The 72,089-nt window shown below is 38.6% G+C and overlaps 2 pseudogenes; one reads left to right on the forward strand and one right to left on the reverse strand.

Moving 5' to 3' along the window:
* Window positions 1–11,970: 11,970 nt before the first annotated feature.
* LOC140502377 (syntenin-1-like) lies at window positions 11,971–12,941 on the reverse strand (annotated as a pseudogene).
* Window positions 12,942–13,430: 489 nt separating this feature from the next.
* Window positions 13,431–22,300, forward strand: LOC140502378 (heterogeneous nuclear ribonucleoprotein D-like pseudogene; annotated as a pseudogene).
* The last annotated feature ends 49,789 nt before the right edge of the window (window positions 22,301–72,089 follow it).

A 72,089-nucleotide genomic window follows, 5' to 3' on the forward strand; every position in this document is an offset into this window, starting at 1 on the left:
AGATTTCTCTGTTCCAGAGAGAATTGAAAAATTGACCCGAAAGGTCCGTTGCGCACCTGACCCAGAGTGCAGCCCAGCCCTGCCTTGGCTGCGCAGCACCAGGAGGGGTGGATCTGAGCAGGCTTCGGGGGCGTGGAATATCATATTCCAGAAGTCAAAGGATCTAGGACTAAAACCAAGAATCACCTACCCAGCAAAACTGAGTATAATACTTCAGGGGGAAAAATGGTCTTTCAATGAAATCAAGGACTTTCAAGCATTCTTGATGAAAAGACCAGAGCTGAAAAGAAAATTTGACTTTCAAACACAAGAATGAAGAAAAGCATGAAAAGGTAAACAGCAAAGAGAAGTCATAAGGGATTTTACTAAAGTTGAACTGTTTAAATTCCTACATGGAAAGATAATATTTGTAACTCTTGAAACTTTTCAGTATCTGGGTAGTGGGTAGGATTGCACACACACACACACACACACACTCACACACACACACACACAGAGCACAGAGTGAATTGAATAGGATAGGATCATATGTTAAAAAAATGAAATTAAGGGGTGAGAGAGAAATATATTGGGAGGAGAAAGGGAGAAATGGAATGGGGCAAATTATCTTTCATAGAAAAGGCATGCATAAGACTTTTTAGTGGAGGGAAAAAGAGGGGAGGTGAGAGAAAAACATGAAGTTTACTCTCATCACATTCCACTAAAGGAAGGAATAAAATGCACACTCATTTTGGTATGAAAACCTATCTTACAATACAGGAAAGGGGGGGAGAAAGGGATAAGCAGGGTGGTGGGATGAGGGAAGGGAGGGCAATGGGAGAAGGGAGCAATCTGAAGTCAACACTCTTGGGGAGGGACAGGATCAAAAGAGGTAATAGAAACAATGGGGGGCAGGATAGGATGGAGGGAAATATAGTTAGTCTTACACAACATGACTATTATGGAAGTCATTTGCAAAACTACACAGATATGGCCTACATTGAATTGCCTGCCTTCCAAAGGGAATGGGTGGGGAGGGAGGGATGAAGAGAAGTTGGAACTTAAAATTTTAGGAACAACTGTTGAGTATTGTTCTTGCATACAGCTAGGAAATAAGAAATACAGGCAATGGGGTATAGAAAGTTATCTGGCCCTACAGGACAAAAGATAAGATGGGGACAAGGGAAGGGAGGGATGATAGAAGAGAGGGCAGATTGGTGATGGGGCAATTAGAATGCTCAGTGTTTTGGGGTGGGGCGAGGGGACAAATGGGGAGAAAATTTGAAACCCAAAATTTTGCAAAAATGAATGTTAAAAGTTAAATAAATTAATTAATTTTTAAAAATAAATAAATTAGATTTGATAATTTCTAAAGTTCTTTCTAGTTCCAAATCCAAGAATTTATGAACCTATGAGATGTAAGTTTAGACAAAACCTCTCCAGGTCCTACAATACATAGGGAACCCCATATTTATAAGATCATAGATAATGGATCACAGATTTTCAATGAATTCCTGCAAAAACATAGGACGTTCTAAATGGGGGTTGAACTTACCAATGATATGACAATCAAGCTAGCTTAAAAAGAAATAGAATAAACTACCCAAACCCCAAATACACATGAAGCTCCCAAACAGAGAGGAAACATTTGGGGTTTGATGAGAATCAACCTTTCAAATTCCCACAGATACCTCCCATCTAGTATCTTAGGAGAAGATCTCACTGCAACACAGACATGCACAAATCATTCCACCTCTACCCAAACCAGGTTGTGTTTGTCCTTCATTCTCAAAGAGGACCATGAAATCAAGATGATGACATGACTTAGTGTTGACTTTGATTTGAGTGAAGGAGGGCTGTGCAAGGTCACCAGTCTCACTTCCTTCTCCTGAGCCATCTAGGTCCAATAGCCTAATATTTATCAAGATGACTAGAGATGGCCCAGGATACAATGTGAGACCCTGGCCGTTTCAGGCTAAGGATTTATCACATTCTCATTTTGAGTGAGATGCACCCATTCAATGAATAGGCTTCTTTAAGTAGTTACTCAAGGGATGGCCCCTTTAATCAAAAAGAAATAAAAATCAAACTTGGAGGGGAAGACCCTCAGGGTTCCTGGGTAAAAGAGAAACAATTACTATTTAGTAATTACCTCTACCCCAAACAAGGTTATCAGGGTAGGCAGCCTCTGCCTCTCAGAGCCAGCAATCTTAAGGTGCCCTCAGGTAAGAGAAGCAATTGCTCTCCCCCTAGCACTGGCCCTTCATACTGGCAGACATTATGGCTCTCTGTGTCTGGAATATAATTAAAATACATAGATTTCTGGGAGGTTATGAAAATAGCACACACTTTCTCAATGGTTCATTAGTCTCTGCTGAGTTTGGCTCAGATACAATAAATAAATAAATCTCTTTTCTCTCCTCCCATCTATTTCTGACTTTCTCCATCTCTCATTCTCACACCCATGCACCCATTCAATAATCAACAAACTCAGGTTAATGGCTGTCGACTTTTTATGACTTCAAACAGCATAGAGAATAAAAGTGAGGCAATAAATCAACCAAATATTGGCTGCATGGCAGAGACAGTGGAGAGGAGACAAAATTGACGTTTTCCCCTGACCTTTTTCTCCAGTCCTGGGGACTTTTTTTTTCATGCAAACTCTTAGGCACTCAGAACTGTGCCATTCAGTTATATTTGTGGTTTGTACTTCTTTCTCAAAGGGGACCATGACATTAGGAAGATGATAACATGATTTGCAAATGAATTGGATTTGAGAGAGGGAGAGATGTACAAAGTCCCCAGTCTCACTTTCTCCTCAAGAGCCATCTGGGTCCAGTGGCCAGATATAGATCAGGACAAGTGGAGATGGCCCAGGATGCAGTGGGAAACATTGCTAAGGTTTATTGGAGGTAACTTTAAGTTTAATTTAACAGAGGTAACACCTATTCAGTGAAGAAACCTGTTTAAGAACTGAGTCAAGGGATGGCCCCTTTAATAAAAAAAAAAAATCAGTTGGGTGAGGAAGACCCTCAGGGTTGCTGTTCAAAAGAGAAACAATTACTATTTACATTCACTCTGAGCCAGGGTGATCCAAAAAGTATCCATTAAAGTGGTGCTTGGGCAGGTACCTATTATTTTTCAATCAATGAGAGCCTGAGTGAATTGGGTTTAAGGCACGATCTTTAAGAAAGAAATCTAGCCGGTATACCCCAAGATAACTAGGTGGGTTTCAGTCATCCAAATTTACCTTCCTTTGGTCTGAACACCTTCAGGAAGGGCATGATTGGTTGGTTGTTGTCCTTCGTCTTCAAAGAGGACCAAAATTAACTCACCATTATAAAGAGAAATTTCAGTGTGTTCGACTGTGACTGATCAGATCAATATGAACTCGGAATGCTCTACCACAGGTTGGGCACAGAGAGTCCATGTGAATATTTGGGGTGATTATCCCAAATTTGCGCATCCTGTGTCTACTTTGTGCTGCCTCAATTCTGCTTTGCTCAAAGAGCACAGCACCTTTTCTTATGTGGGCACACCACGCTGAGTGGTCCTGTGCCAGTGTCTCCCATATTGCATAGTCAAATTCAAAGCTCTTGAGAGTGTCCTTGTATAGTTTCTTCTGGCCACCATGTGATCACCTGCCCCATGTAAGTTCTCCATAAAATAGTCTTCTTGGCAAGCGTACATTTGGCATTCGTTCGGAAGGGCATGATACCCCACGTGGGAAGAGAAGAGGGAAGGAAAAGCTGAGTTGGCCTACTGAAACTGGCCAGTTGGGTCCCCATTGGGGCAGCTCAAGACTAACTACTCACAGGTTGTGATTTGTCCTTCATTCTCAAAAAGGACCATGACATCAGGATTGGTTTTTCCTGTTCTTTATTCCTCATGGTCTTACCTTGTTAAGGTTCTTACTGTCTTAGCTTGTGGAAACAGCTACAATTGCTTTACTTCTTACATATAATTTTTGGAGAGTTTTGACAGGTAGTGAAGAATTGGAGAAAATGTCTAATCCTGCCATTTGTTGGTCATATGACCTGTAAATCTTCCTTTTACATCTAAGATATCAGATTCCTTTGATATATAAAGCCATTCCTAGACTGGCTCCAGTAAGCTCTCTAAGCTTTCCCTTATGTACTCCACTCTAGATAAATTTTTATTTACTGGATCCTTCATCTAACATTATGTCTATCATAAGACCAAGCTCCTTGAGAGCATGAACTGGGTTTGTTTGTTTTATATGTCTAGGGCACATAGTGTGTGTTCATCCTTTGTTGTCGAAGAAGACCATGCCATCAGAGAAATAATGACATGACTTCCACTTGACTTTGTCTTGAGTGAGGGAGGGCTGTGCAGGTCACCAGCCTCACTTCTCCTCCAGAGCCATCTGAATCCAGTGACCAGATATTCAGCAGGATGACTGGAGATGACCCAGGAGGAGGCAATTGGGGTTAAGTGACTTGCCCAAGGTCACACAGCTAGTGAGTGTCAAGTGTCTGAGGTGAGATTTGAACTCAGGTCCTCCTGACTCCTGCACTGGTGCTCTTCCCACTGCACTACCTAGCTCTGGCGCAGATTAGGCATTTAATAAATGCTGGTTGAGTGTCATCTGTACTACCTGTAACCTCTAGTTCAGTTATGCTGTCATTGAGAAGGCTCTTTCATTATGGTTCCATCAAAACTGGAACCATTATAGACACTCTGACCCAGCATGCATTCATTCTTTTCAGGTAGCTGTAAGTCAGGGAGCACCTGCTTCCACATAGCTCCTACATAGCACATTGATTAAATGCTTCCTATGTTCCAGACTAAGCTAAGCACTGATGATACAAATCCAAGAGAACAAAATGGCCCCAACTGTGAAGGAGCTTGTGGAGGAAGCCTGTGTAGGAAAACAAAAAATACAGGGGAGAAAAGAGTGGGAAAGACTGGTGAGAAGGCAGAACCACAGGGCTGGTGAGAAGGCAGAACACCTGGAGAGGAAATTGAGCTGTAAATGAAGCAAGTGTAATGTGGCTCCTAAAGATATGGCAGTCCAGACTAGGGATGTAGCAATCAGGAGAGCAGATCTTAGGTTGTAATTGATCCCAGGAGGGAGCAGATCACACAGCTCCCTTAAATAATATTCATTTATTAAGCTGCTAGAGTTCTGATACATATATGCATACACACCAACATAAGTGTGTGTGTGTGCGCGCAACCTCAAGGTTTTTTGCAAAGAAAAGCTCACAAACTACTGGGGATTTTTTAGAGGAGACAACCTCATTCATTCTTTTTTTTTTTTTTATTTAGCTTTTAACATTCATTTTCACAAAATTTTGGGTTACAAATTTTCTCCCCTTTTCTCCCCTCCCCCCCAAACGCCAAGCATTCTAATTGCCCCTATGACCAATCTGCTCTCTCTTCTATCATCCCTCTCTGCCCTTGTCTCTGTCTTCTCTTTTGTCCTGTAGGGCCAGATAGCTTTCTATACCCCTTTACCTGTATTTCTTATTTCCTAGTGGTAAGAACATTACAGTTGATCCTAACACTTTGAGTTCCAACTTCTTTAGCTCCCTCCCTCTCCACCCCTTCCCTTTGGAAGACAAGCAATTCAATATAGGCCAAATCTGTGTAGTTTTGCAAATGACTTCCATAATAGTTGTGTTGTATAGGACTAACTATATTTCCCTCCATCCTATCCTGTCCCCCATTACTTCTATTCTCTTTTGATCCTATCCCTCCCCATGAGTGTTGACCTCAAATTGCACTCTCCTCCCCATGCCCTCCCTTCTATCATCCCCCCCCACTCTGCTTATCCCCTTATCCTCCACTTTCCTGTATTGTAAGATAGGTTTTCATACCAAAATGAGTAGGCATTTTATTCTTTCCTTTAGTGGAATGTGATGAGAGTAGACTTCATGTTTTTCTCTCACCTCCCCTCTTTATCCCTCCACTAATGAGTCTTTTGCTTGCCTCTTTTATGAGAGATAATTTGCCCCATTCAATTCTCCCTTTCTCCTCCCAATATCTTTCTCTCTCACTGCTTGATTTCATTTTTTTTTAAGATATGATCCCATCCTCTTCAATTCACTCTGTGCACTCTGTCTCTATGTGTGTGTGCGTGTGTGCATGTGTGTGTGTGAAATCCCACCCAGTACCCAGATACTGAAATGTTTCAAGAGTTACAAATATTGTCTTTCCATGTAGGAATGTAAACAGTCCAACTTTAGTAAGTCCCTTATGACTTCTCTTTGCTGTTCACCTTTTCATGGTTCTCTTCATTCTTGTGTTTGGAAGTCAAATTTTCTTTTCAGCTCTGGTCTTTTCATCAAGAATGCTTGAAAATCCTCTATTTCATTGAAAGACCAATTTTTCCCCTGAAGTATTATACTCAGTTTTGCTGGGTAGGTGATTCTTGGTTTTAGTCCTAGTTCCTTTGACTTCTGGAATATCCTATTCCACGCCCTTCGATCCCTTAATGTAGAAGCTGCTAGATCTTGTGTTATCCTGATTGTATTTCCACAATACTTGAATTGTTTCTTTCTAGCTGCTTGCAATATTTTCTCTTTCACCTGGGAGTTCTGGAATTTGGCCACAATGTTCCTAGGAGTTTCTCTTTTTGGATCTCTTTCAGGCGGTGTTCTGTGGATTCCTTGAATATTTATTTTGCCCTCTGGTTCTAGAATCTCAGGGCAGTTTTCCTTGATAATTTCATGAAAGATGATGTCTAGGCTCTTTTTCTGATCATGGCTTTCAGGTAGGCCCATAATTTTTAAATTGTCTCTCCTGGCTCTATTTTCCAGGTCAGTTGTTTTTCCAATGAGATATTTCACATTATCTTCCATTTTTTCATTCTTTTGGTTTTGTTTTGTGATTTCTTGGTTTCTCATCAAGTCATTAGCCTCCATCTGTTCCATTCTAATTTTGAAAGAACTATTTTCTTCAGTGAGCTTTTGAATCTCCTTTTCCATTTGGCTAATTCTGCTTTTGAAAGCATTCTTCTCCTCATTGGCTTTTTGAACCTCTTTTGCCAATTGAGTTAGGCTAGTTTTCAAGGTGTTATTTTCTTCAACATTTTTTTGGGTCTCCTTTAGCAGGGAGCTGATTTGCTGTTCATGCTTTGACTTCATGTCTCTCATTTCTCTTCCCAGTTTTTCCTCCACCTCTCTAACTTGATTTCCAAAATTCTTTTTGAGCTCTTCCATGGCCTGTGCCCATTGAGTGGGCTGGGACACAGAAGCCTTGATTTCTGTGTCTTTGCCTGATGGTAAGCATTGTTCTTCCTCATCAGAAAGGAAGGGAGGAAATGCCTGTTCGCCAAGAAAGTAACCTTCTATAGTCTTATTTCTTTTCCCTTTTCTGGGCATTTTCCCAGCCAGTGACTTGACCTCTGAATATTTTCCTCACACCCACCTCACCTCCTGATCCTCCCAGCCAGTGTTTGGGGTCTGAGATTCAAATGCTGCTTCCAGCCTCAGGGCTTTGGGTGGGGGCAGGGCTGCTATTCAGTGTGAGATTAAATTCAGATGCTCAGGTGAGGGCAGGGCTGCCTCTCAGGCTCAGTTCCCTCAGGGAGTTTATGCACAGACCTTCAACAATGGATCCAGGCTCCTGCCTGCTTGGAGAGCCCTGGTCTGCCGCTGCCCCTCAGCTTCTGTCTCCCGAGGGGGCCCGAGCCATGGGGGCACCCCACTCCCCCCTCGACCCGCCAAAGGGACTCTCTCACAGACCCCCGTCACCTGTGGGTGGAGGTACTTGTGCGGCCGCTGGAGATCCCGTCCCTGAAGCCCGCTCGGATCTGTTCCTCTCGGTGCCGCGGCCACGGCAGGGCTGTACTCAGCTCCCAGTCCCGGCGCCCAGTCCGCAGCATGAAGGACCTTTTACGAGAGGTTTGCAGGTCTCTCCGGAACAGAAATCTCCCTCGCTCCAATGTTCTGTGGCCTCTGGGTGCAGAATTCGCCGTGAGTTACTTCTTTGTAGTTGTTCTATGGGTTGTGGGTTCGGAGCTATGTGTATGTGCGTCTTTCTACTATGCCATCTTGGCTCCGCCCCAACCTCATTCATTCTTACTTATTTATTGCAACTATTCTCTCTCCCTTTGACTCATACCACTAATCTCTACATCTGCTTAATCCTTTGTACCACAACACTAATTTCACATCTGTTACTTGGGATCACCCTCACTCTGTACTCCACATTCAGGGGCCATGTTTTCAAGCGGTTCTCAGAAATATCAAAGTAATCCATTTTTGATATTATCTAAATATTCAGAAATCATTTGGCCATAACTATGTAAGGAATGATGTGCTATGTTTCACCCATGGTGTGTCTTCATGTGACTCAGATGGAAGCTTGAATAGTCTTCTCTGCTCAACCTTCTCCAAGGGAAATTTTTATTCTTACCAGGAAAGGAAGTAGGAAGGGAGAACTAGAGACTGGCCACTTTGCTCTCCTTAGAGAGAGTGAGTAGCAGACAAGAACGATATTTTCCTGATTCCCAAAGTATTGTTGTTGGTCTTAGGGAAATCATTTTTAGGTTCACACTCCACTCCAATTGATATCCTTTAATGGGGAAGGAGTGCTTCAAGCTATAGATCTGAGGTTTCACTCCCTCCCCAAAATGCCAGTTCTACCATAAATGCTCATAAAAAATAGCAAATAAACTTATTTATCAGACTCAATGACAAATAGAAATCAGATAAAGTATACAGATGAGAATATAGCAGACAATATACAGAATGAATGAGCTTCTCCATTGGGGCTAAGAAATCTCGGCTTAACAAGAGAAAGACCCCAATCTCAACCAAGGGGAAAATCCCCAAAATATATAGTATAGTAAGCTAGAGACAGAGTCACAATAGTGGTAGACTCCTCTCCATGTTAGCTTCTTTCCAGAGTCTTTTCCTCTTCTTTCAGGGCCCTCTCCCTAAATTTAATCTGTGACCTCATGTATTGTCTCTCAGAAGTGGAAACCAAAAGACCAGGATATCTCTTCAGCCAAGCTCTGGCCAATATCACCTTACATGGAAATCTGGGGCAATGAGCAGAGGCATGCAAATAGGCTTTGAGACACTAGTTACACATATAGATAACTCTGATGTCTTAAAGAGATATTATTTTTTCAACTGAGATGTCCTCAAGAGTCTAACAAAATAATGGGGAAAAAATCAAATTATATTTGAAATTATTACTCCTCAACCAAGAGGAAATCACCAGTTACCAACCCATGTTCCTTTATTTCCTTTCTATGAAATCTTTATGGGAATTGCATATGCACATATTAAGGCTATTCTTGGTAGAAATATAAAAAAGTAACAGGAAGGCTATTGGAGATAATTTTCTATACTGTCAGTGTTTCAGGACTCCCAACTGACCCAAAGGTATGTAGATTATGAGATACCATTGTATTGTTTGTTGATCATGAAAAAAATAGATAAAATTCTCCTCTAAAAGAAGTCTGTCATGCATATGGTGAGCATACATGATTCTATTATAAATAGCAGTTACGAAGATAATTTTGTTCCATGATCATTTGAGTAGCAACATCAATTGAGAAATAAAATGGTGTTTATCAAAGGTGTTTATCAAAGTCATGGGCAACTACTGTGAAGAATACAAAAAGAAGAGAGAGGCCCTCAGGCTATTGAAGTCCTCTAGGTACTATTTGCCTGTGACATTGTGCTGATTACATCAATCCTTGGAATACTTCAAGAATTCTCAATGAGATGCTGGACCATTCAAAAGAGCTTGCCTGAATAATCTACACAGGAAAAACTAAATGAATGAGGATTTCATTTTACTCAGATTATTATGATTTAGATGGGTAGTTCATTAAATTAGCCTATTAGAACATACATCTTTGATTGTAAATGGACACAAACTAAATAATAAGAGAGATTGACAATACAATGCAATGTTGCAAGGGATTTCTTTTTCTTTTTCAATTGGGAAGGCAGCATTGAATTTTTGTTGATGAAAATGAAATTAAGTTTTTTAAAAAAAGCATGCAAGTTGAATGTAGCTAAGATTAAAAGGGAAACAATAAACTGAGGGGAAAAAAACTTTGCAACAAGTTTCTCTGATAAAGATCTCCTTTCCAAGACATAAAGAAGTGACTCAAATTTAAAAGAATAAGAGCCATTCTACAATTGATAATTGGTCAAGGGGCCATTCTCTCTCTCTCTCTCTCTCTATATATATATATACATATATATATATGTATATATATATGTGTGTGTGTGTGTGTGTGTGTGTACATAAACACATATATATTTTATTAAATATTTCCCAATTACATGAAAATATTCTAACATTCATTTTTCAAAATTTTGAGTTTTTAATTCTCTTCCTTTCATTCCTTCCCCACTCCTTGAGAAGTCAAGCAATATAATATTGCTTATATGTGGAGAGTCATGCAAAACATATTTTCATATCAGCTATGGTGCAAATGAAAATACACCAAAAAATAAAGTAATAAAATATGCTTCAATTTTCTCTCTGGAGGTGGCTATCATTTTTCCCCATGGATCCTTTGGAATTATCTTGGATCACTGTCTTGATTGGAGTAGCTAAGTCTTTCACAGTTGATTGTTATTGTAATAGTGTTATTTCTATGTACAATGTTTTCCTGGTTCTGCTCACTTTACTTTGCATCGGTTCATATAAGACTTCTCAGGTTTTTCTGAAACCATCCTGCTCGTCGTTTCTTTTTTTTTTTTAAAGAGTTAATCAATTTATTTGATTTTTATTGCAGAACTTTCCTTTAACATGGTTAAAGTGACAATTGAAACATTAATTATACTTTATTAAAGGTAGAATCATCACAATTTTGTGCAAGTCCATATTTTGCCATTTGTAATACTCATATGGAATGAAACCAAGGTTGCTAAATAGCATTTTTGTAAACAAAATTGAAACTAGCAGAAAACAGTTGTTCTAGAGGTACAATAGCAAAGCATTAAAAATACCACACCAGAAGAAAATTAAGATGAACAATATTACTTTCTAGAATATCTAAAATATAGGTACCTGATTATAATGTTAAGGTTTTAACCCAGGGACACCAGAAACTTTGGGTTTCATGATGTGTTGTGGTGGAACTGTCTCAAAAACTTCAGTCAGGCCAGCTGTAATCCAAGTATAGGCATTTATTGACATTGACACCTCTCATGAAGTGGGCTAAGTTCCAAGAGGAATCAGCAACTTCAGAGAAAGCAAGATGGCTTTTTATAGGGTAAAAATGCAATTACATAACAGAAATTTACATAGAATACAGGAATATGATTAATAGTAAAGAGAGAGGAAGAGTTTGTTAAGGAATTAGGTAATGGAAGGGGGGCCCTTATGGTTTGGTGGTTAAACATTCTGGCCATTCTGCCCTCCAATTGGCTAGCTATTGTGGTCCTGTCTGGTCAAGATAGATAGTTAGGTATTATGGTCCTGTCTTGGGCTAGATGGATGATGTGATTGTGATTGAATACAAGAACACACCTGTTCAAATATGTGGGAATGGGTCTGGGGGCAGTAGATAGGCAGAGGCAGTGGCTGGGTTCCCATCATGTGGAGACACTTGATGTTTCTGTGGGAACTAAGAATTCAGGGACACACCTGTTGCTCTAGTGAGCATTGAGGCATACATGAAGAAGTCAGGACATTGGCAGGGGAGGGCGGAGGTAGGTAGGTACAGTGGACCAGTAATGCAGTTAGAATATTGGGGCTGGCAGCAGCTCTATTAGGACTCCATGAACAACATTTTAAAAAAAAAAAATCTGTATTGGTTATCTTAACCATAATGGCTTATAGAAAGAGTAGTTTAACCACTGGTAACTTGTTGCCATGAGAGTCAAAACTCTTGAAAGGTTCACATCTATAAAAACCAATATAAGGCCACAAACACAATTTACAGCTTGAACACAAAACTGTGTCAAACATTAATATTCCTTGTCATAATACAACACAAAGGCTCTCATGCAGTATATGCTTCTTGGCTCCCAGTTAAGGTTTAGGTGTCTAATACAGAAGATGCTGAATAAACTGCCCATGCAGTGGAGTTTGCATTATATGAAAAATAGAATTAGTTGAATTTAAAACTTCTGGGATAGCATGATCCATTCAAATTTTCATAACACTTGATGCCATCTTTTTCATTATGTGTTCAAAGACGAAAGCAGGCATGACTGTAATGGTAACTACTGTTCCAGATGTTCAAAGTATGTCTGCAGCTTGAAAGTCCTTCAGGCCAATTACATTCTGACCATTGATTTCACAAAAGTGCTCAGTGAGAAGATCATTTCTTACTGCAGAACTGTCTTTCATTATAGAGGTTATCTTTCCATTTTCAAAAATGAATCCGACATGTCCTATACTATCCTTATGCACAGTAATAGTTCATTCATAGGGTCTGTTTCAAATATAAAAACCATTGTAATCATCTCTCCAAAAGTGTGTTTGAGAGCTTCATGAGCTTCATCAGGGCTCCACCCTGCATAAATTTCACCATTAATTTGAAGGGCTTGATCCCCAAATCTTAGACCAACGAAAGGTGGTGGAGAATTGGCCTGGACTAGCTGAACAAATACACCATTATCTATTGACTTAAATCAAAGGCCAATTTTTCCACGTTGATCTCTACAGAAAATGACTTCCCAGATTCCTTGTTTAATTTCTACTCTTCTAATCATTACCAATTATAGAAGCCACCATATAATTCACAACAGGTCTGGCCACCAGTTACCCTGAAATGTTGCTCCAAGAACCAGGGCAATGTTGACACGTATTTCTTCTTCATTTAAACTCAGGTCCATGTACTGAGAAAGTTCAGAATATAGTTTAGGATAGAGACTTCCATCTTGAGAAATGAGAGCAGAGGCATCTGACAAAATTGCTTTACTAACACAGTCTGCAGGAAAGAGACAGGCTATCTAAGCCTGGATTACTTTATCTACATTCAAGTCTTCAAGTGATGGCTACAAAGACAGCATTATACTGAGCCTTGTGGGTGGTTTCCTCCAACAGGGCTCAATAGCTTTCCCTCAGCAATAGTTTTCTGATCCTTTTTTCCCATCCTTAGTTTAGCATAGTGCCAAGCGCGTAGTAGGTACTTATTAAGTACCTACTTAATTGATGATTAATTGTTGATTGATTGACTGAGCTTTATATACAGTGCTCTCCCTCCTTCACTCCAACTATTGACCTCCTTCCTGCTTAATCATTTCTTACTGCACAAAAGGATTCCATCACTATCATATACCACAACTTGTTCCGCCATTGCCCAATTAATGGGCATCTCCTCAATTTCCAACTCTTTGCCACCACAAAAAAGAGCTGCTATAAACATTTTGCACAAATAAGTCCTTTTCACTTTTCTTTGATCTCTTTGGGGTGCAAACCTAGTAGAGGTATTTCTGGGTCAAAGGATATGCACAGTTTTATAGAAGGGTCATTTTGAAAAGAAGAGATCCAAGGTATCAATGGCTGTTGGAAGTGAGGTCCAAATCTCTTGAGAAATGAAAATTAAAGCAATTCTGAGGGTCTACCTCACACCTCTCAGATTGGTAAAATTAACAAAAAGAAAAATGACACATGTTGCAGGAAAACAAGCACATTAGTATGCTGCGGGTAGAGTAATAAATTGGTCTAGCCATTCTGGAAAGCAATTTAGAGTTATGTTCCCAAAATATTAGATTGTGCATATCCTTTTACACAGTGATAGCACTCCTAGGACTATACCTTAAAAGGATCAAAGAAAGAAAGGACCCATATGCTCAAAAATATTTATAACAGCACTTTTTATTGTGGCAAAAAACTAAAAACTAAGGCAAGTATCATCAGTTGAAGAATGATTAAATAAATTATATTACATGAATGTAATGGGACATCATTGTACCCTAAGAAATGACAGAAAGAATGATTTTAGAGTAAATTGGGAGCATTGGTTTCAAGTGATGCAGAGTAAAATGAGCAGAACCATGATAACATGATATATGATAACAACAACATGGCAAAGACAAACAATTCTGAGAGACTTAAGAACACTTTTCAATGCCCTGACCAAGCACAGTTACAGAAAATCAGTAATGAAACCTGCCACTCACTTCCTGACAGAGCTGTGATAGACTCAAGATGGAAATGAGACATACTTTTTACATGGCCAATGTGAAAATTTGCTTTGCTTTACTATACATATTTGTCACAAGGGTTGTGCTTTTCTTTTTTCTCTTGCAGGAAGTTAGGTAGTCCAATGGATAGAGTGCCAGATCTATCATCAGGAAGACCTAAGTTCAAATCCTACCTCAGAGACTTACTAGCCATATGACTGTGGGCAAGTCATTTAATCTCTGTTTCCTCATCTGTAAACTGAGAATAATAATAACACCTATGTCCCTGATTTGTTGTGAGGATCAACTTAGATAATACTTATAAAGTACTTAACACAGCACTTGGTATATAATAAGCACTCTATAAATGTTTGCTATTAGTATCATTATTATTACTTTATTTTGATGGAAATGGGAAGATGGGGAGTAAAATAAATTCCTGTTACTTGAAAAACAGATAAAAATATATTTATGGAAACTCATTATCAGAAAAGGATGTAGGACAGTTATGAAGAAAGAATGAGGGATAGTAAAAGGACAAGCAGTGCAGCTTAGAGGAAAGTTCCCAGAATATCAGATAGACACTACCTGGGAAATTTATCAGAGGGCATAAGTAAGAATCACGTAGATCTGAAGTTATGAATGGGCTTTGAACTACACCATTAACAAGATCATGGACTTAAGCAATAAGTTAAAATTTCTAGATCATTTTTCTCAAAATAAGCCATTAATTTAGCGAGTAAGAAGTCGATGTGTGTTAGTCAGAAAAACAGATCACAATGGCATCACTAAATCTTGGGAATAAAATGCATAATACTTGAGAACACAGACAAGTGACTCAACAGTAAGTTCAGAACTGGAAGCCAACAGTTACCTTTCAGATTAGAGGGAGTTACAATTTGCAATATGCCAATCACAGCTGGGCTGCGTAACCTTAAATGTTAGAAAGTTGAGAGGATTACTTGGGACCATTCAAAAACATTACAGAAAGAGAATTACTACTAAGTACAAATGCCAAGTTAACTTTGAGCTAGCAGGTTCCATAGGACAAAGAACCCACTGTAAAATATTCAGGCTTTAAGATCTTGGCTTTGGTGACTTTGAAATAAAGACAGTAGAACCTGTTCTCACTTGGACAAGGGTTCGTTTATAGTCAGAGCTAAAAGGCATAATTTTCATGTCTTAAAACATTCTCAAAATGTAGGCAAGGTCCAACTGACCACCTAATAGATTTCTACATATGGATAATGAAATCAATCAAACTATGGCTAATTTATAGCCAAGATAAGGAATCCAAGAAATAGATAAGGAGAGGGGATCATGGAAAAGGAAACTCTTGTTTATCTAAATAACAAGAGTCATGCACTAGGGAGAAAGGCAAGACTGAATCCCTGAACCTTTTTCTGGCCATGCAGAAAGGGTCACGACGAGTGAATATAAATGAAGACAAAGTAAAAGTGAAATTATGATAAAAGTAGACTACAATTCATCCAGTAAGGAGGATGAAATAATTTAGATAGACTTTGAGAAACATATCTTACACCAGGCATGGAGATATAATAGAGTTTAGAGAGGGGACTTCTACAAAAATCCTTTTCTGCCATAAACAGAACAGAGGATAAACTATTGATTTGATTTAAAGATAATTTCATTCTTCAAAAAGGTGGAAGAAGCAACAGGGATAACAGTTATTCTGGAGGTGCTTCTGACATAAGGAGGAAATGTTTGTTAAAGTAGAAATAATAGAAACTTTGGAAGTAAGTTATCATTCTATCTTCTATTCTATGATAAGGAAGAGATAGAAAACTTGCCCTAGTTCCATAAGTACGCTAGATTTTCAGAGAGCAGATTTTAAAGTGTTCAGAGAAAGCAGAGGAGGAATTGCATTGCAAAGTTCTGAAGAGTGATACTCTGAAGACACAAACACAAATGGTTTTGATGAGGATAAAGGGTACCTGTCTAACGAGATAAATGTGGATGCATGGTAACTCATAGATCAACATAGATTTTTAAAACCACATATAGAAAATGGAATTAAGAATAAGTGACTGAGGATGAACACAAATTGGTTAATGAACAAATACTAAGTGCCTATTATATGCCAGGCATTGTGCCAAGTTCTGAAGATACAAATACAAAGAAGGAACCAATCGCTACTGACACAGAGTTTTCATTCTAGTGAGGTGACTCAGCAAGTACCTATATATGAATGTACAGAATAAATACAAATAATTACAAAGTAAAAAGTATTAAATACAAGGTACTTTGAGAAGGAAGGCAATAGCAGCTGGGATCAGGGAAGGCTCCATGCAGAAAGCAATAGTATTTGAACTGTATATTGAAGGATAAGAGGAATTGTACGAGGCAGTGGTGAGAAAAGAGTGTATTCAAGGAGCTACTAGGTGATGCAGTGAATAGAGCACCAGTCCTAGAATCAGGAGGACCTGAGTTCAAATTTGGCCTCAGACACTTAACATACTAGCTGTGTGACTTTGGGCAAGTCACCTAATCCCAATTGCCTTGCCTCCCCCCCTCCAAAAAAAAAAAAAAAAAGAGTGTATTCAAGGCATTAGAAGATAGCAGTGCAATGGTACAGAAATGGAAAATGAAATGTCATGTGTGAGAAACAGAAAATTTCATTTTGTTTAAGTTGCAGACTATGAGAGGTGAATAATGTCCAATGAGGCTGGATTGATAGGTTGCACAAGGTTATGAGAGACTTTAAAAGCTAAGCAGACAAGTTTATATTTTATCCTATGGTCAATAGGGAGCCACTGGAGTTAATTGAATAGGGAAATTACATGGTTGAATATGCACTTAAGGAAAATAACTTTGACAATACTGGGTATGATGGACTTGAAGGTGGAAAGACTTGAGGCAGAAAGACCAGTTAGGAGGTTATTGCAAGAATTTAGGTAAAATTTAGATGATGAAGCTTAGAACTAAGGTGGTATTTATTGTGGGTAGAAAGAAATATGAGAGTTGTGGAGGTAGAAACAATAAGATTTGACAAGTCGATTGGATATATGGGGTGAGGGAGAGTGATAAGTCAAGGATGGTGACAAGGTTACAAACCTGAGAGACTAGAAGGATGATGGTGACTTTCACAGAAATGGGGACATTTGGAAGAAGAGTCATTTGTTAAGAGAAAGTAAAAGATAATCAGTTTTCTTTGGAGTGTATTGAGTTTGAGATGTATCTAGGATACCAGTTTGCAATATCCAACAGGCAATTGGTGGCACAAGACTGCAGCTTAGGGAAGAGAGTCAGGCAGAATCTATAGACCTGGAAATTATCTGCATAGAGATGATTCAATTCTAACTAGTGAGAGCTAGTGATTTTACTGAGAAAATATGTAGAGAGATAAGTTTAGGAGGGCTAGGACAGAGTCTTGAGTAACACCCAGTTAGGGAGCATGAAATGATGAACCAGTAAGGGAGACTGAGAAGGAGAGGTTAGATAGGAGGAGAACCAGGAGAATGAACTATCAGGCCAACACAAGGAGGAGAGAGGATTCAGTATCTAAGAATACTCAATAATAGTGTCAGATGTAGCAGATATAGATGGAAAAGGATGAAGATTTAAAAAACACATCATATTTAGCATTTGAGATCATTGATGACTTTTGAGAGAGTTCCATTTGAATTATGAGGTTAAAAGCCAGATTGCAAAACATTGAGAAGTTCAGTTTTTTTAAAGTGAAATATCCCACAGTCCTATAAGTCTGGCACTAGGAGAGGTAAAACTCATATTGAACTGAGCCTGACAAAAAATGCTGAGAACAATTAAAAATGACATTTTAATTTTAAAAACCCTATGTTGAGGAAAAGAGGAAGTTCGAAGAGAAAGGGTAGGTTTGCTACCCTGAGTTGACAAGAAAAGGATAATGGGCAAGAAGGCAGAATTACTGAATCATTTTGCTCCTCTTTTCCCTACCAATCAAAATAGTATTATAAGAAAACAAAAATGGTTGGCAGAGAGTTAATACTGAAGATAAATGAAGAGGTATTAAGAGAGCATCTAGTTGCCGTTGATGAGTTCTAGTCAATAGGCCAAAATGAATTACATTCTAGGATATTGAAAGAATTGGCACAAGTGAATGCTATATTTACTCTTAGTGATCTTTGAAATATTATGGAGAAAGAGGAAAATGTCCTAATTTTCATAAAAAGGGAAAACAGATGAATCTTTATACAAACTCGGGAAGCTTGACTTCTCTTGGCAAAATTCTATTAATATATTGACATGGCATAAGAAAGGGAAGCGGTGATCCCTAAGAGCCAACAAGGCTTCCTTAAAAACAAGTCATGGCAGATACATTAACCTCATTTTCTTTTTTAACAGTGTTATTGGGGGAAAGTTGGAAACATAATATACTTGGCTTTCAACAAAGCATCTGAAAAAGTCTATCCTTATGGGCAAAATGGAGATATATAGCCAGATGATCATAAAATTAGATGAATTCAGAAATTGTTGAATGGCTGAACTCATGAATCAATACCAATCTGGAGAGAGAGAGAGAGATCTTATAATGTGCCCCAGGGATCCACCATTAGACCAGTAATGTTTAACGTTAAATTGGGTGAAATCATAGGTAGCATGCTTATTAAAGTTAAGAGGAATAGCCAATAAGTTCAATGAGTAAAGACCCAAAAAGATGTTATATCATATAGTGTTCCATAACTTGAACTCATTGCTCCTATTTCTATCCAGCGGGGGCCAGGTTTAAACCCTCTTTTATAAGTAAGGCCTTCAAACACTTGAAGTTATCTATCATCTACCCTGGAAGTCTTTTCTTCTTCAGGCTACACCCTTCCCCCTCCCCAAAACTCCTTCCTTCAACCAGTTCTCACATAGCATAATCTCTATTCTTCTCACCACCTGGGGACTATTGCAGAATCTGACATTGTAGTTTCAAAAAAATCAGCTGCCCAAGTTGAAGCTGTTTAAAGGTAAGGTATGCTAGCTGTGTGATCCTGGGCAAGTCACTTAACCTTGTTTGCCTCCTTTTCCTCATTGGTAAAGTGAGCTGGGGAAAGAAATGGCAAAACAATTTCAATATCTTTGCCAAGAAAACCCCAAATGGAGTCACAGAGAGTTGGATATATCTGAAACAGCTGAACAACAAATACTAGGCTGTTGGGTGGCGGTGAGTTCCTTCCCACTAGAAGAAGTCTTTGAGCAGAGACTGGATGGCCCCTTGTTAGGAATGCTGTGGAAGAAATTCCAGTTCGATTATTTGTAAGATTTGATGATTTCTTCGATCACTTCCAGTTCTGTGATTCTACTCCACATAGGACAGTAAGTAAGCATTTGCTATTGTGCTTCAGAATTGGGTGATTGGCATTAAAAATGATCATAAGTCTATAAATGAGAGCAGAATTTTGTTAATGATAAATATTGCTATGCCAATAGAACATGTAGCTAGAAGAAGTATGACTATGGTTGCTATGGATTATGCCAAGAGACATGATAATGTTATAAAAAATATTAGTCAACAGTTACCCTTCAAAATGGGTTCATAATTCCATATTGTGCCATTATCTTAAACAGAACAAACTGGAAGTCAGTCATCACAATATGTGTTGAAAAGAACATCAATGAATTCTGGCCAATGGATCAGCTATTCTGCTATTTGAAAAAACTTACCAAAACAGTGGGTTTTATTGATGCGGTTGCTCCTTTAAGCAGAAATATTCTAGGAACAGACGCTGAGAAGATCAATAAACATGTGGGTCTAGTAGAGGAGCTGAAACAAACATGGAGACTGAATGATATCAAAGCAAAGCCAATTACTGTCTGCAGGACTGGAATGGTTCCATACACCCCAGTTAAGTACTGCAAGGTGATGGGAATTCATTATACCCTGCTGGTCAATCCAAAGGCAGGACTTCTGGAGCTCTGCCATTTAGCCAGAATGTTTTCATTTCAACAAGATATGATGATAATATATTTAGCTATTGATTTGATTGCTAAAAATACATTAAGATCAGATTCATCTGAGACAATTGCATTCCCTAGGTAGGATGCATCTTTGAATCCTCTTGAGGTTTAACTTTCTTTGCAAACATGACCCCTTTTGCCTGTGAAGTAGGGAAGAGCTACTGGCAGGTATAATCACATTATCTGCTTAATAAGCCAAGAAATAAAGCCATGGGGGAGGAAAAATAAAGTGACACCAAAACAGAGCTAAGTTCTTTTATGAGCCCCTACCCCTCATACCACCAGGATTACCCCATAAGTTCGTAGTTTATGTTTGTATGAATGACAGTTGTTATTACTCACAGCATAAGCAAGTAATTTTTACCCTGCTAGTCCAATGCCAAAAAACAAAACAAAACAAAACAAAAACCAGGTAAACTTTGACAGTGCAATTGGAAAGGACATAAAAAAGAAACCAGTTTAGTTCAGCTAAGGCCTGAATAAACCCCAGTTAGGTCCAGACTCACCCTCCTCCTTCAGTTTTGTTAATCCTGAAGTAATTAAAGTGATTAAGAAGATCTCTTTAAAAGCTCTATATTTTCCCTTAAGCCCATCCTTCTCCAATTGTCAGCACCTCCATTCTTCCAAGTCATTCAGATTCATAACCTTTAAAGTCATCTTTGACTTTTTCCTTCTCCACACCCTTACCTCCATTTAATAAAGTTGCCATCTGTTAATCTTCCACCATATTCCTCAAAGCTTTCCCTTTCTCTCAACCCAAATGGTTTCCACTTTCATCTTTCTTCCCTCTGAGACCACTTTCTATTTACATTGTATTCATCTCATACTTAGAATTTATTACATGGTATTTCTTTAGGATGTGAATTTTTTGAGGGTAGGGACTGTATTTTTTTCTTTCTTTGTATCCTCAGTACTTTATTGTTGTTTTTCAGTCATGTCCAACTCTTTATGACCCCACGGACCATGGCTTTTTCTTGGCAAAAATACTGGAGTGGTTTGCTATTTAATTCTCCAGCAGATTACACTTTTCCGGAGTCACAAAGCTAATAAGTGTCTGAGGCTGGATTTGAACAGAGGTCTTCCTGACTCCAGATCAGCTCCCTATTCACTGAGCCATCTAGCTGCCTCACCTGTAAGAGAAATGATTATTAATAACCAATGATCTGGGGAGATCCAGAGTTTCCTTTTTTTCTATAGTCCTGATTTCAAATTTCAATCTCTTGAAGGACTTTACTGATAATGAAATTGAATTAACTCCTCAAACTTGATCAACTTTAAAAAGGAATTTAATCTAAGGTGGGGAAGCCCATTGTGTTCTACTCAGGTTTGGGTGGGGACAAATTCTTCAATCAGATTGCCCGAAGGGATGTGCGTGGTCTGGGTATAGAGATGGTCTCCAAGTCCAAGACATGATGTCACTCTCTCAGCCCTACCGTGGAGTGAGCCCACTTCTCATTCATTCCCTCATTAATTGCCACGTCCACTTTTCAGAGCCCACTACCGTGAGGCAGCTTTAGTTTTCAAGAGTGTCACCTAGCGCTTCTGCCACCGTTTTAAATCTAGCTCCTTTCCACCCGGCAACTGCCGCTCCCTTTTCGCACCACCTGCCACCACGTGTGAACAAGTGCAGCAACATGGAGGAGTTCCCAGAGGGTTCCAAAATCAACGCCACCAAGAACCAACAGGATGATAGTAAAGTGTTCATTGGAGGGTTAAGCACGAATACGAGCAGGAAAGATCTCAACTGAATTCCTGTCTCATTTTGGAGAGGTTGTGGACTGCACAATTAAAACCGATTCCTGGGGAACATCGAGGAGATTCGGACTGGTGCTTTTCAAGCACGCTGCCAGTGTCGATAAGGTCTTGGAACTTAAAGAACACAAGCTGGGTGACAAGTCGACAAAACCCAAAAGGGCTAAACCTTTCAAAGGAAAGGAATCCTCCAAAGGACACAAGCTGGGAGGCGAATTGATAGACCCCAAAGGGGCTAAACCTCTAAAGGGAAAGGAGCTCTCCAAAGAAGTATTTGTAGGCAGACTGAGCAGAGATACAGCTGTAGAACAAATCAAAGAATATTTTGGAGCGTTTGGAGAGATTGAGAATATTGAACTTCCTACGGACAGAAAAAAAAATGAAGAAGCATTTTGTTTTATCACATACAGATGAAGGACCAGTAATTATTAGAAAACAGATATCATCGGATTGGTTCTGGGAAGTGTGAAATCAAAACTGCTGAGTCTCAAAAATGTAAGCCAGCAATGAGGATAACAACTGGAAGGAGAGAGGGGCCCTTCGTCTAGCTGGGAGACTTGGGACTAGGGGCCCCACCGGAGGTCAGGGCCCAAACTAAAACTAGGATATGCAAGAGGATATGGACATTACAATAGCACCTATGATGATGACCAAAACTATAGGAGCTATGGCAGACTGTGATTATGCTGGTATAACTATGGGAACTAAGGATGTGGACAGGCTATGCAGGCTACAGTCATCAACAAAAACGTATGGCAAAGCCTGCCGAGGGGTGGTAATCACCAAAACAATTACCAGTCCATATTAAAGAACATGGAGCAAACCAGAGCTACAGCAGCTTGTCTTGTGGGATGACAACACTGACTGGAGAGGGGTCTTCTATCGATCTGAGATGACCATTTTGTCAAGAATTTTTAGTGTTACTTGACACAACTGTCCATTTTCCATAGCAGCCAATTTAGTTTGCTTGGTTTTGCTTTGTCCTTTGCCACCTGTTATGACAAATGGGGATTTGTGTTTATACAAATTTTATTTGTTATTTCATGTTATGATTCTAAAAAATAAATTACTTGTCATTGTTTTTCTGTGTCAGGTGGCTCTGTAAAAAAATGTCATTTTAAATAAGCATTATTTGAGGCAGAGTTTATTTCTAGGAGTCATGTACAGTGGGGAGAATCAATGGTCCTTTATAAGTAGCAGCAAACCTTCTCTAGGCCTCCCTTCACAAAGGTCTATATGCTAAGGATTCATGTCCATGTTTGAAATAGCCGTAGATGCTACCATGCAATTAAACAGTGTTTTGTCCCACTACAGGCATTCTTGTGATCTCTGTAATGAGAAGTGTTAATTCAGCATGCTGTGAATCAGTGAAATTTTCTATCAGTCCATAAATCCCTTCACTTTTCAAGAAGAGAACATTTTTATTAAACACCATAAAATAAAGCATAGTCAGTAACTGCTTTTATGAATTGATGCTTTGAACCTGTTTGTAAAAAAAAAAAAAGAAATCTCATGATTACTTGCCACTTGCATTGAATGTGAACAATTCAAATTGAATATTTCTATAGCCACTGAAACTGTATCAAAGATTAGTATGGGAAAGATTTTCACTAGAATTGTAAGTAAATGAATTGTACTCTGAAATAGTGCATTATGTCATTGCCACTGCCAAACCATAAATAGCTATTTCCTGTTGGAACACATACTTTGGAAAGCTTTATTAGAGTTGCATGCTTTTGTCTGGAAGTTTTTAGGAAAAGTCATAGTAGTAAACCCCATAAACTCATGTTTTGTTTTATATTCTAAATAAAGGCTATTTTCCATTTAAAAAGAATACCACTGGTCACGTATTAAAATGCTGGCATTATTAATAAAATAACTAATCACCTAGAAATCATGTCTCAAACTTTTTACATGTCATACCTGGCACATAATAAATACTTTTAAAAGGCTTGTTAACTAACTCACACTTGGATTATTGCAATCCAATAATTATTGTAGACCCAAATGATGTCCATGTTTCTAATACCTCCCCTTTATTAACTCTCCTATGCTCAGCTGTAAAACTGATACTACTTGAGTATAAATGGGGGCTGTCACCCCACCTCTTTAAAAATTATCTGTGGCTCCCTATTTTTATAATAGAGAAACTCTTTGATCTGGCATTAAAGCTTTTAATAATGTAACCCATTCCTACCTTTCCGGTCACTTCCTACTATTCCCCTTAATGTCCCCTGCATTCCAAACTGACTGGCTAGATATTCCGCAAGTAAAATATTAGATCTTTTACCTATGTCCCTTTATATAAAGGACCCTCCTATTCCCAGAACATGCCTTCCTTCCACCCTAGGTAGAATCTCTATTTTTATTCAAAGCATAGTTTAGGTGCCAACTCCGATATTTGTGTTTTTGTTTTCTGGATCCCCTCAGCTATCAGAGCACATTGTTCCTTGAAATTACTTTGCATTCATTTCATCTACTTTATTATGTACTTTTATTTTTATTACTTATTTGTAACATTTTTAACTTTTAACATGTACTTATTCTGTACATGTTGTAAATAAAATATAAGCTCCTTAAGGATTATTATTGTCTCATTTTTGTCCTTGAATCCTCTGTACCTAGTACAGTGACTTGGGTATCGATCCTTAATACTTGTTTCTTACATCAAATTAAATTGAATGAAATGGAAATCTGCCCCCATGGCTAGATCAAATTCAGTCAAGTGTCCCTAAGTATTCACTCTGAGTATCTATGAATAACAGAAGCTGGGGGTCATCTGAAGTATATGAACTTTTCTGAGTGGGACCTAAAGAGTTTCATACTCTTGTCTTTCTTTTTTTAAGGCTTAAAGACCAACTCCGAGGTCCACATCCATAGTTCCCATAGTTATGGCAGAAAATATTCAAGGGCCGGCCTGGGATGGACTCTGGGGACTACTGCCTCAATCAAACACATTTAAAATACATACCAGCCACTCTTTACAGATGAGATTGTTTGTCACTTCTTGCCAACCTATCCTGGCTGCCCTACATTGAAAATATCACTGAGAAGTTAGAGTACTTATCAAAATATTTACTTTCACATTAGAGTTGTTTGGAAGCAATCCTGTCAGTGAGTTCTCATTAGGAATGGATAAATATTAACTATTAAATGAGTCAATTATGGGGGATGAAAAATTCCTGTCACTGATCTTTGATAGCATCTCAGACAATATGCCACTGGGCCTTTTTCGTCATATTTTCTATAGAGAATAGAAAATTCATATGATTCTGTGTATTATACAAGATTCATATGGTTCTGTATATTAAATGATCTACAGTAATATGGAGCAGCTAGGTGATACACTGAACAGAGTGCTGAGTCTGAAGTCAGAAAAACTCTTCCTGAGTTCAAATCTGGCCTCAGACACTTAGTAGATGTCTGACCATGGGAAAATCATTTAAACCTGTTTGCCTCAGTTTCCTCATCTGTAAAATGGCAAAAGGAAATGGCAAACCACTCCAGTATTTTTGTCAACAAAACTCCAAATGGGGTCAAACAGTTGGACATACCTGAAAAACTACTGAACAAAAAAGTATTTTTGTCTCCATCAAGGACTGAATTGAATCTTATGTCTTAAAAATTTCTTGAATTACATTTCTGTGCTTTCATTCATGTCATTCTTACAACCAAAAATCTACAATTGCTTCTCACTGACTACAGATACAGTGCAGACTTCTCACCCTGGCATTCAAGGCAATGCACAATATGGTCCAATTAATCTTTTCACCATTTTCTGACATGCATGTACCAAATTAGACACAGGCTGGCCCCTGAATATATAGTATACCTTTTTACCTCCAAACTTTTGTTTTTGTACATCTTTCACAAATTGATCTGTCTCTTGCCACTGGACTAGGATGGCTCTGGAGGACAAAGTGATGCTGGTGATTTTGCCCTCCCTCACGTAAGTCCAATTCACTTGAAATCATCGCATCACCTTCCTGATGGTCCTCTTCAAGAATAAAGAAGAAACAACAACCTGTAGCACAGGCTGCCCCACTGGGGACACAACTGGTCAATTCCAGTTGGGCAACTCAGCTCCTCCCTTCTTTCCTTCCTTTTCCCTTTCCCTTTCTCTTTCCCTCTGTTCACATTGGGTATCATATTCTTCCTTCAGGTGCTCTGCCCAAAGGAATATAAATTTTGATCACAGAAACTTGACAAGATATCTTGAAGTCCACTGGCTATTTTTCTTTCTTAAAGACCAGCCCTTAAACCCAATTGACTCTGGATCTCAAGGATTGGCCAACAATAGGTCCCAGCCCAAGCACCATTTAGTGGTCATTGTTTGGGTGCTGATTGGCTCAGAGTGGATATAAATAACAATTGTTTCTGTTTTGGCCAGAAACCCTGAGGGTCTTCCCCTCCCAGAGAGATTTTCTTTTTTTAATTATGTAAAAGGGACCATTCCTTGGTTCATTTCTTAACTAGCCTTAATCACAGAATCCATGTTGCCTCACTCAAAGTGAGAAGTAGGAAATAACCTTAACTTAAAAAGGCCAAGGTCTCCCACTGCATCCAGAGCTATCTCTGGTTATCCTGATCTATATCTTGCCATTCCACTCAAATGTCTCTGGGAGAGGAAAAAACTAGCCTGGTGACTTTGTACAGCCCTTCCTCATTTAAATCTAGTTCATTTGCATGTCATGGCATCACTTTCCTGATGTCATGGTCCTCTCCGAGAACCAAGGACATGTAATAATAACAGTGATCTGAGGCCAGATATAAATTCAGGTTTTCCAGACTCCAAGTCCAGCACTCTATCCACTGCATCACCTAACTTCACTGCTAAAATGCCTTCTATTTGTATCTCTGCCTATTGCAATTTTAGCCTTTCTTGAAGAACCAGCTTTCCTTGATCCTTCCAATGTGACGTAACCTCTCTTTCTCTCTCTTAATAATACCTCTAGCATTTAAGGATTGCCAAGAGCTTTACATATATTATGTCATCTGATCCTCCACTAGCCCTCTGAAGTAGGTCTACAGTTAGACTCATGGTTGAAGAAATAGGAAACTAAAAGAGATTCATGACTTTCTCAAGGTCATACAACTAGGAAGCATCTGAGTCAAACTTCAAATGTAGATCTACTTTACTCCAAGAACAATACTTTATCCATAAAGTCACATAGCTGCCTCATTGGAACCCCCACAGGATAGCATCATAAATTTAGAGCTTAGAGGTATAGAGTGACTTTCCTGAGGATGTAGTACATAGCAGTTTTGTTATTGTTTCAATAGTGTCCAACTCTTCATGACCCTGTTTGAGGTTTTCTTGGTAAAGATACTGGAGTGGTTTGCCATTTCCTTTTCTAGCAGATTAAGGCAAAGGTAAAGTGACCTGCCCAGGGTCACACAGCTAGTGAATATATAAAGTTGGATTTGAACTAAGGTCTTCCTGACTCCTAGCCCAATGCTCTATCACTGAGCATTATGACCATGCACAGTAATAGGAAGAAATAGAGGGCCTCATCTCTGAGCTTGAGGTATTTGCCATCTGATTGAGAGGACCCACATAAGGGGAATAGCCAGTATCAATGGCAAGGCAACATACTTGTACATGTAGTATCCTGTAACAGGGTAAACAGAGGTGGTGAGCAAGGAAGTTGTTAAAGAGAGCCAGAATTATTTAGGGTAAGCTTCTTAGAAGACATGCACCTCCAGCTGGAGCTTGTCAATAACAAGGCAAAGAAGAGGTTGGAAACAAGGGGAGCACTTCTGATGGAAACAAACAAAACAAAAAAAAAGAGGAAAGAACAGGAAGAAATGAAGAAAATTGAAACAGGAGAAAAGAACAAGCAAGTCCTGTTGAAGTCAGTAAAGAGACTGAACTGGTTAGGGTTGATAGTCTCTAGTTAAGAGAAAGGAGAGAAAAATTTGAATAATAGAAAGAAGGAATTTAATGGAGAACCTTGAATGGTAGACTAAGTTCAACCAGGCAGTGGGAACCATTGTGGATTCTTGAGCAATGAAGTGATGTGATGACAAACAGAGATAAAAAAGAAAATCTAAGCAGGTAGATAATGAGTTGTTCCAGGCAACTGTAGTCTCCCAGTCTTGAATGGTAAGACAGGAAATTCAATGAGTTTGTGGGCACTAAATGCGTGTTTTCTTGCCAAGGGTACTGATAAAGACTAGAGACTTTATTTTTTAGTAACTGACATTGGGAGGAGAATGCTAAGCATAGAGCAAAAGCTATAATCAGTCAGTCGACAAGCAATTTATAAAGGGCTTCCTCCATACCAGACATTTTACTAAGCTTTGCAAACACAAACACAAGCAAAAGAAAGACAGTGCCCACTCTCAAGGAGCTCACGTGCTAATGGAGAAAGACAACAAATAAAGTCATGGAAGGGCAGGGGGAGATGAGGGTATGGCACCTGGTTTGTACAATTCATGGTAGAGAAGTGAAGACAGCATCCTGGTGAGAAGCAAAGACATGGGGACCTGGGGACCTTCTTTGAATGGAGGTTCTGAAAAGAGCCATTCAATCATTGGAAAAGACCCTAGAGACAGGTATCTGGGGGAGCCAAGATGGTGGAGAGATGGGTAATTGTTATCTCTCTCCCCTTGGTGACCTTTAAGAGCCCAGAGAATATCTCCCCAGGAAAATTCCTGGAACAGTAGGAGCAGCAGAAGGGGTAAACAGTCTCTTAGCACATGAGGCTAGGAAGATCACTAAGGAGGGTCACTCTTGCTGTGGTTGAAAGGAAATGGTGCAGAATCAGAGCTGTGCCAAATAGCCCCATCTCAGCAAACCAGGAGAAGATCCTGAACCCCAGGAGGGTGAAGCCCCCAACTGCCAACACCAGGACCCCAGGCATGCCTCAGCACCCTCGAGGAATTGGGAAGATACTAGTGTAGATAGGATCACCAACTGATGAGCTTGCCTATACTCTAGCTCAGCAGAGGACACCTCCTGTGGCCAGACCACCCCTCTCCCACACTTAACACAGCTAGCTCCAAGGTAACTCTGAGGAAATCCAAAAAGACCTCACCTGGTCTCTGCTTTCCAACATCAGCCAGCTTAGCACCAGGTAAGCTGCAGCATTTTATTTTCTAGCTGAAAGAACCAGAGACCACAACACACAAAGCCTCAAGTTTTAGGCACAAGAACTGTGGGACAGAGCCCCCTGTGACCCAGACGCAGAGATCTACTTGAAAAGCCAGGAAAAGGGTGATCCTCATGAGTAAGAAGCAAAACAGAAAAGAAAAGACCATAGAATCTTTCTATAGGGACAAGGACCAAAACACAAATACTAAAGAGGTCAGAAGGGAACATGAACTGGTCTGAAGCACAATGAGCATTCTTGGAACAGCTTAGGAAGGATTTTAAAAGCCAAATTAGAGAAACAGGAAAAAAAATCTGATCAAAGATTTTAAAAATATGAAAAAAGAAATCACAGAAGAATTTAAAAGGAAAATTGGACAAATGGAAAGGAAATACAAAACCAAACTAGAGAAAATAACTCCTTAAAAGGAACAATTGGACAGATGGAAAAGGAGACGCAAAAGTTAACTGAAGAAAACAATTTGATAAAAATTAGAACTGGGCAAGTAGAAGCTAATGACTCTTCGAGACATCAAGAATCAGTCAAACAGAATCTAAAGAATGACAAGATAGAAGAAAATGTAAAATATCTCATTGGTAAAACAACTGACTTCGAAAATAGATCCAGGAGAGAAAATCTAAGGATTATTGGTCTGCCAGAAATCTATGATGAAAAAAAAAAGCTTGGACAATATCTTCCAAGAAATCACCAAGGAAAATTGCACAGAAATCCTAGATCCAGAGGGCAAAATAGTCATCAAAAGAATCCACCATTCACCTCCTGAAAAGGATCCCAAACTGAAAACACCAAGGAACATTTTTGCCAAATTCCAGAACTATCAAGTGAAGGAGAAAATACTGCAGGCAGACAGAAAGAAACAGTCCAAAATCTAGAAACTACAGTCAGGATCACACAGGACCTTGCAGCTTCTACATTAAAAGATCAAAGGGATTGGAATATGATATTCCTTAAGGCAAAGGAGCTGGGACCACATCAAGGATCCAGCAAAGTTGAGTATAATATTTCAGACAAGCAGATGGACATTCAATGAAATAAGGGATTTCCAGACCTTCCTGATGAAAAGGCCAGAGCTCAATAGAAAATTCGATCTTCAAACACAGGTCTCAAGAGAGGCATAAAAAGGTAAACAGAAGGGGAAAAAAAAACAAACTTGCTATTCAATATGGGCAAACTATTTACATCCCTACAAGGGAAGATGATACTTGTTAATATTGAGAATTGTATATTTATTATGATATGTAAAAGAGATATACATAGATAGAGGGAGCAATATAAAGTAAATGATGTCATGATAAAAATGTGATTTAAAAGGGTAAAGAAATTGTAATGGGAGATGTGAAAATGAAGAGCCAGAAAAAAAATAAATTGCATCACAGGAAGAGGCACAAAAATATATTACAGTAGAGTGAAAGAGGGGAGGGAGATGAGTACTGTTTGAGAGTTACTCTCATCTGATTGGGTTCAAGGAGGGAACAACAAACTCAGTTAAGTGTAGAAATACAACTAACTCTGTAGGCAGTAGGAGAGGAAGGGAGACAGGTATCTGCAGTATCAGTTCCTGGACTGGAGTGATCTTCCAGGATGAAGATGTTTCTGAGAGATAATAGAGAAATCTGCAGTGCAGCTAGGTTTGCATTTAAAGGAAACCAGGAAGTATTTAGTAGCTCCTGGACAAAGATCAGATCCTAAAACATGATTATTGACACAGAGTTGGCAGGCTTTCTAGCTCTGGTTCCCATCCAATGCTTTTTCAAAGCTTCAGATGACACATAGGTTAAATGATCTTTCATTATGATTGCAGGCTCTTCCAAATTACACATTTGGTAATTTTGTCCATACTTGTCATTTATTATAGAATGTCAAGAATCCTGAAAACTCAAATGATCACCATCACATAGACAGTCTAGCTTGCAGGATTTGGGTCAGGTAAATGGAGAAGTCTGTGAGGGTAATAACTTCTTTTGTGTACATCAAGAAGGGACAATAGAAGAGAATAGTAGCACAGGTTCTATCTTTCTGCCAAGACTGGGTTGTTGTTGCTGAGGGATTGTTGGTTGCTCCCATTCCCATTTAACTGAAACATGGTATGGAGTTAGCATAGAATAGCAGAAATATTTCTAGACTTGGAGTCTGAAGACCTAATAGAGCTATGTGCTCTATCACTTAAAATTTTAACTATGTGGGGGCAACTAAGTGATACAAAGGACAGAGCACCAGCCCTGGAGTCAGAAGGATTTGAGCTCAAATATGACCTCAGACACTAGCTGCGTGACCCTGCGTAAGTCACTTGCCTCAACAACAACAAAAAATTTACTATGTGGTATTAGGTAGGTCACTTAATAACATCTGAGATTTCTTTCCTCACACCTTTGGTACCCACCTACCTTCAGATAACCTATGAATCCATCCTTCAATGGTCTCATAATTATGAAATCTGACACTGTTCTCCATGTACAGTTGGTCTAAATCAGGGGTGGGGAACCTGTAGTCTTCAAGCCCCATATGGTTGCAGGTTCCTCCTCACTCCTGGAGGTAGTTCAATGATTAGAGCACTGGCCTGGCTTCAGAAAGACCTTTGTTCAAATTTGACCTCAGACATTACTAGTTGTGTGACCCTGAGCAAGTCACTTAATCTTTGCCTGTTTTTTTCTGTTGTAAAGTAGAGATAATGATAGTACCTCCCTCCCAGGATTGTTGAGAGAATCAAATGAAATAATAGCTGCAAAGTGCCTGGCACATAGTAAGTGCTTAACAAATGCTTGTTTCCTTCCCTTCTAGTGACTTTTTCTGACTTTGTTTTCTTTAACACAATTTGTTTCTCCTACAAGCACATCCAGAGCTGTGATTTTAGAGTCCAAGTGAAGTAGTGCTACTTTTCTTGTGGTAAAAAAGTTTCGCTATAAAAAAAATCACTGCAAATCTTTTGCCTATTTTTGGTTCTCCCTTTAGGTTCAACCTTAAATGCCTTCAGAATAACTGGTTAGTCGAGTCTTTTACTTGACTTTTTTAAACTGATTTTGCTCTCCATTACTTCCCTCTGTTTTACTGAGGCAATTCTTCTCATAATCCTGCACTAACCTTCTCCATAAAATTATACAAACAAGTTAATATTCTAAACCTGCATTGCCTTTGGCTGTCAGATCTTCCTGCCTGGCAAGTAAGTCGAGTGTTAGCTGACTAAAGCACTTTTTAGGTTCCTTTGATCTCATTATGGCATTTGCTTTACAATGATTAAACTTCTATGTGAAATTACTGTAATCGACATCTGTCAGTTCTTTCATCCAGATCTCTCTCGCTCTCTCTTTTTTTTTTTTAACAAAAATAGCTCATTTAAGTATGTCTGATGGGGAGTTTCTTTTTCTTTTCTTAGTTGCACACTACATTTTTTTTTTTATTATTCTAAATTTAGACTAATTTTGATCTCTGTTCTAACAAGTAGGTGTTTTGACTAGGCATAAACAGTAGCTTCTGGAATGATTTCCACATCAGTAACATGTCATTTCCTGTCAAATAAAATATAATTAGTTTAGTTTTTATAATGTTCTTCATTTATTGCCCTTTTAGCACCTTCCAATTGTTTTCTCAAAGAAAGCACATTTTAAAACCATCACTGGTTATTGACCTATTCACCCACCTTCTTAGTTACATAAAATCTCTATGATAATAATCCACGCAAGTATTGAGGTCATCTTCAATGAGGGCATCAGGAGGCAGTAGACAGGCTTTCATAAATAATATTTCACAGTGGAATATATCTTTACTATCACATAATTGACTAAAAGATATAAAGGATACGAGATCACTCTTCTTTTTGTTTACTTATTACTTGTGGAATATAAAAAGGTAAAACATCATCTTAAAGGCTCTCTTTCAACATGCATGCAAAGCATTTGAGTGTTTGAGAGATATAAAAACAGAAAATACCATGTTCCATGAATATCAGGCAAGCCATAAAATAGGGAAATATATGTTCATAAAAGATGTCTGTTGCAGTGATGGAGAAGTTCTAGCACAGAGTCCAAGTGAAGAGGATTTCCTTGTGGATGGTGAAGTCCTGCAGATATGCCTGTTTATAGATGGTATCATGCTGACTGCATAGGTCCTAGAACACTGGCAGAACCTTCTAGTAGAAATCTGTGACCATTCAAGAGTTTGGTCTAACTATTCACAAGGGAAAAACAAAGTGGATGAAGAATGTCAATTGCCCATATCGTGGCATGCATTTGGATGGACAACCTCCACACAGATCATTATGCACATTTGATACAGATAGTACAAATGGACAATAGGTTGGATGCTGAATTAAACAAAAGAAAAAAATCAAAGCTCCCAAACTCCTTCCAGAAACAAAGGTCCATATTTTTAATACCAATATTCTACTTCTAATGTTGTATGACTTTCAGTTGTTGTTGTTGTGTTTGTCTTTTGTTCTCGAAGAAGACCATGACTTTCAGTTATATAAGACTAAAGCCTTTGAAGAATTAAAATTTTGAGTGTCTTGGAGAATGGTGAGTGTTTCAGAAGTCTCTGAAGAATTAAAATTGTGCAAATCTTAGTGGCTTGTAGTGGGTGTAATCTGGTTATAACATATAATATATAAGGAACTACAAAGAAGAACCAGAATAAAGTATATAAGATCAAAAAAAGAAGATGGGATAGCCATGTTGCAAGAGCAAGTTATGCCTGCTGAATAGCCAGTGTACTCCACTGATGTCCTTGCAAAGTCAAGAGAAGTTGAGGCAGGACCCCCAGAAGAATGATTAGGTGACCTGTGGTGAGCCTATGGGGGAGGGGATACATGGGGACTTGAACAAGAACCAAGACAGGCAAGCATGGATGTACTTAGGTCTGCATCATTTTTGGGGAAATCCACATTGATGAAATAACAGATCATTTGAGTATTTCCTATCTATCTTCCTCCCTCAATGAACCCAGTGCTGACTCATAGTCTTTCCCTTACAGCTGCTGCCCTGATACAATGGGACTTCTATACACATATTGATCCTCCCTCAAGCACCATAACTTTCCATTTCCTTAGTCTACTCAGTTTCTGTTACTTACTCCTCCTCTGTACCTCAGATATACACAGAGACGGTCATCCCTTTGATTTTACTATGCCCAGAAGCATGCTCAGTAGCAGCAAATCATCTCAGCAGACAGGCTGAACCAGGTTGAGGATAACTGACAGGCCTCAAATACGTTGATGAGTTAGGGAGATGTCTCTTCCAAGCATGTGAAGTCTTTCCCTGGTAGAATGAGTGAATTGAGAACAATTTGTTCAATTGCCATGAAAGCAGCTGAAAAAAGGTACCATGGATCACTGGGATCCATGATGTCAATTGTTAATATTGAAGGTGCCAAGGTCATCCACTGCATCCTAGGCCATAGCCAGTTCTCTTTGACTTCTGTTCTGCTACTGGACCTCTATGACTTAGGAAAAGAGAGTAAGCCTGATACTTCTGTGCTATTCTGCCTCACTTAAAGCCAATTCATGTACAAGACATCACCTGTAATACCACTGGTCCTTTTCAAAAACAAAGGACAAATAACAGCTTAGAAGTATTCCATTTCTATATTCATGATCTCCAAAATTGTTTATCTAATCATATTCTTCTATCATTCCACCTTTTCCTCTGCATTATATCTCTGTCTTACCAACTTCCTTACTAGTCAAGAGCCCTACCATCCTCCCACTTTTTCAGGCTCACCATCTAGAACATCTCTTGCAAATGCCTCCTTCTCTCTTCTAACATTTCCATCATCTTGGTGTGGACCCTCATCATCTCATACCTAGACTATTGCAATTGTTGCCTTTTCACACTCCAATCCATCATCTATTTAATTATCAAAATGATGTTCCTAAAGCACAGTCTGACCATATCACTCCCCTTCTCAATAAACTCCAGTGATTTCCTATTGTCTCCATTATCAAATGAAAAAAATCTTCTCTTCCTTTTTAAAGCTCTTTTTGGGGGCAGCTTAGGTGGTGCAGTGGATAGAGCACAAGTGCAGGAGTCAGGAGGACCTGAGTTGAAATCTCACCTCAGACACTTGACACTCACTAGCTGTGTGACCTTGGGCAAGTCACTTAACCCCAATTGCCTCATCCTGAGTCATCTCCAGTCATCCTGATGAATATCTGGTCACTGGATTCAGATGGCTCTGGAGGAGAAGACAGGCTGGTGACCTGCACAGCACTCCCTCACTCAAAACAAAGTCAAGTGCAAGTCATGTCATTACTTCTCTGATGGCATGGTCTTCTTCAGCAACAAAGGACAAACACACACAAAGCTCTTCTTAATCTGGTACTTCACTACCTTTCCAATCTTCTTACATTTTTATCCCCCCTACATATTTTACTGTCTAGTGGTCTCATAGTTGTTTCTTGAACAAGGCACTCCATTCCCCAGTTCTCTCCATTTTTATCGACTGTCTGTCATGCTTGGAATGCTCTCTCTCTTCACTTCTACCCCCTGATATTTCCTGGCTTCCTTCAAGTCTCAGCTAAAATCTTACTTTCTTTCCCTTCACCTCTGTCTGTCATGAAGAAGTGACCCTTCTCTTAGCTAAGGCAAAAGTGTCTACCTGCATCCTTGTCCCCATTCCTTCCTGACTTCCCCAGAAAATCACCCACACACACATCTATACTCTCTCTATAACCTTCATTCTTTCCACACCTATTGGCTATTTTCATGTTGCTTAAAAACTCACCATGTTACCCTACCTTTTAAAAAAAAACCCTCAGTATGGCAGAGCCAAGATGGCAGAGTGAGAGCAATGACTCACCTAAGCTCTTGGACAAACTCCTTCAGATACCTCTAAAAGGAGAATCTGACCAAATTTTGGAGGTGTGGAATCCAGTGGGAGACAGACTGTGGCAGATTTGGAGGCTAGGACTGACTGGAAGGTCCACAGGAAGGATCTGTTCCATGGGGGTGAGCCCACAGAGCACAGTATAGCGCATCCAGCGCACTGAAGCCAGAAGGCCCCAAGAAACCTGAGAGCAGCAGGCAGGACCAGCAGAGTGGCAGCCAAGGGTGGGAGACTAGCAGAGTTGAGCCAGTGACAGCCACTGAAAGTCAGATATCAGCACAGCAGCTCCTGAGACTTTCAGCCCACAGATTAAATGTGGTAAGTGACCTACTCGAATTTCTGGGAGCCAGGATAGTGAAGTGATCAGTAAATGCTCTCTCCTCCCCCCTTCATGACCTTGAAAGGACCATAAAATATTTCCCCAGAAAAATCCTGGATCAGTGGGAATAGCAGACGGGGCAAACAGTCTCATAACACCTGAGGCTAGGAAAATAGCTTAGGGGGATTCCTCCTACTGTGGCAGAGGCAAACTGGAAGAACAGAGGACCCAGGTCAGAGGGAATTCACACTAGGACCCAGGAAAGCCTCAGTGCCAGGAGAGGAGCCCCAGGAGAGTTAGAAACTCACACTAGCATATAGGCATGCCTCAGTACTCCAGGGGAAATAGGAAGACAATAGGGCAGCTGTGATCACCATCCCCTGAACTTGCTTTTGCCTCAGTGCAGCTGAGGAGCTCTCCTGTGACCAGACCATCCCTCCCCCACACTTAACAAGCTAACCCCAGGGCTGATCTGGGAAACACAAAACAAAAACCTGCTCTTAGCTTTTTCACAAAAGTCAGCTCAACACCAAGCTCTGCAGCTTCTAACTGAAAGAACCAGAAGTTACAACACACAATCACCATCATGAATAAGAAAAAGCAAAATAAGTGCAAAAAAACCATAGAACTTTTCTATGGGGATAAGGACTAAAACACAAATACCAAAGAGGTCAGTACTGAGACTGTACTTCCATCTGAAACTTCAGAAAGGACTATGAACTCCTCACATGCACAAACAGCTCTCCTGGAACAGCTGAAGAAGGAAATAGAAGAAAAACTGGCCAATGATTTTAAAAGTATAAAAAAAGAATTCATGGATGAGAATATCTCTTTGAAAAGGAAAATTAAACAAATGGAAAAGGAAGTACAAAAATTAACTGGAGAAAATAGCTCCTTAAAAGGAAAAATTGGACAGATAGAAAAGGAGATGCAAAAGTTAACTGAAGAAAACAATTTGATAAAGATTAGAACTGGGCAAGTAGAAACTAATGACTCAATGAGACAGCAAGAATCAGTCAAACAATATCTAACAAATGAAAAGATAGAAGAAAATGTAAAATATCTAATTGGAAAAACAACTGACCTGGAAAACAGATCCAGGAGAAAAAATTTAAGGATTATTGGCCTGCCAGAAAGCCATGATGGAAAAAAGAGTCTGGACAATATCTTCCAGGAAATCATCAAGGAAAACTGCCCAGAAGTGCTAGATCCAGAGGGCAAAATAGTCATCGAAAGAATCCACCTTTCACCTCCCAAAAGGGATCCCAAACTCAAAACCCCAAGAAATATCACTGCCAAATTCCAGAACTATCAAGTGAAGAAGAAAATACTACAGGCAGCCAGAAAGAAACCATTCAAATACCAAGGAGCTACAGTCAGGATAACACAGGACCTTGCAGACTCTACATTAAAAGACTGAAGGAATTGGCATCCAATATTCTTTAAGGCAAAGGAGTTGGGACTATAACCAACGACCAACTACCCAGCAAAGTTCATTATAACATTTTGGGCAAGGAGATGGTCATTCAAGGAAGTATGAGATTTCCAGACCTTCCTGACAAAAATGCCAGAACTTAATAGACAATTTTATCTTCAAATGCAGGTCTCAAGAGAGGCATAAAAAGGTAAACAGGTAGGGGAGGGCAGAAAAAAAAAGAAAAAAAACTTGTTACTCAATTTGGGTAAATTGTTTACCTCCCTATAAGGGAAGATAATACCTGTTAATCCTGAGAACAGTACATCTATTATGAAATATAAAAGGGATATATACAGAGGGAATGGGTATAAAGTAAATGATGTCATGTTAAAAATATGATTTAAATATGTGAAGGGATTGTAACAGGAGGTATGAAAAGGAGGAAGCAGAAAAGGGTAAATTGCATCACAAGAAGAAGTACAAAATTATAATAGAGGGAAAGAGGGGAGGGAGATGAGCATTGTATAAGAAGTATTCTCATCTGATTTGGTTCAAGGAGGGAATGATAAACTTAAGTAGATAATCCTAACTAGCTCTATAGGCAGTAGGAGGGGAAGGGGGAAGAAAGGGGAGGGAAGCTAAAAGGGAGGGAAGAAGCAGTAAGGGTAAAGGAGAGTCAAAGGGAAGGGGGTTAAAAGAAGGAAGGGAAGGCTGCAGGAGGTGGTGGTGAAAAGTGAAAACTATTGAGGAGGGGAAGGGAGACGGGAGAGCTAAAAGCAGAAATGGTGGGAAAGAGGATGGAGGGAAATACACAGATTGTAATCATAACTGTGAATGTGAATGGAATGAACTCTCCCATAAAATAGAGATGGATAGCAGAATGGATTAAAAGCCATAATCCAACAATATGTTGTTTACAAGAAACACATTTGAAATGGGGGGATACACATGCATTAAAGGTCAAAGGTTGGAGCAGAATATATTGTGCTTCAGCTGATGCAAGAAAAGCAGGAGTAGCAATCCTAGCCTCAGACAAAGCAAAAGCAGAAATAGATCTAATCAAAAGAGATAAGGATAGAAACTATATCCTGCTAAAAGGCACCATAGACAATGAAGCAATATCATTACTAAACATGTATGCTCCAAGTGGTATAGCATCCAAATTCTTAGAGAAGTTGGTGGAGTTGAAGGAAGAAATTGACAGCAAAACTGTACTAGTGGGGGACCTCAACCTCCCCCTCTCTGAACTTGATAAATCTAACCTCAAAATAAACAAGAAAGAGGTTAAGGAGGTAAATAAAACTCTCGATAAGGTAGATATGATAGATCTCTGGAGAAAACTGAATGGAAATAGAAAGGAATATACCTTTTTCTCAGCAGTACATGGCACATATACAAAAAGTGACCATGTACTAGGACATAAAAACCTCACAATTCAGTGCAGAAAGGCAGAGGTAATCAATGCATCCTTCTCAGATCATAATGCAGTCAAAATTATATGTAATAAGAGGCCATGGAAAGATAAACCAAAAGTCAATTGGAAATTAAAAATCTAATCCTAAAGAAGGAGTGGGTTAAAGAAGAAATTATAGAAACAATCAATAACTTCATTCAAGAGAATGACAATAATGAGACATACTACCAAATCTTATGGGATGCTGCAAAAACAGTTCTTAGGGGAAGTTTTATATCTTTGAATGCCTACATAAATAAAATAGAGAAAGAGGATATCAATGACTTGGGCATGCAACTGGAAAAGCTAGAAAAAGGACAAATTGAAAATCCCCAAGTAAATACCAAATTAGAAATACTGAAAACCAAAGGAGAGAATAATAAAATTGAAATTAAGAAAACTGTTGAATTGATAAATAAAACCAATAGTTGGTTTTATGAAAAAAAAACTAATAAAATTGATAAACCTTTGGTCAATTTGATTTAAAAAAGAAAGAAGAAAATCAAATTACTAATATCAAAAATGAAAGGGGTGAACTCACCTCCAAGGAGGAGGAAATTAAAACAATAATTAGATATTACTTTGCCCAGCTTTATGCCCACAAATTCGATAATCTAAATGAGATGGATGAGTATTTTAAAGAATACAAATTGCCCAGATTAACAAAAAGGAAGTTGAATACTTAAACAACCCCATCTCAGAAAAAGAAATTGAACAAGCCATCAATGAACTCCCTAAGAAAAAATCTCCAGGGCAAGATGGATTTACAAGTGAATTCTAGCAACCACTTAAAGAACAGTTAATTCCAATACTATATAGACTATTTTGGGAAATTGGGGAATAAGAAGTCTTCCCAAATTCTTTCTATGATACAAATATGATTTTGATACCTAAACCAGGAAGAGACAAAACAGAGAAAGACAATTATAGACCAATTTCTTTAATGAATATAGATGCAAAAATTTTAAATAAGATTTTAGCAAAATGAATACAGCATCTTATCACAAGAATAACACATTATAATCAGGTAGGATTCATACCAGGAATGCAGGGCTGGTTCAATATTAGGAAAACTATTGGCATTATCGACCATATCAACAAGAAAACTAACAAAAACCACATGATTATCTCAATAGATGCAGAAAAAGCTTTCAACAAAATACAACACCCATTCCTATTAAAAACAATGGAGAACATAGGAATAAAGGGAACTTTCCATAAAATAATAAGCAGTATCTACCTAAAACCTTGAGCAAGCATTATATGCAATGGGGATAAGCTAGATGGATTTCCAATAAGATCAGGGGTGAAACAAGGATGTCCATTATCACCACTGTCATTCAATATGGTACTAGAAATGTTAGCTGTAGCAATTAGACAAGATAAAGAAATTGAAGGGATAAGAATAGGCAAAGAAGAAACTAAGTTACCATAACTCTTTGCAGATGATATGATGATATACTTAGAGAATCCCAGAGATTCAAGTAAAAAACTACTTGAAAGAATAAACAACTTTGGCAAAGTTGCAGGTTACAAAATAAACCCACACAAATCTTCTGCATTCCTATATATTAGCAACAAAGTCCAACAGCAAGAGGTAGAAAGAGAAATCTCATTTAAAGCTAGGGTGGACACTATAAAATACTTGGGAGTTTATTTGCCAAAACAAACCCAGGGACTGTATGAGCACAATTACAAGACACTTTTTGCACAAATAAAGTCAGATCTAAGTAAGTAGAAAAACATCAGTTGCTCATGGGTAGGCCAAGCTAATATAATAAAAATGACAATTCTACCTAAGTTAATTTACTTATTTAGTGCCATACCAATTAAACTATCAGATAATTATTTTCTAGAGCTGGATAAAATAACATCAAAATTCATCTGGAAAAGCAAAAGGTCCAGAATATCAAAGGGGCTAATGAAAAGAAATGCTAGGGAAGGTGGCCTAGCACTACCAGATCTCAAATTGTATTATAAAGCAGCAATTATCAAAACCACTTGGTACTGGCTAAGAAACAGAAGGGTAGACAAGTGGGATAGATTTGGCACTCAAGACACTGTAGGCAAGGAATATAGCAATCTACTGTTTGATAAACCTAAGGACCCCAGTTTCTGGGATAAGACCTCACTGTTTGATAAAAATTGCTGGGAAAACTGGATAACAGTGTGACGGAAACTAGGCATAGATCCATGCCTGACACCGTACACAAGAATAAAGTCCAAATGGGTACATAATCTAGGTATAAAGATTGGTACTATGAACCAACTGGATGAGCAAGAAATAGTGTATTTATCAGATTTATGGAGAAGGGAAAAATTTTTTACTAAAGAAGAGATAGAAAGCATTATGAAATGCAAGATGGATAATTTTGATTACATTAAACTGAAAAGTTTTTGCACAATCAAACCCAATGCAGTCAAAATTCGGAGGAATGTAGTAAATTGGGAAAGAATTTTTACAGCTAATCTCTGGGATAAAGGCCTCATTTCTAGAGTATATATAGAACTGGGTCAAATGTACAACAATACAACTCATTCCCCAATTGATAAATGGTCAAAGGATATGAACAGGCAATTTTCAGAGGAAGAAATTAAAGGTATCTATAATCATATGAAAAAATGCTCTAACTCACTTTTGATTAGAGAGATGCAAATCAAAACAACTCTGAGGTATTACATCACACCAATAAGATTGTCAAACATGACAGAACAGGAAAATGATAAATGTTCGAGATGTGGGAGAGTTGGAACACTAATTCATTGCTGGTGGAGCTGTAAGCTCATCCAACCATTCTGGAGAGCAATTTGGAACTATGTCCAAAGGGCTACAAAAATGTGCATACCCTTTGGCCCAGTAATATCGCTTCTAGGACTGTATCCCCAAGAGATCATAAAAATGGGAAATGGTCCCACATGTACAAAAATATTTATAGGAGCACTCTTTGTACTTGCTAAGAACTATAAATCAAGGGGATGCCCTTCAATTGGGGAATGGCTGAATAAATTATGGTATATGAATGTAATAGAGTACTATTGTGCCATAAGAAATGATGAACAAGAAGACTTCAGAGAGGCCTGGAAGGACTTATATAATCTGATGCTGAGCGAAAGGAGCAGAACCGGAGAACTTTGTGCCCAGCAACGACCACAGTGTGCGAGAGTTTTTTCTGGTAGACTTGGAACTTCATAATAACGCAAGAACTTAAAAACAAAAAATTCCCAATGGTCTTCTAAGGCAAAATGCCTTCCACACTCAGAGAAAGAACTATGGAATTCATTCACAGAATGTAGCAGATCATGTTTGTGTGTGTGTGTGTGTGTGTGTGTGTGTGTGTGTGTATTATGTTTTGATTTGTTATATGATTTCTTCCATTTATTTTAGTTCATCTACACAGCATGACTATAGTGAAAACGTATTCAATAGGAAAGTATATGTAGATCCCATATAGAATTATGTGCCATCTTTGGGAGGGAGGGGGGTGGTAGGGAGTAGGGGGTGGGGGAAATCTAAGTTTTATGGTACTGATTGCAGAACATTAAAAAAATAAATTAAAAAAACCCTCGCTTGATCTTGCCTTCCCATTTAATCAACATCATATATTTATCTTCTCATTTTTAGATTAACTCTTTGAGAAAGCCATCTACAATTGGTGTCTCCACTTCTCTTGTTCAATTTTAAATCCTCTTCAGTCTAACTTCTGACCTCATAATTCAACTGAAACTCTCTCCAAGGTTACCAGTGATTTCTCAATTGATAAATTATGGTACATGAATGTAATGGAATATTATTATGTTATAGGAAAAGACAAATAAGGTGAATACAGAGAAGCAAAGAAAGACTTACATGAGCCAATGTAGAGTGAAGTAAGAAGACCCCGGAAAATAACACACATAATGATTACCATGTAACTAGAATAATAATCACAAAACATTTGAAAGTAAGCATTTCAAAATTACAAAGAGCAAGCATGGTCGCTAAAGAAGAGATATAAGATGATTCTTCTGTAGAGGTAGGTAATCCACAGATGTGGACCATATTATTTTTTTCAGATTTTTTTGAGACTACTAAGTGATACAATGAATCTAGAAGCAGGAACACCTAAGTTCAAAGTCACGTATTTGCTGTGTGATTCTGTTTGGTTTGCATGACTTCGCTAAGCCCAGTTTTCCCATCTATGAAATGAGGATAGTAATAATACCTATCTCACAGGGCTACTGTGAGTATCAAATAGGATATTTTGGAAATCTTAAAGAACTATATAAATGCTACCTATTATTATATCAATATATATACTGATCCGTTTTGCAACTTTTTTCTCTGTTTTTAAAATATTATTTGATATATGAGATGCATCTCTGGGAGGGGATCAGGAACAGATAGAAAGGTTGTATTTAGGTGATGTAAAAACAAAAGATAAAAAAATTTCTTAAATGCTTTTTGATTAATTGATCGATATTATGCTTGCCTTGCAGAATTACTATGAAAATCAAGTGTGATGATGCAGCTGAAATGTTTACAAAGCTGTTACATGCCTTATATACTGTAAACGGTTGATAAGTGTTATGAAGTGGAAAGTATTATATGAATTAAAGGCATCGTGAGAGACTATCATTAATTAACCCATTAAAACTTTTTTATTTATACTTTTATCTCTACCACTTCTAAGGATAACAAGTTCCACTTTGTGCTATAGCACAATATGGGATGATTTCCTGAAACTATCTCTTTCAAGTAGTGGGATTATACTCATTATACTTCACCACAAGTCCTTTTCACCTATCAATGCTATATGTTATTTTATAGATATAATCATATTAAAGACTCCCTTTTTTTCTCCCACAACAAATGTTCCCAATTTTTTTCCATCACCTTGGATCCATTTAATTATTCTTCTTTGTACACTTTTCACATACTATGTCTTCTCAAAATTCATTCATTCATTCCACTAATGTTTATCTGATGCCCAATAGTAAGGCAACATTACTTAGCAAAATGAGTAGCTCTAAGAACTTGGACTGGAATCCTAGATCTGTAATTGACCACCTCTGTGACCCTGGCCTAGGTGCTGATTTGATATTCCAGGTGTAGAAACATACAATGAGAGAAAATATGGCATAATGGATATAATGCTTTACTTTGATTCAGGTGACTTAAGTTCCTTTTCCACTGTAGTCAGATGTAGTCTAACCAGGTAATCATGGTAAAGTCATTTAATCTCTGGGAGCCTCAGTCTCCTCCCCTTGTAAAATGCAGCTTACATGACCTTACCTTTGGAGGTTGTTTTGAGAAAAACGCTTTTCAGACCTTCAAGTCTTATATAACTTGAATTCCTATTAATCCATAAAAGAGAGAAGGATGTTTGCATGCCCATTTCTGATCTCATTTTTGGGGTGAGGTGAAGGTGGTTTTGGGGAGGCTATAATTACTCATGTATTAATAGAATAACATCCTGCAATGACTTTTAGATCTTTTCCCCAGGTCTTTACCACTGTCTTAGCATCCATTATCTTATTAGCATAATTTGAATTATTTTTCTCTAAAATGAATGCTCTTCCAACAATTTATGCCCACCAGTTGACATTTCACTTACTGGGAAAAGCTCAAAGTCATCTGCAAACTTGGAAACTTAAATATGAATAATTAAAACTCAAAGGGAACTATCTAGCAGGAAAGAATTCTCTAGAGTTCCTTGTTCCCAGCTGTGGGGATCCTCTGGGTCTTATTAATGAGTACTGGAAGAAAATGGTTCCCCAGACAGAGTGGATTCAGTGAAAAGGTTCAGGACCCATCTGTTTGATGTCGTAAGGGCCTGGTGAGTCAGGCTACTTGCTTTTCAGGTAAATTAAAAAGGTTATTTATTTGAATGAGGTTCAAGGGGCCCTCTAGCAGTGGTGATGATCGCAGGATGTTGAAGTATGTTTCTGGCACCTCTGAAAGATCATGTGCAAAGCAGGAAACCTATTCTCAGCATCCCACTGGGTGCTACAAAGGTGACCCTGTTAAAGAAACAAAAAAGAATTAGTCTAGACTGTTCACAGCTACTAACCTCCTGGAGTCTACTCCCCAGCACACAGAAAATGTTTATTTTTCTGAAATGTCCATATTTTCTATTAAGATTTGCACACTATAAATTTTAACTAAAAATTCCATGGAACAGCAGTAGTAACTAGTTTGTTGGATGTTTGGTTTAGGGCACTCATAAGTCACTAGGTTTGGGGATGTTATAGAAGTTCCTAGGTTATTGCTGGTCACAGGCTGGACTTTGAGGTATGTTCTGTGTGTCAGGAGTCCATGTCTCTAGTAAATTAACTTTGTATCCTGGTTTCCTGACTCTGTGCTGACTACCCTTCAACAACAGCTTCCAAAGTACCCTAGAGTCTCCCCTCCTTTCTTAGAGAATCACAGCCTACACTTGCTATTAGATACCAGTTATTCCTAGGTTTCATCCCGTCTGGCCTTGGGAAAAAATTAAATCAATATTCCATAGTTCAGTTTTGCCATTTATAAAATGGAAATAATACCACATGGATGATTTGAGGAGACATGAAATAATATTTGTAAAAGATTTTGAACTCTATAGAGACAAGTGCTTTGTCAAGGGAGATGGATGTTGGTAACAGTGATTCAATACATTCTGCATCTCATTGCCAGGTTAATCTTATTTATACATAGACTTTCTTTATTCAAATGTAGCAGGGTTGGATGGAGGGTTGAGTCTGCACCCTGGCAATTTTCAAGGGATTATTTAGCTCAACACCGAAGGATTTGTAATTTTTGTGGTGGCATAGTAAATCTTCAATGGTCCTTTGTTCCAGTCCCCAACCACTCCCCCAAAACCTTTACCTGATGTTAGTAGTAGGGGATTGGAATACTACTAGTTAGTTTAAAAATAGAAATAGGTTTCTCTCTCCCCCACTTTCTCTCCCTCACCCCTTTCTCTCTCTTCCTCCCTTCACTTTCTCTCTCTAACATAGTAAATAGTTATTTTTCCCTGACCTTACAAAGTATATGGGGGTGGGAAGAGGAGAAGTACCAGCTTCAATCTGAAAGAAAGAGTATATTGTAAGCATATGGCAGTTAAAATATATGAGCAGGCAAGCCTGAGCCTGAACCTTGGGCCTCTGGCTGCCTTTTTTCTTTTCTAAGTGAGTATAGATGATAAGTGTCAATCTTGAGATTTCTAATCTTAGAGGCAGCCTTATGAGTTTGAGAGGTGGGAGCTCCTGGGTTCTCAAGTGGTTTCAGTTGCATCTTGGAAGGAACATCTCATAACTACTCCAGCGCTTTTTGATGAAAATGAATACAGGCGGGAGAATGATGTTAACATCTGACCACGTTTGCCAAAATACATGAACCTGGAGGGCAAGGTTAAGTGAAATGTGAAATATCAATTGAGCAGTCCCACAAAGTACTACGTGTCTAGATGCTTGAAATACCATTTCAATAATATCTTAGCTTTTTATATATAAACATACATATTTATATAGATATATTCATTGTTACTATATCTTGTTTTAAATATTTGTTAATGTGCAATTCTCTTGTGTTAAGCATTTGTAAAAAATAAATAACTGTCCTGTGCCAGATTTACATTGTACGTTTAGTACTTTTCTACTCTTTCCTTTTGAAGAGACTATAGACATGAGACAAAATTAAGCTTCAAGTGATTACCACCTAGGGCTTCCCAGTGTAAGTTGGGGGATAAAGAGTCAGAGAATTCAGTAGACTAACCATTCTCTTTGAAAACCATATTCCATTGGGACTGGATCCAGTTCATATGTGCATTAGTCAGAGTTGAGAAGGGTCCTCTGATGGAGAGAGGGAAAGTGCCAGTTCCCCTCAATCCAACAGCAGTAGTTACTTGTGTCATCACACATAAATTTGATTGTCAATTCCTCTCGTTAGAAGTTTTCAGTAAATCCCTATTTCTTATGGAATTAAATTTAAATTCCATCCTCTAGCATTCAATACTCTATAATCTAATACCATACTAACTTTATAAGGTTATTGCAAATTACATTCTCCACAAACTCTACACACCAAAAGAAATTGCGACTGAACACTTCCTGTACTGTCCCATCTTCCTGCTTTGGCTTATACTATTCCCTATATCTAGAATGTCTTTCTTCCCTTTCACCTACTGAATTCTATCCATTCTTTATAGCCCAACTCAAGTTGTACCTTCTCTAAGAGGTCTTTCCTGATGTCCCCTCCCTGTTAATAATAGCCTTCATACTTAGTACTTTATTTTGTATCTCTCTAAGCATTTACCATATAATATTACAGATTATATAGTTAGTTGCGATATTCTACAATTAGGAACTAAACTCCATGAAGGCAGGCACTGTGTCTTATTTGTTTTGTATATTACTTACTACCTAGTACAGTTCTCTGCGTACATCAGACACTTGAGAAACTTTTAATGAACTGAATTTGTTGCTGACCCTCATAGACCTCTCAGTTTTCCTAGTCTAAGTCAAGTACTGCTTAACATCAAAAAGAAGCTCAGAACTTTATCTAGTAATGAGGAAGGAACAGCCATTAATAAAATGAATATTAGTCACCTGGCCCAGATATATTCTATCTTTAGGTAGTAAAAGAATTAGCACATTTGATTGTTGAGTCACTTTCAGTATTATTTAAAGACCGAAAAACTGACAAGATTGGAAAAGGACAAATTTCCCAATTTTTAAAAAGTCTGCAGACTATACAGGCAGACTTTGACTTCAGTTCTGGGGAAAATACTAGAATGGATCATTAAAGGGATTTGGGGTTCTAGAAAGACAAGCAATGATTACAAAGAGCCCTCTAGAACAGGTTAGGTCAGATCAACCTCATTTCCTTTTTGACATGACTGATTACTCAACTGATAAAGGAGAGTAATACTGTGGATATTATTTACCTCAATTTTAATGTTTTAAATAAAATACCTGTGGTGAGGGCCCAGGTGTTCCAAGTGCTCACGCCCACATATAGCATGAGGATGTCATTGTGTGGATTAAAGTAAGGCAGAATGTCTCTAACCTCTTCTCCTTTCACCCTTCTCCCAAAGAGATTTCAATTCCTCCCAAGAAGAGAAGCAGAAAACTGGGGCCAGAGGCCACTACTCTGCTCTCCTCAGAGAAGAGAGGTGCTAGGCAAGAATTAGATCTAACTGATCCTTTAAACATTAAAAGTCTAGGGGATTGTAGTTTTCAGGATCAATCTAGGTTCTGATCACTGTTCATTATTAGGAAAGAAGAGAACCCCTACTTTTGTATCCAAGGCTTTCCTACTCCCCAATGAACACACATAGCAATTATTAAAGAAATCCATTTATCCAAATCATAGCAAAAATAGAAATGAGGGAAAATACATGTAGAAACATATATAAAAACAATACAGCATGAAGAAATCTTCTGCTTGGGAGAGAGATAACTCAGTTCAACTGAGAAAGTCTTAGTTCTCACCCAACAGGAAGTTCCATGGTGTAGCAAATCAGGGACAGGCACTTAATGAAGACTGTCAACTGCTCCCATGTCAGCTTCTCTCAAGATCGTTTCCTTTAACAACCTGAAGAAGAGTTGGCCTCCTTTTCTTCTTTCCCAAAGCTGGAAGCCAGAAGCACCCAAAGCAACGCAAAACTTGAAGAGAACTGAAGAGCTCTCCTCCCTCCCACTCTTACCAGCTTCAGGGCATTGATCCACACCAATAAAGAGAGAATCCCTTACCAATGGGACTGGGGTTACATATCTTATATTATTCTTGTACAGAAGATGGAGAAATGTGGATTAGACAATAATATGATTAGATGGATTCAAAACTAGTTGGATGGCCAGACTCAAAGAGTAGTGGGCAGAAGGTCAACAGGAAGGTATCCCAGGCATATGTGCTTAGCCTTACACTCATTATCATTTCTGTCAATTACTTGTTTAAATACATAAATGTCACAATCACCAAATTTGCAGATGACACTGAGAGGAATGGCTTAACCCACTGGATAATCAGGATCCAAAAATACCTTGGCAGAGTAGAGCAATGGGCAGAATTTAATAAAGTGAAAGTCAATAGGGACAAATGTAAACTCTTATACCTGTGGGAAAAAATCATCTTCATAACACAGGGAGGTTGAATAGAGAACAATTTATCTGAAAAAGACCTCGGGGTTTCAGTGTATTACAAACTCAATATAGTTCATCAGTGTGCAGTATCAGTTAAAAAAGCTAATGCTATCTTGGACTGCATTAAAGGGGATATAGCTTCCAAGAATTGGGAGATAATAGTCCTTGTGTACTCTACCCTCATCAGACCTCTCCTGGAGTATCATGTTCAATTATTTGCACCACAGTTTAAGGAGGGCATTGATAAAATAGAAAGCATTGAGAGGAGGGTAATGAGAATGATGAAGGTACTTGGTTCCATGTCATGTGAGGATCAGTTGAAAGAAATAGCTTGCTATTGACGTATGTATATACTTGCTTTCGTTAGTATGAGTAGCTTTCCAAATGGTATATCATAATCCTTTCAGTGCTTTCTCTTCTACTTCATTCTAGCACATGTTTTCATTAAATCCTCACTAGAGGATCTGTTATCTATTTGAAGATTCCTTTCTTCTCCTTTACATGAGAATGTAAGAGCCATTATAGTAAGAATATATTGTTTGTTAATTATGAAAACATGTTTGATTCAATAGGACAAGATAACACTTTATTTGTTCTTTTACAGCAAGGTAATGCCTATCCAGACATAAGAATAATTCAAGATTATTTGAAAACTATGAGAATAGAAATAACTGTGTTCAAAGACTCTTTGATCATAAATAGAAGATAAAAGTCAAGGACATGAATGTTTATCAGAAGGGGCCCCTGTAATGAAGGAAATCCAGCACAGAATGGAAGTTAAAGATTCTTCATGGATGTTGAGGTCCTCCAGGTGCTTCTCTTTGCAGATGACATCATGCTAATTTCATCAAGCCTCAGAACATTGCATGGACTCATGGAAGGAATCTGTCATCACTCAAAAGAACTTGGTCTACTTCCAGGGGAAAGATTAAGTAAATAAAGAATGTCTATTGTCAAGGGGTTCCCAAACTCATTTGACTTACCAACTTTTCAAAAAAAAAAAATTACTAAGCACCCTCCTGGAAATCTACTTTCTTTAACCCTTTAACATATTTTTTTTGAAATTTGCATCATTTCAAAAAATATGAAAAAAATTTTAAATGATCTTAAATTTAATCACTTATTGTAAATTTATATTTTTTCTGCATTGAAATTTTGATGATGTGATATTGTGTCATGTAACCATATAGTATCATATTGTAAATAAGTCATTTCACACACATATTCCTGCTGATGTATTCTGGACTTCCCAATAACACATGACATGCTCGGCTACCAACATTTACTTAAGATCTGTCAGTGGACTTAACCACTGATTGGTTATAACTTGCATTTTGTGTGTTTATTTGGAGAATAATGTAATCATGATGACTTTAACTCTGTTACACAATAGATGAAGCATGCACAAAAGGTTTTTCAAAATTTTATTATCTTCTCTTCTTTCCTTATGTTTCCACCACCCCCTTATTTTTATTCAGCACCCCTCAAATGCACCCCAGGCTACTAATGGACTTGGATCACTCCAGCATCGCCCCCCCCGGGAGCCATATCACCCACTTTGGGAACCTATAGTTCTAGAATATTACATTCACCTGGATGGACATCCTATAAAACTTGTCTATCAGTATCTAAATCTGGGTCAGACAGTACAGGGAAACAGTGAGTTGGGCTTAGAGTTGAACAAAGCTGGATTGCTTTCAGAAAATCATAAAGATCTTTTCCTGACTCCAAGCTTCCTATGAAAGCAAAGGACCATATTTTTAGCACCAACACTCCTGGTATTAGCATGTCAAGGAAGCATGGAATATGATGCCCTCTGAAAAACTAAAACTAGTATATGTAGGGGGCAATGGAAAAGCACACAATGGGTTAAGATCAGGCTATAACATGTAGCCAATGAAGGATACTGAAAAAAACAGAAGTGAAAGATGTCATTAAGGTATTATATGGTAGCAAGAGAGGAGACAACCACATGCACAAGTGAAAGACAGATGGACAGCCACAATGATTCTCTGTTACCCTCTCAATGTCAGAAGAATACAAGGAAGGCCTCACCATGGAAGTAGGTAGATAAGAGTTGCCCAGGGACAGGCAATGTTAGAAGGAACTTCAAAATTGATGAGATCACAGTTCCATTTAAGTACTGGTGGAGTATTCAGAATGTACTGTTAGCCCCCAACTTTGCTAGATGACTTGCCCACCTCCTTTTCTAGTCATACATAAGTTCATGAAAAGACATGAAAGACTTCAAAGTTCAGATCTGGAAAAAAATATTTTAATATTTCTTGAATACACCAAGCCTACTTGTAGCCTACTTACACATCTACCACATGTCTTTCCACTGACACTTTCAACTGTGATTCAGATTCTTCTGAAATCATGGTATTCAATGATTTGCAGGTAAATAGTAAACACTTATTAAGTACCTACTATGTGCCAGGCAATGTATTAAGTACTGGGAATACAAGAAGAGGCAAAAGATAGTCCCTGCCCTCAAGGAACTTCCAATCTAATAAGGGATACAACAAACTAACAAATGTGAACAAACAATTATATGCAAGATAAATTGGAAGTAAATAAGAGAGAAAAAGGACTACAATAAGGGGTTGAGAAAAGCTTCCTGTAGATGGTAAAATTTTAGTTGAGATTTAAAGGAAGCCAAAGAGGTCAGTAGTTAGAACAGAGGAGAGAAAGCATTGCAGACATGGGGGACAGTCAGAGGAAATGTTCTGGGATGAGAGATGGAGTATCTTGTTACTGGAACAGTCTGGAGGCCAATGTCACTGGACTGAAGACTACGTATCAAGGAATAAAGTATGACTGGAAAGTTAGAAGGGGACTAGGTTATGAAGGGCTTTGAATGCCAAACAGAGCATTTTGTAATTTGGTCCTTGCTTGGGGGCAAGAGAGAATTTATTGGAATTTATTGAATAGAGGAGTGATAATGACACCATCAGGAGACTCTATGCATCAAAGAGATGTGTTTTTATTAGGTATGGAATCATGAAAAATGCTGCAGCCTAGTATGAGCAGTAATACCTACATATACTTATGTTCTAATTCAGTGAGATGCCATTTAAGAGGTCAACTGCTTATGCCTTCTTTGATAGTAAATCCTAGAAAATTCTACTTTTGTGGTTTGAATTATGTGATAGGAAGGGGAAAATAAGGTAAAAAGCAGATTCTGGAATGAGCTTTAGCCCCCGTGGCAGTGACAGAAGGAGGGGGAAAAGTAAAATAGGCATCAGGTATAACAGGAAGCTAAGTACTTTCAGAGACTAGGAAGGTCAGGAAACTCAACATCTCAAGTTAGGGTTCACAGTTTAGAAACTGGAAAAAGGAAAAAGACTTGGTGATCAAAGGCAAACATCCTCTGGGTTAATTCTGAGAAGGAGCTGCAATAGCCATGAAATTGACTGAGGTCAGTGAGAATGATGATACAAAACTTAATCTTTCATAGAAGTTCTAGGGAATTTGGAGCTAATAAAGATGACACAGGGATTCTTTTCATGAGCCATTTTAGATGTTTTGCCTTGTTTCTAGTCTCGTTACCTGGGTAGTTGAGCTATGGTATTTCCCCAGCTGGTCTGGAATAATGAATAGATGTGGGATGGCTAAAGAGTGGAAAGATTGCAGAAGGGATAAAATAAGATGTGGGTAGCATTGAAGGAACTAGGGGAGATAGTAAACTTTGAGGGGAGAGAGAGGGAAGAAAAAAAGGGAAGGAATGGAAGGAAGCAGGGAAGAAAGATACAAGAATTGTTCTTATGTACACATAAGAGAGTTCTTCAAATGGTTTGTCTATTAAGAGCTTTCTAAATTGGGCTGTGTTTCTTTCTTAGCCTAATCAAAGACAAAGTCTGACCATCTGCATCTGTAATAATCTGCCATCTTGCACTTCCTGTAGGTGCACAGAGAAACATTTGAATGCTAAATATCAAGACCACATTGAAAACACATTTTAAAATTCTGAGGGAAAATAATAAGAAAAATTGGTACAGTTATATGTCTCTATATGCTCATGAAACCTGAATTCTTAGAGGAATAGGAATGCAGTTGCTATATACAAATTCTTGGGACTATGAGTAGATTATTAATAAGCATTTGTTATTTTATATACACAACGTGTACTTTCTTTACTCAAGGGGATCATTTTGTATATTTGTACTTATGCCTGAGGGACTGGGTATGATGACATCCAGCTTTCTCATTTCTTTGGTTAAAAAGATAGCCAAATCATTGCTGTGCCTTTTATCTCTCTCATCATGCACTGATTATCTTCCACAAAGTTTGGAATCAATCCTAGGTTTTTCATGAAGTTTCAACTTTAGAGCAGAAAGGGACCTTCAAGGTGATATGGTATAATCACCTCATTTTATAGATGGGGAAACTGAGACACATAGCAGTGAAACTACTTGCTCAAGGTCACATAGTTCATATGTAGAAGGGGCAGGATTCAAACTCTGGTCATAGAATTATAGGTAGAGAGCTGGAAGGGTCCTTAACAGCCATCCAATCCACTCCACCTCATTTTACAGATGAAGAAACTGTGACCAGGAGGTGTTAAGTGCCCTGTCCAAGGTTATCCAAGTAGCATGAGGTGGGATATGAACCCAGGTCCTCTGACTTCAGATCCAAAGTTCTTTTCCATTGTACCATGCTAACCACAACACCAGTTTCCTGAGATATTGGTTCTCCACCCTATCTATTTTGATAGAAAATGAGTGATGATGGCCTTTTAGAGAACAATTTGGTGTCTCTTGATCTAACTTAGAAACGGTAATATTAGTGATGTGGATGGCTAGAATTAGGGGCATAAGTGGTAGCCAAGGAAAAGAGGTTTCCAACAGAATCTGTGCAAAGCTAATTGGCCTATTTACTGATCAGACTGGAGACATTAGACTTTTTGGCATCATACCCTACCCAATTCAGCTAACTAGGACAAACTGTTTCCAAGTAAATGCAGGAACGAACACTTTAAGTGAGGCCCAAGGCTTCAGCCTCCCAGTGCAGGCTTTTCTCCTGGATGTGGGGTGCATGGATTGTAATGTATATGCAGAACTCGGCCAACTGGCCAACAGACTGCTGTTTGCTCTCTGTACACAGTGTCTTATTTATGCTGCATTTTTTTTTTTGCTAGGGACGACTTATTCACACATTCCCTAGATGCCCCCTGTAACCCAGAATCCTGGAAATACTTACCTAAGAATAAGCATGTCCTCCAATTGCCTGATGGGAAATGAGACCAGGATTGATTGTCTCTTCTACTTGATGACTTGACAGTTTATGACATGTTTCCATTTCTTCCTGTTCACCACACAACGAGGGTCTCTACTTAAAATAACCCTGGTAATGAGGTATGGTAGTTAACATCTATTGTAAACAATTTGAATAAAATCATCTTGCTGGGGGGAAAATGAGGAATCCATAATGTAGCAGCTTGAAACAAATATGCAGAAATTTTAATTGTCACCCCAAGTGATAACATCATCTTGCATTCATTTCCCTCTGCATCTTATATATTTTCCCCCGAGGGCTAAAAACTCTTCCTTGGAAAAATGTCAACAGTAGTAACTTGTCTAGTCTGTGCAACCATAGCTTGAATTTTTTCTTTATAAATCAGCAATGTGAATACATTTTTTTTTCCATCGTAGGTCTACAAGTGAATAATGAAGGCCCTCATAACCTCACACCTGGACCCTTCCAACTACTTCCTAACAGATCTCCTCACCTCCTGTTTTCCTTTCTCCAATCTACCCCATACATCATTACCAGTTTAATTTTCTTAAAACACTGTTTTCATTGTGTTAGTTCCTTGCTCAAAAACTTTCCATGGTCCTCATTGCCCCACAGGATAAAATCCAGACACCCCTATTTGACATTAAATGTCCTCCACAAAGGAAGGACCTAACCTTACATTTCAAACCCCATCTTCCACTACTCCTATGCAATCTGTCTGTTACAATCAAGTCAGTCTCTTTTGAATGCTCCATGTTCATTCCCAACTCCAAGACTTCTCAGCCTGGAATGGCCTTTACTCTCCTCTTCCCCTCCCAAACCCTACTAATCCTTCAAAGGTAGCTCATTTTTTTTCCCCTGACACTAACAGCCCCCTGTGGTCTCCCTCTCTCCGAATTCTTATTGAAGGTTTGACAAATCTACTCTGGATCTAGGGCCCAGTCCCCAAACTGAGAAACTAGATGAATTTATTAAAAAAGCCCAATTTTATGTAGTGTTTCAAACAATCACATGTCACGTGCACAGCCAAGAGGGTGGGGAGAAGCTGCTTTAAGGTTCTATCACAACCTAATTCAAAATTTAACCTTATGAAAAAACTGGGACTCTTCCCTCAGTGGGAAAGCTTTCTTCCTTTTCAGTTTGCCTGAGGACAAGTGGGAGGTTGCTCCTGCCCTTGCCCCACCACTTGAAATCCAGCACCAGAGGAGAGAAAGACTATGCTTGTTCTTCCTTGCCTCAGACAATGATAAGAGTAAGACAGTCAGAATAGAATGATTCTGGATGGAGCTACCTAAAAGACAAATACTTCCCCTCACCCTTGATAAAAACTCCACCACAGCATACTGTCGACCTATATTAAGCATGCAGTCCCTAAATATTTGTTTAAATTGCTCTCTCTCCATGCTTTACCCTTCTCGACTTGAGAGACAGATTTTTCTGATCCCAAGTGTAATACTTTATATTCATCTTTATTAAATTTCAGTTCATTAGCTTTGACTCAAAGTTTCGCCTAAAAAGACTATTTTGGATCCTGATTCTGCCATTCAAAATGTGAGCTCCCCCTTCCAACTTGGTGTCATCTACAAATTAAATTTAATCACTAGACTAAGGGTGGGGAACAGGTGGCCTCAAGGCCACATGTGGCCCTCTAGGTCCTCAAGTGTGGCCCTCTAGGTCCTCAAGTGTGGCCCTTTGACTTTTTGGATTCAGTCAAAGGGCAGTACTAGAGGGCCACATGTGGCCTCCAGGCTTGAAGTTTCCCCATCCCTGCATTAGAGAGCACTGGTAACTACTAACCTGAACCCATTCAACAAGAAGGCAAAGTCTGGCAAAAACACATGCTTTACCTTGGCAGTTGCAGAACTCTACCCCATTGGAGAAATGCATACTTTTCTCTGATCCTCAAAGAGTGAGTAACCTTCTATCCTCCATTTCTACCTCTCTCAGCAGTCTAGGGAGTGAAGTTACTGAAGATTTACCCAGTCAGGTGATTTCTCATCCCTTCCTTATTGGCATTGCTCTATGTCCTCCCAGAATTTTGAATATTTCCCTAAGGTCTGATCAACCAAGATTGGCATAAAGAAAGTAAGTCCACAAAGAAATGGATAAAACATGCTAAAATGTCTTATTCTTTGCATAGAAACAATAAATGCATTTCATTAATATTTATTAAAATATCAACTTCACGGTTTCTTTCCCACAGCTTCTCTTGGGTCACATAGAGTACACAAGTCACTCAAACCCAAGAGTCCTAAACCAACCAGTTTGTTGGTTTCCTGTGTTCATTTCTCCTACAAGTGGGTCAAAAAAGTTGGGAAATTGACAAAGTCTTCAACCTTTGGCCTGAGTTCCTGAGTTCCACATTACCAACTATCTTTTGGGCAGCTCAAACTGGATATCCCATAGACATCTCAAATTCACCTTGTCCAAAACAGCATTCATTATCTTCTATCACCCCCTAAATTCTCCCCTCCTCCTAATTTTCCTATTACTAGCACTTACCATCCTTTCAGTCACCTAAGTTGGCAGCCTTTATGTTATTCTCAGCCCCTATAAACAATAAATGTTTTTTGATTGATTGACCTGACACACTCAACCCACATATCCAATACACTGTCAAATCTAATTGTTTGTACCTTTATAACATATCCCCTATACATCCTCTTCTGCCTCCTCACACAGCTACCACCCTGGTTTAGACTCTCATCACTTTTCCCCTGGCCCTGGCCAATTGCAACAGTCTTCCAGTTGGTCTCCCTGCCTCAAGTCTTTCCCCATTCCAGTCCATCTTCCCACTCCGCTGCTAAAAGGATCTTCCTAAAGGTATCTGATTGTGTTGCCTCCTTCCTACCCGTGATTCAATAAACTCCAGTTTCTCTCTATTACCACCAGGAGCATGAGATTGTGGAAGAGAGTTCTATGTAGTGGACTAATTGACTGTTGACTGTTGTTGGACATGTGCTTCTAACAAAGGCCAGTCCTTAAATAAAGACTCAGGTGCTCTGGACCTGGACCTTGGCTCCTATTCAAGACAAAGGAATACAGACTTAGAACCCAGCCCAGGCTGAAGCTCTTGATGGTCTTTTGACCAATAAATTGTATTATTGTTTCTATGCAAAGTACAAAACAAGTTTATCATGTTCTATCTAATCCTGTGTGAAGTTGCTTCTTCTATGCCAAACTCAGTTGACCAGAATCATCAAAAATTCAGAGAGGACATAGAGCAAGCCTTGATGGTCTTTTTACCCAATGCTTCGCTATCACATGTTCTTTCACCATCAGGGAATCATGACTGCTTCTCATTATAGCGAATTCATTGCTTATGGAGCTAGGTGAAGGAACTCAATAACAAATTCCATACAGAAAAGTTTTTTTTACCATTCTACACCTGCATTTCTGACCTAGAGACATTCAGTTTTCATTTCTGGGAGTCAAGAGTAAGTCAATCCTTCCTCCACCCCCCATCCTTGACTTTGTTTTTGGCACACTACTTGACTACCACATCTGGTCACTTCCACTTGGATCTTCCTCCCTCATTTCCACTATGCAGTCAAAGCCTAGCCATTCGGAGCACTATGGAGACAAAGAGAGAGAAGGATTGCCATGTCAATGGACTGTCTGATGTTTTCTTCTAGTCACTGATAAAAGAACTGTTAAATAGCACAGAGCCTGCAAGGTAGAGGAAATCCATTAGAGAGCTCCTTCCAGGTTGACACTGAGCCATTAATGAGTACTCTTGGGTCCAGTCACTCAATCTATTCCAAACACATTTAATTGAACTATTGTTTAGCCCACTTCCATTTATCTAGGCCACATGAATAGTCTAAGTTTCTATGAAATGCTTTGTTAGATTCTGGGGAAACTGTAGCTCCAGCTTCCCCCTTTCTATGAATCTAAAGGCCTTTGCAAAACAAACAAGCAAAAAACCCTCTAAATGGAGTCATGAAGAGTCAGATAGGACTGAAATGACTGAACAACAATAGCCTTAAAAAAAAAAAAAAGAATACAGAGGTTAGTGGGGTACAACCCATTGTTGTTCTAATTGAATTTTATAGCTTTTTCAATTTTCATGCATTATTTTTCTCCCCTCTCCTCCAATGTGCGGGGAAAGCCCTCTTGTAACAAGTAAGTATAGTGGTACAAGATCTGTTCTTAGTGCCAACTATGCTGGTTCTTTGTAATCAATCAGTTTCTTTTCAAGCTATCCACCAACTATCCCCTTAGAAATACATTTTAAAATTTGATAAGGAATTGAAGACATGTTTCCTGGCTAACAGTGGGCAATCTCTGTTCTCTCTTTTTTTAAAAAAATTAAACCAAAATCTGATCTCCATAATCTTTCAGAGATCACTTGTAGTAGTAGCTCAGTCATCGCACCCACCAGTTGTTGTTTGGCTTTTTGCTGTTTTTTTCCCCCAGTACCCTGGGATATTGTTCATCTTAGAACCAGTGACTTGAATTCACCAGTTGATGAATTTCCTTCCTATCCCTATCCTTACATGGGATGCCAACTCTCCCTTAGCTACTTTTGTTTCATCCTTTCCTGTCCAAAGGTCATTGTCCTTGGCAGAGAAAATAAACAAAAACATTAAAAACCAATTGAGTAGCTCTGCCTTCTCTCTGCTGCAGATTATCATCACCCCATCCATCCCTAACCTTAATCTTCTTTCTTCTTGGATATTTTCATAATTGGATATTTTCTTAAATTTTCCCTAAACCCTGTAATTTGGAAATCCCAGTGTGGAAACTTCCTCCATGGCTACAAATAAAGATTTTATCAATAATTCATAGACTTAAATAGTTACCAGGAGCTTTAAGAGGTTAAGTGACCTCTGTCAGAGGCAGAACTTGTACCCAGATCTTTCTGATTCCAAGGCCAGCTAAAATTAGTTTAAAACCTATATTGTTGTTGGTTTAGGTAGTAATGGCACAATAGGGAGGGAGCTATAAAATGGGGATAATAATAGCACCCACCTCCTAGAGTTGTTGTTAGGATAAATGAAAGAACATTTTAGAGGTGGCTAGGGGGCACAGTAGATAGAGTGTTAAGCCTGAAGTCAGGAAGATGTAAATTCAAATCCTGCCTTAGATACTTACTAGCTGTGTGACACTGGGCAAATCCTTTGACCTCTGCTTGCCTCAGTTTCCTCATCTGTAAAATGGGATAATAATAGTACCTGCCTCTCAGGATTGTTGCAAGGATCAAATAAGATAATATTTGTAAAATAACATTTAGCACAATGCCTCGTATATACTAGGTGTTTAACAAATTTTGTTTCCTTCCTTCCCTTTCAGTCCTCAGCCAATTCTGAGCTTCAACATTTTTGATACTATTTTTCAGGAATTACCTTAGATTTCAACTCCATATGAGTCACTTTTGCTTTGTCTTCTCCAATTCAAAGATTATTCTCATTGTCAGAGAAAACAAAAGGAAAAAAATTGACCACCTCTGCCTTCTCTTTTTAAAAATGTTTTATTTTTAATTTATGGGATAAAAAAAGCATTTCCATAACATAGTATAATAGCAATACAAGAGATGATTGTACCTGAAACTGCAAATCCATTATGTACAACTTGCTGTTCTATTCAAATATACAACAAAATAAACAGGTAAATCTCTCTTTTTTTGTCCCACACTCCCCCAGAGATGGCCACCATTAGATACAAACATATATATATGTATATATAAAATCTATAAAATTACTCTATACATACTGCTATTTATTGACCATTGACACCATTCATCCACCATGTTCAGTGTTCTTATCCTTCTTCTGATCCTCCTCTTTTGTCCAGCATAGTTTTAAAAAAAGAAAGATTTTTTTGTTATACTTAGTTTTCTTTGCCAGTCTCTGCACATTCTGAGTTCTAAAATACATGACAATATTCTCATAAGATTCCACCATACTTTTGAATTTCTCCCCCATAGTCTACCCTTGCTTCCATCTTCTATACATGTCTTCTTGGGTCAATATTTTCTTTGTATATCCACATACATTTTATTAGATGACTCATTTTCCTCCTCCCAAGAGGAAGAAAAAGAGAATTGTTTATTATCTATCCTTAGAATGTGTTTGTTAAGAGAATCTCATCCTTCCTTGGCTGACTTCCTCTACAGAATTTTACTCCATGGGATCCCATCTTCTTTTTGAACCCTTTTGAATTTGACCTCCCCAATTCTAGAGTATGTATAGCACTGTATTTCCTTTCTTCATTCACAAGTTTTGACTTGGAACGGTCAATTATCCCTAAGGTTTTTATCACTTCTTCTTTGCTAAGGAAAATCAAGCCTCCAAATCCAATTGCTCTCATAGGTTACCACCTTTTGAGGGATAAAATTATCATTAACTCCAGCCCAAAAATTATTATCTGCTTTGTCATTTTTCAAGACAGTTATATGCAAGTTATGCTATGTCTTTTCCAAATTACTTATCTATTTCCTACTTTCCAGATGGTCTGTGGTATGATGACAATATTACTTACATTTCTACCTTTATTTATCTTGACTCAAATGTTCTCCATCCTATTTCCCCTTTCTAGTTCCTGAGTTGTCTTGTATTAGTATGTCTTCTTAATATACAGGACTATTTCCTCCAACTACTTTCACCCATGCTTTTTCTTTTTCCACGGATCTCATTCCTGACGTACAAAGCCAAATTTGTCTGCTTTCAGTAGAATCTCAAGATCTCTTTGTTTATTACTCATACTTGGTTTGCTCCTGTATAGGGACATGAGATCATGTGTTTTATTGCTGGTTTCTTTGTTTTTCCATTTTTTATTTATTTTTAACACAGTTTATAACAGATAAAGCAATTCAGACTTTTGGTCAGGCGATACATCTTTTTAAAGCATTTACAATATGGACCACAAAAGAATTTTTTTTTAAGACATTAACCAACTGAGACACAAATAATATTTATGTTGTTAAACTTCACAAGCTCTTAACCTAATTGTCTCCACAGTATTACTAAGAATTAAAGGACCTTAACTTATTGTTGTTGGTCTAAAGTCCTATGCCTAATAGCTTAATTTTAGACTTAACCTCAGATGTTCCCCTATCAATAATCTATAATTTAATAGATCTGGTATTAAGCTTACAAACCTTTTGACTATAGGAAATTGCCACCAATTGTAAAGACCTTGCAGGGATACAATATCACCCCAATTTCATGTCAGTTCCAGGCAGGATTAGATTATCCACTTGCATTCAGTCAGGCTTAAAGTCTACCAGGTGTCAATGGGGAAATTGAGGCAGGAGAATCCCACCTCAGCCCATGCTGAACAGCCACTCTCCCACCCTTCCCTTGAGATCACCTATGCAGTTCATACCAGCATCTCATCAGCTTACTGGCATTATGTATTGGAGGCTCAGATCACCTTTCTTCCTACACATACCTGGAGTTAGACTCAGAAGAACAGCCATTTAATAGTCCCACAGCATCTAAAAATGGCAAGTTCCAATAACCAGGTTTCAAATATGATTATAGTTTCACTTTGGCTAAGGAACATCTTTTGACGCAAGTCTTAAGTGGCTTACATGTCTTTCTATACATGTTCTAGATCCTGGTTAAATGGCAATCACAAAATCAAATTTACCATTAAAACCTTGACTTTTCCATCAATGCCAAATTTTACCTGAAGCTACCTTCCTCTAGGAAATTTAGACTGAAATTCTTTTCTCCAAAGATGTCATTGATTTATTCTCAGTAATTAATTCAGTCTATTGTTTTAATACTAATTGCTTTTACTTCACTTTGCAACATGTCCAATTTTTCTCCCCATCACTCCCCTCTCTCCGTTTCCTAATATCTTGCATTCTGATTACTCCTTCCCTCAGTGTACCCTCCCCTCCATCACACCCCACCTCTCTCCTATCCCCATCTCTCTCTTTTCTTGCAGGGCAAGATGAATTTCCATACCCCTATCCGTGTAGTTCTTATTTCCCGATTATATGCAATAAAAATTCTCAGCATTCGTTTGTAATACTTTGAATTCCATCTTCTCTCCTTTCCCCCCTCCCTCCCCAGCCCCACTGAGAAGGTAAGCAATTCAATACAGACTAAATATGTGTGGTTTTGCAAAAGACTTCCATAGTAATCATGTTGTGTAATACTAATTATATTGCCCTCTGACCTACCCTATCCCCCCTTATTTTTCCCCCCTACAATTGACACTGTTCCTTCTCGAAAGAGTTTATTTCTAGTGACTCCCTTCTCCCAATTGCCCTCCCTTCTAACATTCCCCTCACTCCACTTGTCGCCTCCTCTCCTACTTTCCTGTGGTGTATATAAATTTTCATATCAAATTTAGTGAGCATGTTATTCCCTCCTTCAGCCACACGTGGGAGAGTAGCTTTATTCCCCCCCCCCTCCCCTTTCTCCCTTATCTCATCCGTTGAATAAGATTTTTCTTATCTCTTTTATGGGTTATAGCTTACCCCATGTTTTTCCATTTTTTAAATGGCTATTTCTCGTTATGTTTACAGTCGTTCTCTGTGGTACTTAGGTTACTGGATACATGTGGGCAGTTTTCTCCCTCCCTCTTCATTTGTAGTTTAAAGTCTCCTCTTTTTTTTTTTTAATCAATTTCTAAGACTTCAGAAGATTGTAAACTTGACAACCTCATAATGATGCCAACTCACACTGGACTCCCTTTCTATAAGTCTTTTTCCCTTCTTTCCCCCTATTTTGTAATTAATACCCTTTTCTGTCATTTTTATTCTCTAATTCTTTTGATATGCAACTCAATACTTTATTAAATGAGTACACAATGTAATGTATAAATTAGGTCCTTTTCACTGTTTCAAAAGTCTTTTCTCTCCAGCTAGGATTTATTTGCCTTCTAAGTGGGGACTATGTCATAGAATCTTATGAGAATAGTAGGTTCAAAAGAACCACAAAAATCATTTAATCCAAATACTTCATTTTACATATGAAGAGGTTGAGATCCGGAAAGTTGAACTGACTTACTCAGCATCACAGAAGAAGATAAATCAGAACAGGGAAAAAATCAAGGTCCCCTGATTCTTAATCTAGTTGATAGGGGATAGTATGGAAATAGGAGAGGGCAAGATGAAAATGCAGGACAGGGAGTAATCTACTTTGACCTAATGCATAAGTAAAATAGCATAATGAAGAGGGATAGGTAGATTAAAGCCAGGTTGTAGACTACCAGAAAGAGAAGCTTTACTTTATTTCACAGGCAATGGGCAGCTACTCTACTCTTTTAAGAGAACAAGAAGGGAAAAAGCATCTATTAAGTGACTACTATGTGCCTGGCATGGTGCAAGGAGGAATAAAATCATTAAAGCAGTGTTTAGGAAGATTAGTTTAGAAACTTTGGGGTGGGAAATAATGGATTAAAGAGGGGAAAGATGGGAGGTAGAAAGAACAGTGGTTGACTATTACACTTATCAGCTGTGAAGAAATAAAGGCATGAACTAGGGCAGCTGTAATATGATTGGAAAGTAAGGCACAATCATTTTGGAACCCAGTAAAATTATATGCCCGGTACAAGAAAAGTAGTTACCTCATTCATTATCTAATTTTTAAAACCATCTATATATTTCGACAAATCAACACTTTTTTTTAGAATAAGCAACTCGAAAAGATTTTTATAGTCCGTTGATTTAAAAAAAAAAAACATTTATTGCAGGGTACTCTATCAGCTGCAATACACTTTTGAGCTTTTTAAACACCTTCCAATTACATTTAGTCTTGCCAAGCTTTAATTAATGCTTTACCTCCTTCCTCCACCCCTACCCCAACCCCATTCCCATGGCCCACAGGCTTGACCTATTTTTTTATAATTTGGTATTCAAGAGTTCTGTGGTTAGAGGAGCAGGAAAAAAAAAGAAGAATAACCACATATCTGTTGGAAGTCCCCAAAGTTTGGGAAAGTCTGCAGGGTATTTATAAGGGATAGCAATGGTTTATGACTGGCAAGGAAAAGAAGGCTAAGGCCAGCTTTACCCAGCCCTTTTCAGGCTTCAGACTATTCATGGACCCAGGTGAGATAGGATTGAATGAAGCAGGCAAAATAGAAGTGGGTTGGAGTTGAAAGGAATTTTCTAATCCCTAATTGAAAAGTAGACTGGAAGCAGGGATCTACAGATGAAACAGAAGGAGAGTCAGTCCAAAAGATAGACTTAAATGCCTAAGGACTTCTCTAGCTAATTGGTTAGAGCCTATAATCAAGATTCTGTAGCCCGGTGGCCAGCCCCAGCCATCTGTTTTTGTAAGGCCAGTAAGCTAAAAATGGTTTTTGCATTTAAAATAAAACTTTATTTACAAATGCGAAAACCATTCTTAGCTCACTGACTGTACAAAAATGGACACTTGGCAGGATTTAGCCCTGGTCTATATGATAAAAAATCCAAAATAGCCCCTGAGATTATGAGCAAAACTATAGAAGAAAAAGTATTCTAGCTGATGCCCCAAAGAGCAGCATGGAAGAAAGAGCAGATTAGTCTTAGAACTTAACAGAAAAAGCAGCTCATCTGAGGATGAAGGTAGCTCTGTGAAGAATCTAGCAGTATACTCAAAGGAATAAGTTGCCCTAGCCATATAGTTTCCCTGACCAAGAGCTCCTGGTGGTATGGTTTTCCTGTGGAAAAGAATGTGTGTATATGTGTGTGTGGTAACAGAATAAGGAGAAGAGAGAAGGAGCAATCTTTCTTGTCACTTATTTTATTACACTGATAATTAAATGTCTTTTACTTTGAAATAATATGTTCCATCATTGGCAAAAGAAACACATTGGTGGGGGCTTGTGAGCTATGGTTTTGAATGAGTCCTGACCTGCAATATGCTTTGGAACTAAGGTAGCTTTCAGGATAGTTCTGAAGGGGTGTGGGTGTGTGTGTGTGTGTGTGTGTATGTGTGTGTGTGTGTGTGTGTGTGTGTGTGTCTATGTCTGTGTCTGTGTCTCTGTGTTTGTCTCTGTGTGTGTGTATGTGTGTCTGTGTGTCTGTGTCTGTCTCTGTGTCTGTGTCTGTGTCTGCATCTGTGTCTATGTGTCTGTACGTGTCTGTGTGTGTGCATATATGAGAGAAAGACAGGAGCAGATGACTCATCTATTTGCCACCCCCTCTATAATAATAGGAAAAGACTAGATGATGTCTGTGAATGAGAAGTAAAGGTCATTTTCAGTTTACAATTCCATGACTCAAAACACCCCCAACTTCCATTCTACCTCTGACACTTTGTGGCAAATTGGAAACTTAGAGAGAAATATTGTACCCCAAAGCCTTTCACCAACTAACCAACCCAAAGGAGGTTATCTTATTCAACAAGGTATTAGTACTTTCTCAGACCACTTATCAGCAAAAACATCCTTCAGTCTCTGCGGTCTTGTTAGAGCCTCATGATAAGAAGCATCCAAAAGCTAGTAGACCCCCCACCCCATATATTCTTGTTTCCAAACTCCTATCGCAAATACCAGTTTTTGAAAACATACCACACATGATATGCATTTGATTATCAGGGAACTGAGTGTTGAAACAAACACCCATTTAGTTGGCGTTGTTGACAGTATTCTATAAGCTCCTTAAGGATGGGAGGAGTTTGTTTGACTAGTCTAACAACATTGGTTCAAGCAGCCATTCCATAGATGGAGGATGGTGGGGAAAGATATATCTCAAGGTCAATAAGTTTTCCTACATCCTAAGTTTCTCTATTTTAGAAGGACCTTTTTGTTTAACCCTACCTAGTCAAACAGTTCATGCTTAATCCCCTTATAGTTTAAAAATTTGCCAGGGTATGGCTGTACTCTCCACTGGCTGAAGGATCCATTCTAAGAAGGGCAAAGGGAAATATGGTTTATGGCAAAAGACACACTCAGATCTTGACAAGAACTGTGTGATAAGAGTCCATAATTCTTTGTAAGGCCTGTAATAAATTGAACTTTTCTCCAATGCCTATTTTTGGTCTTTTGAGGATTATCATATTGGTGTAGGTAGGTTGGGCATGGGGGTGGCAGGTTGACTTACCTAAGAAGAAAAGTACTTGAGAAATTGTATGTACAGAAGAAAGGCAAAGCCATCACATTACTGTGGTTGACACAGTAAACATCATTCCTTTTCCCAAAAAGCACTCTGCAAGGTATCAATAACAGGCAATAGGTAAACCTACCTTCAAACGATAGTTCTTTATTGCTGGAAAAAAAAATGCCCCATCCTTAAACTCACTGCAGCCTGTAGCTGTTTTCAAAGAAGACCATGACATCAGAGAAATGATGACATGACTTGCACTTGATTTTGTCTTGAATGAGGGAGGGCTATGCAAGGTCACCAGCCTCACTTTCTCCTCCTGAGCCATCTAGATCCAGTGACCATAGCCTGTAGCTATGGAAACTCAAAAAGAAAAGAACCACAGAAAGAAATTCTTAAGGAATAAATGACACTATACAACAGCACCTACTCCTGAGTCATATTCCTGGAGAAGTGTGAGGCCCCTCAATGGGATATCAATGGAAAAGAACAAGCAAGATTCTCTACGGGGTGTGAATTTACTCAATGTGTTCATACTGGATGCTTCAAGGCCTAGGCATTAAGATGTTGATTGACTTGAACAGCTTTTAAACAACTAACTAATCATTACTTAAACAACTAATTAACCCTTCACTGTGGGTGTTTCCCAAATTTCTGTCCTTGACCCTTTTCCTTTACAAGTTCTCTCAGTAAGCTCTTGGGGCAGCTAGGTGGTGCAGTGGATAGAGCACAAGTGCAGAAGTCAGGTGGACCTGAGTTCAAATCTCACCTCAGACACTTAACACTCAACAGCTCTGTGACCTTGGGCAAGTCATGTAACCCCAATTGCCTCATCCTGGGTCATTCACCTCCAGTCATCCTGATGAATATCTGGTCACTGGATTCAGATGGCTCTGGAGAAGAAGGGAGGCTGGTGATCTGCACAGCCCTCCCTCACTCAAAACAAGATCAAGTGCAAGTTATGTTGCTGTTTCTCTGATGGCAAGGTCTTCTTCAGTAATGAAGGACAAACACACACAATGGTAACCTCTTAATTTCCCACAGATTTAATTATCATCTCTATGTGAATGACTCTCAGGTCTATATAGCTAGTCCCAGTCTTTACCAGTCTCACATTTCAAACTGGATGTCCCCAAAGCATCTTAATCTCAACATGTCTAAAACTGAACTCATTATCCTTCCCCTACACTCTCCCTTCTTTAATATTAGCCTATCTCTGTTGAAGGAACCACTTTTATTTCAATCTTCCAGGCTTGCAACCTTGACATTATCTTGGAATCATCACTCTTCCTCATGTCACATATCCAATCAATTACCAAAACTTGCAGTCGCTACTTTCCCATCTCTCATATCTGATCCTTTCTCTCTAGTCGCACAGTTACCACTTTAGTTTAATCATAATCATAAAAATAGCTAGCATTTTTATGGCACTTTAAGATTTCGAAGTACTTTACAAATATCATCTCATTTGATCCTCACATCTCTGGGAGGTGGGTACTATTATTATCGTACCTATTTTTTAGGTCAAACTAAGACTTGGGAAAGACCTTAGCTTAAAAGAACCAAGGTGTCCTTCTGTATCCAGGGCTATCTCCAGTCATGCTGATCTATATCTTGCCACTGGACCCAGATGGCTCTGAAGAAAGCAAGGTTTCTGACTTTGCACAGCCCTTCCTCACTTAAATCCAATCTACTTGCCTGTCATGGTATCATATCCCTGATGTCACAGTCTTCTTTGAGAGTAAAGAACAAAAAATAATATTGAAACACTTTTCATATAATTGTTCTTATTCTCTTTATATTTATTCTGTATATGGTTTTTATTGGGGTATATGGTGTATTCAGGGAATACCTGAACACCTGTACTTCTAGTACAAAGGCTTTGAAAACTCAGATGTTGGTGCCTTTCTCTCTGGTAACTATGTATGTATATAATGGTCAGACAGTTGGATCTGTCTATTGATTTGTGATGTGCATATTGCTTATGGTCAGACAGCTGGCAGCCCTGTCTGTTGGTCTTTATTTCTCTGTTTGTATTTTCTCTGAAGTTCAGAGTGCTGACTTTTCCCCCTGAACTAAGTGAATGATATATGTGCTTGATTAAAGTAGATTGTTGACCTCTCAAAAGTTGCTTTACTTTTAGAAAAGCAGATCTAAGAACCTGTACAGCAGGCTCTCCTGTGGATGTCAGGGTCCTTGCTGATACATTCCTCCCACTTTTGGTGTCTACCTGTCACCCTACTCTGATCTGTGGCTTCAAGAAGTTATACATGCACAACAGCCACACCCTGGTAAACCATCTTGGCAGAAGGGCTAAATAAGGTTGAGGGTAACCTATAGGTCTCAGGCCTGAAAGGTAGGCGATGTCTACTGAAAGCATGTTAAGACTTCCATGGCAGAACAGGTGGATGAGAACAATTTGTTCCAACTGCCATGAAGGCACCTAAAGCAGGCACTGTGGAACGCTTAAAGCTTAGTGAAACATAGAAGATGCCAAGGACATCCCCTGTATCCCAAGTCTTGACTTTTGTCTTGCCACTGGGCTTCAATGACTCTGAAAGAGAGAGTAAGGCCAACAAATTTGCAAACTCTGCCTCTCTTAAATCCAATTCATAGGCCAATCAAGGCATCACTTTGTGATGTCATTAGTCTTCTTCCAAATGAAGGAGCAACATAACTCATTTTTATCTGTATTTGTCTCCCCATTAGAATATAAATTCCTTGTGAGTAGGGATTATTTCTTTGTATCCCCAGCACCTATCAAAGCTATTGGTACAAAAAAAGGTACTTAATAAGCACTTAATGATTAAGTGATTGATCGAACTATACAGCTGAGGGATACTGCCCTTATTGGTTGCTAAGAGGGAGAGATGATAATTAAATGCACTTTGAGTCCAAAAAAGATTTTATTACAGATGAGGCCACAGAAAAGTGAGCTCCCTGGGCAATAAAATTGTCATAGATATGCTATGGATCTGACCACCACAGCTCTCAAGGTTCAAGCATAGCCTCAAGGCCATGCTCCCACAGACATGGGCATGAAGTTCACACAGGTGCCCTGTGGGAATAAGTCTTTTGCTTTTCCATGATAGTGGAGGTTCGATTGCAAATGAAGTCTCTGTATTTGCTCCTAGAGTGGTCCTGGGTTTACAGAACTCAACAATGTGTTTCAGAACATCCAAATATTTTTGCACTCATCCTTAGTCTTTCCTTATATGCATGCATATCCATGTGTGCATAAAGAGCTAAGACTCCTAGTATTTAGATCTGAATTGCATTAAGGCTACTGAGGCAGTGAAAGGTAAGGATTCCTACCTCCTTCCTGCCTAGATAGATAGACAGATAGATGATAGATAGATAGATAGATAGATAGATAGATAGATAGATAGATAGATAGATAGATAGATAGATAGATGATAGATAGATAGGTAGATAGACAGATAGACAGACAGAGACAGACAGACAGACAGACAGACAGACAGACAGACAGACAGATAGATAGATAGATAGATAGATAGATAGATAGATAGATAGATAGATAGATGGATGGATGGATGCTCTAGAAGTACAAATGTGAAATAAAAAGATAATCCCTGCCTTCAAGGAACTTACATTCTTTTATTATTATTATTACATTTTATTTTAATTTATGGAATAAAGCTAGCATTTCTATAACAGCATAAAAAAAGATGTTTGCACATGAAACTACAAATCTACTATGCACAATTTGCTATTTCTTTCAAATATACAAGATTATCATGCATATTTCTTTTTTTCTTCCCTCCCCTGCCCTGCCCTAGAGATGACTACCATTAGACACAAATTGGTATGTGTGTATCTATATATAGAGATACACACAAACATATATATGTATATATACATATATATGCATAAATATGTATGTGTATGTACATGTATATATGTAAAATTATTCCATATATATATTTCTATTTATCAGTTCTTTCTCTGGATGCAGATAGTGTCTTTTCTTCATATGTCCTTCATCATTAATTAATAGAAGCTTACATTCTAATTGGAGAAGTGAAGGGATTTGGAAAGGCATTGGGAAAATGCCTATCCAGGAGCAAGGTGGAGCAGTTCAAAGAATCAAGGTAAGAATAAATAGCCCAGGCACTTCCTAAAATGATGGTCCCAGCAGGGATTCACTAATCAAGTCTCTTTATCAATGGAATCATAGATCCAGTCCCTGTCTTAATATCCTATGCCCATATTGTACATTGTTGGTAGTAATTTCATGGGAGGGAACCCTATTACCTGCATTTTGGGAGACCCAGACAGCCATATTCAGGAGATTTTCCTCAAGTTTTACTCTAGTTTTCTTAGGTAGAGATGAGTTAAAGGAAAAAAAATTAATCCTTCTTGGGTTAAAATCCATAGAATTAAATCCATAGACTTAATCATCTATATGATCCCAAAAACTCTGGGCAGTAAAGACCTCGATTGAGGTGTCACTTATGGTAAGTGTATGAAAGATTTTTTAAAGGGTTATTTGAGATGACAAAAGGGATAATCATTACCAACCATGGGAGGAGAGGGGGAGACCCAAGAAGACTTCATTGAGGAGCAGACTTTAAAGAACTTAGAGAAATTCACTCATCAAAGAGACGAAGGACATTCTAGGCACAAAGACATGAGACTGCAGAGTAGTTCTGAGGGTCTCACAGTTATCCAGGTGGTTCCAGCACAGATTAGAGGAGAAGAATAGGAGAAAAAGTTAGAAAGGTAGATTTTGGAGGGCCTAGAATTTTAGGCTATGGAGCATAAACTTATTTGATAGGTAACCAGGAAGGAAGATTTTTGAGCAGAGGCATGCCATGGCCAGAGCTACACATAAGAAAGATTATATTAACTGTAATATAAAGGATGGGTTAGAGGGGAAAGATAGTGGAGATAGAGAAAACATATTAGAAGGCAAATGTGAAATAGGGGAAAGGCATTCGGTTTAGGTCCAGAGGACTGGTGCTGAATCCCTGTCCTGCCACTTGTTAGGTATATGCTTTTAGACAGACAACTTCCTTTCTGAGACTATTTTCCTCATCTGGACGTGGACAATGGGGAACAATACCTTTAATTGTTGTTTTTGTTCATCCTTAGTTTTGGTGATGTCTTGACTTTCCTGTGAATTGGATTTAAGGGAGGCAGAGTTCTGTAAAGTTGTTGGCCTCACTCTCTCTTCCTGAAACTCCAAGTCCAGAGGCAAAACAAAAGTCAAGATGGCCCAGGATGCAGCAGATGACCTTGGAGTCTTTGATGGCTGACCAGACTTTAAGAACTCCCCAACACCTGCTTGAACTGCCTTCATGGCCATTGGAACAAATTGTTCTCACTTGCACGTTCTGCCAGGGGAAATGTTCCCACTAGCTCATTGATGGGTTTGAGGTCTGTTGGTTCCTTTTAACCCATTTGAGTCTGTCTGCTGATGGTTTACTAGAGTGAGGCTGCTGTGCATGTTACAGCTTCTTGAAGTCACAGGTGAGAATTGAAAGATGGGCACCAAAGATGTATGGGCAGCTTTGAAAAGGGTTCACAAGCCCTCACACTAGATTTACTACTCCTCCTTGAACATCCCATATACTCCAATACCTTTAATACGTACCTCCTAGAGATAGCATGAGGAGACAAATGAGATTATGTCTGTAAAGCACTCTGTAAACTCCAAAGCAGTGTAGCAAACTGTCAGCTTTCTTGTCGATGTCCATATTGAGGGAAAATGTAACTAAACCCCATTAGGCAGAGTCTAAAATCAAACCATGTCATAAGAAATTATACAGTCATAAAAGAATCTTATAATGATGAGGCCTCTGGTGGGTGTCTAAATTGTCACTGTGCCCATGAATATAAGCATTACCCATGAAGAGGAGCTGTGGA

This window comes from Notamacropus eugenii, chromosome 4 (genome assembly GCF_028372415.1).
Source record: "Notamacropus eugenii isolate mMacEug1 chromosome 4, mMacEug1.pri_v2, whole genome shotgun sequence".
Taxonomy (NCBI): Eukaryota; Metazoa; Chordata; class Mammalia; order Diprotodontia; family Macropodidae; genus Notamacropus; species Notamacropus eugenii.